The 72,089-nt window shown below is 32.3% G+C and overlaps 3 protein-coding genes and 1 long non-coding RNA gene across 5 annotated transcripts; 1 reads left to right on the top strand and 3 right to left on the bottom strand.

The window, feature by feature from the left end:
* Window positions 1-22,813: 22,813 nt before the first annotated feature.
* LOC143067510 (N-alpha-acetyltransferase 30-like) lies at window positions 22,814-39,979 on the bottom strand. Its single transcript, XM_076240830.1, has 4 exons — window positions 39,312-39,979; window positions 32,636-32,759; window positions 26,836-26,891; window positions 22,814-25,900 (listed from the first exon to the last, which is right to left on the bottom strand). The coding sequence occupies exons 1-4, from the start codon at window positions 39,822-39,824 to the stop codon at window positions 25,763-25,765; spliced, it is 831 nt and encodes a 276-aa protein (XP_076096945.1). The 5' UTR covers window positions 39,825-39,979; the 3' UTR covers window positions 22,814-25,762.
* Window positions 32,918-39,302, bottom strand: LOC143067512 (uncharacterized). The gene is made up of 3 exons (XR_012975959.1): window positions 37,425-39,302; window positions 36,712-36,946; window positions 32,918-34,920 (listed from the first exon to the last, which is right to left on the bottom strand). It is a non-coding gene; the product is annotated as an uncharacterized LOC143067512 (long non-coding RNA).
* A 120-nt stretch (window positions 39,980-40,099) lies between the features above and the next one.
* Window positions 40,100-47,325, top strand: LOC143067511 (cytochrome c oxidase assembly factor 6 homolog). Of its 2 annotated transcripts, none has more exons than XM_076240831.1 (3): window positions 40,100-40,233; window positions 43,906-44,098; window positions 47,112-47,325. In XM_076240831.1, exons 2-3 carry the CDS (start codon window positions 43,922-43,924, stop codon window positions 47,232-47,234), a joined length of 300 nt encoding a protein of 99 aa, XP_076096946.1. In that variant the 5' UTR covers window positions 40,100-40,233; window positions 43,906-43,921; the 3' UTR covers window positions 47,235-47,325. The 2 variants fall into 2 exon arrangements, with proteins under 2 accessions (XP_076096946.1, XP_076096947.1); XM_076240832.1 differs by lacking the exon at window positions 40,100-40,233 and adding an exon at window positions 40,746-40,843.
* A 7,484-nt stretch (window positions 47,326-54,809) lies between these two features.
* Window positions 54,810-71,456, bottom strand: LOC143067509 (breast cancer metastasis-suppressor 1-like protein-A). The gene is made up of 8 exons (XM_076240828.1): window positions 71,237-71,456; window positions 69,479-69,569; window positions 67,870-67,997; window positions 64,597-64,676; window positions 64,132-64,228; window positions 60,958-61,050; window positions 60,328-60,392; window positions 54,810-54,861 (listed from the first exon to the last, which is right to left on the bottom strand). The coding sequence occupies exons 1-8, from the start codon at window positions 71,361-71,363 to the stop codon at window positions 54,817-54,819; spliced, it is 726 nt and encodes a 241-aa protein (XP_076096943.1). The 5' UTR covers window positions 71,364-71,456; the 3' UTR covers window positions 54,810-54,816.
* Between the last annotated feature and the right edge of the window lie 633 nt (window positions 71,457-72,089).

Here is a 72,089-nt window from a genome sequence, read left to right as displayed (position 1 = left end):
AAAATTTACAAAACATAATCATAATATATCAATGATTCACAGGGCACATAATTACAATTCAATATACATATCCTAAATCAGGAAATGGCAGACAATTCAGTTCACAGCAAAATATCATCCTCTAGTAGGAAAAAACAAATATAACTACTTGTGAACAATACTGAATTTATCAGAACCTTTTATATTTAAAATGTAAAACACATTTTTCTGATAAATATTTCTCAACAATGCATATCAATTAGTTCAATAAAACTATAGATCAAAATCTATTAATTATACAAAATTTCGAAATTATATTTGCATTTGCAAAACTTCAGATAAAAGTATAGAATGCTATTTATTCAAAGATTCTTTTTTTTTTAACCAAGAGTTCATACGCTGAAATGTCTCGTGTTTTACTGATCATTGATTGTATGAATTGAAAGTCTTAAAGATAGTAGAGTTTACAAAAGTATCACATAAACAAACCAAAGCACAAAAACTTTTAAAACATGACCAAGGAACTGTGGAAATGAGACCAAGGTCAGATGAAACCTGCCAAACTGACATGTACCCAACACAATAATTCTATACTCCCACGAATAGTTGACCCACTGCTTATAGTATTTGAGAAACTGTCCTGATTCCATAGGACAAGGCAATTACTCTGAAATGGTAACTCAAGGTTCCAAGAATTTTAAATCGCCGACCTGCAGGGCCGTAACTACATTGAGGCAAATGAGGCAGATGCCTCATGTTAGAAATTTCCCCAAAAAAAAAACGGAACAAAAGATTGTCTTAATATCAAATTGTTTTCACAGAAAGTGTCTAGCAAGAAGCAAGTTCTCTTCACTCTCTGGTGTCGCCCCTGCATGTTTTTCGTGATCATGTTTCTATTTTTATGCCCCACCTACGATAGTAGAGGGGCATTATGTTTTCTGGTCTGTGCGTCCGTTCGTTCGTTCGTCCGTCCGTCTGTTCGTTCGTTCGTTCGTTCGTTCGTTCGTCTGTTCGTTCGTCCGTCTGTCCCGCTTCAGGTTAAAGTTTTTGGTCAAGGTAGTTTTTGATGAAGTTGAAGTCCAATCAACTTGAAACTTAGTATACATGTGCCCTATGATATGATCTTTCTAATTTAAATGCCAAATTAGAGTTTTGACCCCAATTTTACGGTTCACTGAACATAGAAAATGATAGTGCAAATTTCAGGTTAAAGTTTTTGGCTTCAGGTTAAAGTTTTTGGTCAAGGTAGTTTTTGATGAAGTTGAAGTCCAATCAACTTGAAACTTAGTATACATGTGCCCTATGATATGATCTTTATAATTTAAATGCCAAATTAGAGTTTTGACCCCAATTTTACGGTTCACTGAACATAGAAAATGATAGTGCAAATTTCAGGTTAAAGTTTTTGGCTTCAGGTTAAAGTTTTTGGTCAAGGTAGTTTTTGATGAAGTTGAAGTCCAATCAACTTGAAACTTAGTATACATGTGCCCTATGATATGATCTTTCTAATTTTAATGCCAAATTAGATTTTTACCCTATTTCACGGTCCATGGAACATGGAAAATGATTGAGTGGGGCATCCGTGTACTTTGGACACATTCTTGTTCTTTTAGTTTTCAGAGTTGATGGTCTATTGTTTGTACTTCTGTGTCCCGGGTTTTGTCTTTTGTTCAGTTATTGTCCTACTTTGTGACTAAAGTCTGAGTGTTGATTTCCATTTGTAAACGTGTGGTTTTGCAATGTTGCATGCCCACCGATGCCCAGATATTGTGCGAGAAAATATTTTAAGAACATACGATGCTACAAGACACAGCAAAAAATGGTCGTTTCTGCAAAAAATACAAAACTGTCTTTTTTTGGTAGATAAAACTAGATAGCTGACATGGTTTAAATTAAAGTAAGGTCACCAATTTCCCGGTATCAAATAATTTGAAAAAAAACCAATAAAGTATTGCCATATGACCTTTTACATTGAAGGGTTAAACTTGCATAAATCATGTTCAGACCCTTTAACAGAAAATAAAGGAATATGGAGTAAATGTGCACGAAACCTAATCGCACACAAAGTCTGCAATGCATAGAAAAAATACTAATGATCAATGGTTGCTGGAGGGTCTTCAACAATAAAAGAATCATTAATACCGTAAAACAGGGTCAAGATGATCCCTAGGGTCGACTTAAGCAGTACTAGTACTTAAAGTATAATTTGTACTGCACTGTCACTAAATTTAAATCTAGTCATTAAAAAATCACCAAAGTCTAAGCACAATACAAGACAAGAACCGACAGACAAATAGACAGACAGATCCGGTATTAATAAACTTTAACTTTATTGAAAAGCACTTTACGCCCATATGGGCCAATGGCTTAAAACATGATACATAATATACAGTTTACATATATAAAGCAATGAAAATTAACAATGCAGACACTTTGAACCATAATCCTTGTCTTTCTTTAAATCAATATATATATATATATAATAAGTTAAAGTTTATTAATACCGGATCTGTCTGTATATATATATATATATATATATATATATATATATATATATATATATATATATATATACGAGTCTAAATTGAAAACTACGTTCAAACTTATGATTGCGTCGGATAAAAAACGCAATTTTTATTCGTGTGCATGTAAAACAAATTTCGTTGTAGAAGGGCCTATAAATACAGCACAAACAACATTTTCCAAAAGACCACAAAAGTGAAAAAGTATATTTAAACAAAACGCATTTGACTAACAGGTCGAACAACTGATGTTCTTTAACCCTGCTGACTGCCATTGGCGATTGCCAAATAAAATTGATCACAAGATGTAACAAAATGGATCTTAATATAAATTTAATACTAAACAGAAAACAATTAACGTGTGGCCACGATGTTATGCCACAAACATAAGGTGTCAATATTTTTTTTTGTACACCAGATCCGGATTTCGACAATAAATGTCTCTTCAGTGATGTTAGGGATCGAAACGGTATTTGTAAGGCCATATAAAAAGTACCCTGATTTTAAGATAGACTCTTGAATTTTAAGAGTCAATATAGGATGAACGGATCATATAAACCGGAGAGAAAATATGATACAAGCCCAAACAAAAAAGTATAAACGAGTCTAAATTGAAAACTACGTTCAAACCTATGATTGCGTTGGATAAAAACTGCAATTTAAATATATATATATATATGTATATATACAAGAGATTTAAATCATGTTAAGGACTCCCCGCCCTCAGTCTGAGTGACTTTTTTTTTTAAAAAGGAGCCTAATTTGCACGTGTCCTGTTTTGTTTCAGGATTGAGGATATGTTTTATTATGACAATTACAATTTTTGCTTTATCCTACATATCGGTCTTTTAATGTTGTCCATAAAACCTAAAAGTCTTGAATTACAATGAATCTACGTTTTTGCTTTGACAAAATGTTTGAGACCAGAATATTGTCGAAAAAATAGCTAAAAATTAATTGCGTTTCTATGTCAGAAAGAGTCCGGGAAACGCTCAGAATGCACGATTTTGCGTTATTTTTCTCAGAGCTTCTGGGGGCCTTGAGCGGCCCCCAGACCCCTCGCCAAAACTTTTCGCCTCGTTCCGCTCAGCGAATGTACTCTGCCTCACCATTAGAAGTGGCTAGTTACGTCCCTGACCTGGATTAATGTCTCGTGTTTTACTGATCATTGATTGTATGAATTGAAAGTCTTAAAGATAGTAGATTTTACAAAAGTATCACATAAACAAACCAAAGCACAAACACTTTTAAAACATGACCAAGGAACTGTGGAAATGAGATCAAGGTCAGATGAAACCTGCCAAACTGACATGTACCCAACACAATAATTCTATACTCCCACGAATAGTTGACCCACTGCTTATAGAATTTGAGAAACTGTCCTGATTCCATATCGCGTATGGCAATTACTCTGAAATGGTAACTCAAGGTTCCAAGGATTTTAAATCGCCGACCTGGATTAATTTTATTCAATAGAAATATAACGTCTATAATAAATAAATAACGTACCAAATAACCACCTTAGTATCTTTGATGTGTTATAACAACAGTAATAAGCGACATATTTTGTAAATGGAAATTAAAATTAGAGATTTTGGAACATTATATGAAACTTGTCACGTTATACCTAAATATTTATAAGCACCTTCTACATTGTAATTATCAATCATGTCGTTAAAACAATTTTGACTTAACCTTCAGTCCAAGGATGCCATTTTTCGACTCATCTGAACCACAGACAGCCCTTTTGCCGGCAACCTTTGAAACATCAATACAGCAAAGTCGTTGCAGAAGATCCGGATTTCGACAATAAATGTCTCTTCAGTGATGTTAGAGATCGAAACGGTATTTGGAAGGCCATATAAAGTGTACCCTCATTTTTAGAGACTCTTGAATTTTAAGAGTCAATATAGGATGAACAGATCATATAAACCGGAGGGAAAATATGATACAAGCCCAAACGAAAAAATATAAACGAGTCTAAATTGAAAACTACGTTCAAACCTATGATTGCGTTGGATAAAAACCGCAATTTTTATACGTGTGCATGTAAAACAAATTTCGTTGTAGAAGGGTCTAAAAACAGCACAAACAACATTTTTCAAAAGACCAAAAAAGTTAAAAAGTATATTTAAACAAAACGCATTTGACTAACAGGTCGAACAACTGATGTTCTTTAACCCTGCTGACTGCCATTGGCGATTGCCAAATAAAATTGATCACAAGATGTAATAAAATAGATCTTAATTTAAATTTAATACTAAACAGAAAAAAAATTTAACTTGTGGCCACGATGTTATGCCACAAACATACAGTGTCAATATTTTTTTAGTACACCGGATCCGGATTTCGACAATAAATGTCTCTTCAGTGATGTTAGAGATCGAAACGGTATTTGGAAGGCCATATAAAAAGTACCCTCATTTTTAGAAAAAGTACCCTCTTATTTAGAGACTCTTGAATTTTAAGAGTCAATATAGGATGAACGGATCATATAAACCGGAGGGAAAATATGATACAAGCCCAAACGAAAAAATATAAACGAGTCTAAATTGAAATTACGTTCAAACCTATGATTGCGTTGGATAAAAACCGCAATTTTTATACGTGTACATGTAAAACAAATTTCGTTGTAGAAGGGTCTAAAAACAGCACAAACAACATTTTCCAAAAGACCAAAAAAGTGAAAAAGTATATTTAAACAAAACGCATTTGACTAACAGGTCGAACAACTGATGTTCTTTAACCCTGCTGACTGCCATTGGCGATTGCCAAATAAAATTGATCACAAGATGTAATAAAATGGATCTTAATTTAAATTTAATAATAAACAGAAATTTTTTTAACTTGTGGCCACGATGTTATGCCACAAACATACAGTGACAATATTTTTTTAGTACACCAGATCCGGATTTCGACAATAAATGTCTCTTCAGTGATGTTAGAGATCGAAACGGTATTTGGAAGGCCATATAAAAAGTACCCTCATTTTCAGAAAAAGTACCCTCTTATTTAGAGACTCTTGAATTTTAAGAGTCAATATAGGAGGAACGGATCATATAAACCGGAGGAAAAATATGATACAAGCCCAAACGAAAAAATATAAACGAGTCTAAATTGAAAACTACGTTCAAACCTATGATTGCGTTGGATAAAAACCGCAATTTTTATACGTGTGCATGTAAAACAAATTTCGTTGTAGAAGGGTCTAAAAACAGCACAAACAACATTTTTCAAAAGACCAAAAAAGTGAAAAAGTATATTTAAACAAAACGCATTTGACTAACAGGTCGAACAACTGATGTTCTTTAAACCTGCTGACTGCCATTGGCGATTGCCAAATAAAATAGAATACAAGATGTAATAAAATGGATCTTAATTTAAATTTAATAATAAAAAGAAATTTTTTTAACTTGTGGCCACGATGTTATGCCACAAACATACAGTGTCAATATTTTTTTAGTACACCAGATCCGAATTTCGACAATAAATGTCTCTTCAGTGATGTTAGAGATCGAAACGGTATTTGGAAGGCCATATAAAAAGTGCCCTCATTTTTAGAAAAAGTACCCTCTTATTTAGAGACTCTTGAATTTTAAGAGTCAATATAGGAGGAACGGATCATATAAACCGGAGGGAAAATATGATACAAGCCCAAACGAAAAAATATAAACGAGTCTAAATTGAAAACTACGTTCAAACCTATGATTGCGTTGGATAAAAAACGCAATTTTTATACGTGTGCATGTAAAACAAATTTCGTTGTAGAAGGGTCTAAAAACAGCACAAACAACATTTTTCAACAGACCAAAAAAGTGAAAAAGTATATTTAAACAAAACGCATTTGACTAACAGGTCGAACAACTGATGTTCTTTAAACCTGCTGACTGCCATTGGCGATTGCCAAATAAAATTGATCACAAGATGTAATAAAATGGATCTTAATTTAAATTTAATAATATAACAGAAATTTTTTTAACTTGTGGCCACGATGTTATGCCACAAACATACAGTGTCAGTATTAAATTGCCAAATAAAATTGATCACAAGATGTAATAAAATGGATCTTAATTTAAATTTAATTCTAAACAGAAAAAAATTTAACTTGTGGCCACGATGCCCAACTTTCAGCTTGCATTAATAGACGCAAGTGAATACTTGGGATTGGCTTTAATCATACTGTAAGGCGACCTGATTTTTTTTTTAAATTCTGCGGAATCAAGTGCCCATGTATTTCTCAGCCTTCGTTAACTTTCGTTGCTGTCTGTCCTGTGTAGACATGGTTTATACGATTACAAAGTTAGCACTTTTACTTTGACAGATCTAATTTTATCCGTATTCTCATCCAGATAAATTTTGCCCGAGTGGTGTTTTTGACGACTATTTAATAACGAATTAATTGTTGTACCATTCTCCGTTTTTTGCACACATTATTCTAAGTCTCTTTAAATTTGATTTCTACTTTTAAAACAAAATTTTATTGGAAAACAGCGTGCATCATGAATAAGTATTTATTGCAAAAATAAACCAAGAATAAAAAGAGTGATAAGTCTGTTATGCATAAGAACATATAAAGATAAATCGTGTCGATGCTTAATATCAAAGAAACAGAATATTTAAGTATAGTAATACATTTTTAAAAGTTAATATTGAGAAGAAGAATGGCCGTAAAACGAAAATGCAATCTATGTCAAATAACCATTATGTATTGCATAAAAACGCTCGGCACTCGGCATCTAGGGAGAGTTACCGTAAAAAATGTCACATAGTTACCAAAAATAAAAGGATTGTTATTATTTAATCACTTTGTGATTGCAAAACCTGCTGAATTGGCTTGTATGTGTGAACGTTACTCGATAACGTCAGGAACGATAACTCGGGGCGTAACGTCATTCGGTATCGTGTTATCTTATGCCCGTGTCACACTGTCCCGATTTTTACGCCGATGGCAACACGATTATGGACATTTTCAAAATCGGGACTGATCGTATGCAGATCGGGCTATTCGTAGTGCCATCTCTAACCATCGAAGAACCATCGGCCACTTTTTCTAGCCTTCGGGGACAACTTCGGGAAGGGTTCTAAATTTTTTAACATGTTAAAAAATTCCCGAAGGTGCGTCCGATGTTGAGGGTTCGTATTGAGTTCGTATCACCATCCTCACCATCGTAATGTCACCGGGAATGCATCTTTGAACATCGTATTGCATTCGTGTTTCCATCGTTTCCATCGGGCAGTTTTGACATTACGATGACTACACGAATGAATCACGAAGCTACCCGAAGGTCTTACGATAGCAACACGACTTCGTGAAGACCTCGTAATTCCGTCGTGTTGCCATCGAATAAAAGTACGAAGGCGACAAGATGGAACTACGACGGCAATAAATCAAGCTAAATGTAAGTAAATTTTCGCGCTAAAATACATTTAAAGTGCCATGCGCGATATGCACTGGTCAGTCTAATACGACAGTTAAGAAAGACGTTCACAAAACATGGAGCTCATATCATATGATTCTATGAGAACAAGAAAGGCGACAGCGTTGTTTCTATTAATTCAAATGGAACAAGAAGAGCAGATATTACAGGCTCAGGATTTACTTTTACAAGTAAAATATTATTTTTTGTCAATTTTTCATATCAAGTAACATAATGAAAATCATAAACGCGCCTTGTACACCAACACTGCAAAGTAATAGTACCTGACTATAGGGCCCCTCCGGAAGTAAATTTTTTTGCGCATGCGCGGCAAAAAAATTTCTTCCTAAAGGGGCCCTATAGCTCAGGTACTATTACTTGAGGATTTTTTGGGGTAAAAAACCTCAAAATAGATTATAGGCGTGGCTAAATCTATATTAAAATAATATTTAAAGTAATTAATGTTTAAAGTAAATAATATTTAAAATAAATAAATATTTAGAACTATGCAAGAAATAGAGTTAATAATAATTGTTTATTAATAGCAATTAATAAATCTTCTAAAAATAGAATATTTTAAGAACTATTAGAATTAAATATATGAATAAATGTTTATTAAGAGCACTTAATAAATCTTCTATAATATATATAAAAATATTAAAAGAAACACAATATATTATAAAAATATAAATTTTTAGAAATAAAATTATTGCGGACCTGATAGAAAACACCTTATATTGACCAATCAAAATAAAGTATTATTTTAACCAATCAAAATAAAGTATTATAAAAAATACTCTATAATAATATATATATAGAATAGGTTTACCACCAAAATAAGTATTATATTTAAAAAAATATTCAAGATTAAAGATGGCTTATGAACAAGCAATGAATGCTTACATAAAGAATGAGGTAGAAGATTATTTTACACTAGATGATTTTTATAAAATTATGTGTAAAAGAAAATATGTTCCAGATGATAAAGTTGAAGAATTCTATACTAATGTATGTAAAGGATTAAAAAATCCTACATCTGAAGATACAGATAGTGTTAAAAATACAGATGATGCTGATTTGAAACAAGTTATTGCAGATATTGATTATCTGAATGAAGGATCAAAAAGAAGTGCTGATAATATTAAAGATACAGATGAAATTCAAGCTATAAAGAAGCTTAAAATAGATAATAATCAATTATCATTAGATAATTATATTTTACCAAAGGAAAATAAAGATAATAGTGTATCAACTAAAGTTAATAACAATTATTTGTGTAAATATAAGATAAAAAGACAATATATGTCAGAATATGATAGAGCATTATTAAGACTTAAAAAGAATTATATTAATATTAAAGATAATTTAATGACACCATATAAATGTATATGTTTAGGTTATGCTAGTCTTGTTAAAGTACCTACAGATGAATATAAGAAAATAGAAGATGATAAAGTGTCAAGACATGTTAATTTATTTGATAATAAAATATGCACCTTGGCATATCATGATAAAATGAAATTTCAAGATAAAAGAAATTGTTTAATGAAATGTGTAAGATATTTTTGTGATAAAATGGAGTTAGATCCATTAAAAGAATTCAGTTGGACTGATATTCCTAAAATAGAGAAATATTTAAATGTTGGAATCAACATCTATTCAACAGATAATGGTGGAGGAATTGTATATAAAAGTACTAAATATAAATACAGTATATTTTTAAGATATAATATTGATAAAACTTATAGTTTATATTATAGTATGTATCATACTAATAAATTACCTATTGATTATATAAAAGTTATAAGATCATAAATTATGTGTATTATTATTATTATTATTATTATTATTATTATTATTATTATTGTATGTATAATATATATTATAAATGTAATTCTTATTATTAAAAACAATAAAATTTATCATGCCAGTTGGCACAATTTAAAACGTGTTATGTTATTATTTAAGAAATAAAAACCATCTACATAAAATGTAGAATATAAATAAATTATATATTCTTCCATTTTTATTATTTGAGGCTTTTTTACCCCAAAAAATCCTCAAGTAATAGTACCTGAGCTATAGGGCCCCTTTAGGAAGAAATTTTTTTGCCGCGCATGCGCAAAAAATTTACTTCCGGAGGGGCCCTATAGTCAGGTACTATTACTTACTGCAGGTACATATGGCAAGCCAAAGTGGACAAAAAGAGCTATTTTCTAATATTAAAAAATCATTTTCTAATATTAAAAAATCATTTTCTAATATTAGAAAATCATTTTCTAATATTAGAAAATCATTTTCTAATATTAGAAAATCATTTTCTAATATTAGAAAATCATTTTTTAATATTAAAAAATCATTTCCTATTATTAAAAAATAAGGTACTTTTTAATATTAGAAAATGCTTTTTTAATATTAAAAAATCATTTCTTAATATTAGAAAATGCTTTTTTAATATTAGAAAATCCTTTTTTAATATTAGAAAATCCTTTTTTAATATTAGAAAATGATTTTTTAATATTAGAAAACCATTTTTTAATATTAGAAAATCATTTTCTAATATTAGAAAATCATTTTTTAATATTAGAAAATCATTTTCTAATATTAAAAAATCATTTTTCAAAGCGTCTGAATGAAAAGTAACAGCGTTTTATGACGTCATTGAATATACATGTAGTACGCCAAGTGACGCCACTGTACTAAAGACGGTTTATACAATATAGTATTTTGATTTGTCAACATGCGGCTAAAACTTGCATTTCCAAAGTTTAATTCTTTGATGTTGTCTCCACGGGCATTGAAACAATGCACACGATATTGGTGGATATTTCATTATTTGATACAACCTTGTGTTCATTTTTATTGGAATGCGAAACTATAAACAGAATGAAAGTAGAATGGAGTATCCAAGGATCAGTCCTAGGACCCTGGTTTCTTTGTTTATGTAACGATATCGCCTCGTCTTAATAATATTAGTGTTGGGGTTGCAACTAGCACATTGACATATATACAATCTATATGCTGAAGGTCCACACTAAACAGCGAGACTGTATGCGGATGATGCTGTTGTCTGCTTGACCACTTCCTCGGACAATCTCAGACAACGACTGCTATGCACGAACTACAAGAAGTCCTAGATAAACTGCCGAAATGGGAAAATGCCTGAGATATAATTTTAACGGTTCCAGCCAAATAAAAAAGAAGAGGTCATCATTTACAAGAGATTGTAAAGATGGCCTTTAATGTCTTTCTTTGTACATTTACATACTCAGCTACATGTATTTGTTTTATAGTTGCTTTATAAGTATTGATCTCATTATAGACACTTGTTAATAATTTTTTTCTTTGTATTTCACAATTTGTGTCAATATTTTCAGGCCAATGATGCGCAAATAATTCATTTTGCGAGCTTAATATATATTGCACGAAAAGAGTTTTAAAAAACAAATTACTTTCTTGTCGCTAAAATTATTTTCTTTTGCATATTCTTTTAATATTTATTGCAATAATTAATTTTAATTAAAAAAAATATGTTTTCTTGTCGCTAAATAGTTTCTTGTCGCTTAAATAATTCTTGTTGTCGCTAAAATTCTTGTTGTCGCTAATTAGTGAGACCGTAATTTTTCCAGACATAGTAAATTGAATTTGAATTGAAATAACAATTTTCTTCTCAATTTGTATTTCTTTTCAGATGTACAGGTAGTAAAACTCATTAATTTATTTCAACTCGCTCACTCCGACTCGCTGCGTAGCTTGCATATATGCTCAGATGCTCAAGCATCCACATCATTTTAACAATATACATTTTGTGTAATTGCATGTGTTCGCAGCAGAAACACAAGGTGTTATCTGAATATAACAAGGGCGATGATACGAAAATAGCGTCCATATAAGGTAGTGGTCCCGACCTGTTAAAGAGAAACACAAATGAAAATACTTTAATACAGAAACAAATATTATTGTATCATGAATGTGAAATTACAAATATAATCGCTTATTTAAGTAGAACATATGTATACATGGCTATTTTTAAATGATTGGTAGTTATTTGTTTGTATTATGTCCAGTGGCAAATGTTTCATGACTTTATTAAGGCGGCAACTTCGATGAAAATGGATGTACCACCAGAATGATATCGAACTTAGAATTTTCGAATTATTCTTAAATCACATTTTGTCCATTTTTATCGAAGTTTTAAACTTACAAAAGTCCTTTTTACATAAAAAAAAATTATCACTGATTGAACAATTTTACTTTATATATCAATAATATAAACTTAAACTCGTCAATTTTCGAGTTTCATTTAAGAATTTAATGCTTCTTTTTGTAACTTCATATTGGGGTGTACCCGAAACCCCAATACGTGAACATTATTCTTTATGATGAGAGACTGCCCTGCTGTTGACATTTCCTCTTTAGTATTATCTGTTTCTGTAATAAACTCAACAGAAAGAGTTACTGTAGTTCAAATAACTCGTCAACGATACTACAAATGAGTGTCAAATGAGTGTCGGAATTAGGGCAGGAGGGAAGGAGGTATCTTTGCATCCATTTTCCCTATGCTTGTACTTTTTGTCCATTACTCCCTCCATAATATTACTATTTTAGCACCTCATTTTTGGCCCATTTCCCTATTCTTTATACTTTGGCCATTAGAATGAAATTCATAACAGTGTAGCTATGGCCATTCATTGACTGGGGAAAATTAGGTGAACGTTCGTCTGTAATGCCAACTGCTCACGACGTACTTATCATAGAAATTTAAACTGTGAGGTCACCAAAGGTTCTAAACGCCTAAATAAAATAATTAAAAATACTAATCAGGAATAACTTTTGTAATTTGAAAATAAATAAAAATGGCCTTCAACACTGAGTCTTGGCTCACACCGAACAGCAAGCTATAAAGGTTGAATACTTAAAATTCTTTACTTGATTTTTTGTTATGGTTTGACCATCAATTTTCCTAATATGATATCGCACGTTCTTTCAGATTATTTTTTTTTACTTAATTGGCTTTGAAAGTTACAATGCATGATGTCGTCTGTTTATGTAGTTCATATGTGTTTTTCGTTTCTCGTTGGTTTTCCTGTTTGAATGGTTTTACACTAGTAGTTTTGGGGCCCTCTATAACTTGCTGTTCGGCGTGAGCCAAGGCTCCGTGTTGCAGGTCGTACCTTGACCTATAATGGTTTACTTTTATGAATTATTACTTGGGAGGAGAGTTGTCTCATTGGCACTCATACCACATCTTCCTATATCTATCTATATCAATAAATTTTTTTCCAACAAAAGAATACATCACAAGAATATAAGTTTTGTAAGAAACGTGAAAAATTGTGTTGGACGTGAAGATAATGCAAAGTGACAAATATCTGAAAGAATGAATCGTTTTATGGTATTAAACAAAGAAATCAAATGATTTTTTAATTATCCAGAACTCTTCACAAACAAAACCCACATGTATACGCATTGAATAAATAGTAGGCCATTCTTAAATGATCACACCGTAGAAGTAGTTGTGCTCTTAATCAATGAGATATTTTGTGAATTAACCCCATCAACTTAATAGTTTTTTTTTTACAATGGATAAACCTATTTTTTTATTATTATTAAATAATATCATCTCTGAACATTATTATTCTTATAAATGACACGGTTGTATGTGATGATTATAATAAATATTTAAAACAAATTCCTTTCAAGCTTTGTAAAAAGAAAGTTTCATTTTATGTATCGGAATGTGTAACAAGTGAATATTTCAATCCCCACTGGAAGGCCTCTGACAGACTGGGTGAGCATAAAATTATAGCCGTTGACAAACAAGTTACAACCTACAAACGTTTTACTGTCGACCACACTGTTATGCAATTAATTCTATTCTCTTGTTCTGTAAACCTCAATTCACACAGACCAATGGGTAATGGGTTGTCGGACCAATGGGTAATGGGGTGTCGGACCAATGGGTAATGGGGTGTCGGACCAATGGGTAATGGGGTGTCGGACCAATGGGTAATGGGGTGTCGGACCAATGGATAACAACTGGATAAACAAGAATGTGTCCACAGTACACGGATGCCCCACTCACACTATCATTTTCTATGTTTAAAGGACTGTGAAATTGGAATAAATTCTCTAATTTGGCATTAAAATTAGAATGATCTTATCAAAGGGAACATGTATACTAAGTTTCAAGTTGATTGGACTTCTACTTTATCAAAAACTACCTTGACCAAAAACTTTAACCTGAAATTTGCACTATCATTTTCTATGTTCAGTGAACCGTAAAATTGGGGTCAAAACTCTAATTTGGCATTTAAATTAGAAAGATCATATCATAGGGCACATGTATACTAAGTTTCAAGTTGATTGGACTTCAACTTCATCAAAAACTACCTTGACCAAAAACTTTACCCTGAAGCCAAAAACTTTAACCTGAAATTTGCACTATCATTTTCTATGTTCAGTGAACCGTAAAATTGGGGTCAAAACTCTAATTTGGCATTTAAATTAGAAAGATCATATCATAGGGCACATGTATACTAAGTTTCAAGTTGATTGGACTTCAACTTCATCAAAAACTACCTTGACCAAAAACTTTAACCTGAAGCCAAAAACTTTAACCTGAAATTTGCACTATCATTTTCTATGTTCAGTGAACCGTAAAATTGGGGTCAAAACTCTAATTTGGCATTTAAATTAGAAAGATCATATCATAGGGCACATGTATACTAAGTTTCAAGTTGATTGGACTTCAACTTCATCAAAAACTACCTTGACCAAAAACTTTAACCTGAAGCCAAAAACTTTAACCTGAAATTTGCACTATCATTTTCTATCAGTGAACCGTAAAATTGGGGTAAAATCTCTAATTTGGCATTAAAATTAGAAAGATCATATCATAGGGAACATGTGTACCAAGTTTGAAGTCGATTGGACTTCAACTTCATCAAAAACTACCTCGACCAAAAACTTTAACCTGAAGCGGGACAGACGGACGAACGAACGGACGAACGAACGGACGAACGAACGGACGAACGGACGCACAGACCAGAAAACATAATGCCCCTCTACTATCGTAGGTGGGGCATAAAAAGTTGCTCTCTGTCCTCTCAAAGCCCTGTCACTTAAGGTCATCTACGGTAAACTGAATCTGCCTACAATACTAGTTAGGTCATATTTCTACTAGCGTAACTGTATAATTTTCCACTAAAATGAATTTGTTGCTTCCTTTCCTTTCAGCCAATAGTTCGAAGACTTAAAATACATCAATTGCATACATTTTTTTGGTTTAAAATGTCCTTCAAAAAATGGAGATTATTTGGCCCTATCCCCTCAGTCATGTCTACTGACTTCGAAACTTTTGCTTTTTTTACATGTATAAGCTTGTGATTAGTTCAGACTAGGGGGAACCATTCGGCAGAGGACATTTTAGCGTGAGAAAAAATTGACATTTTAGCGCCAAAATAAAGCACAATTTAGGGCCAGATTTTTAACCCATTCAAGAGAAAATTAAATTTGTCAATGCCCATTTTAGAGAAACATTTTTAACCCATTCTAACAAATAATATTTAAACAAGAATGTGTCCCCAGTACACGGATGCCACATCTGCACTGTCATTTTCTTTGTTCAGTGGACCGTGAAAATGGGATAAAATTTCAAATTTGGCATTAAAAGTAGAAAGATCATATCATAGGGAACATGTTTCCTAAGTTTCAAGTGGATTGGACTTCAACTTCATCAAGAACTACCTCGACCAAAAACTTTAACCTGAAGCGGGACTAACGGACGCACATACCTGAAAACATACTGTTCTTAAATGGGGCATAAAAATTAAAAAAAAGGTTTAATAAACTCAAGACAGCACAATATAAAACATACCATATTCATTAAAAAATACAGCACTGATTATTTCAAATGTTAAAAGTGCGTTCTAGTCGAATATATATCCCAGATAAAATACAGCACAAAAAGTCTAAAAGGTTGAATTAATTGTTAAAAGTACGTTCTAGTCTAGAATTTATGTCTTAGAGAACGTAATTTTAAAGGGCTCTGGATATACCTCCTGTACAGTACTGTACATAGAATTGCATTAGGAACGGTTCTTTCTCTTTACTAGATTGTGGTGCAAATTCGTCTTTTATCATTTGTACCTTTATATATTTTGTTGTTTGCAATTTGATAATTATCAAGAAAGCGCGAACAGCTGGGTGACAACTATAAAATTGCTTATTATACATGGCATGGAACGACTCTGTTCCTTTAATTGTTTGCTAAGAATTACAAGAAATTTCTACCCAAAGCTTCAGTGGGAACATAGGATCTTCAGCTACATAGTATCCGGTCAGATAATCAGCGAATTTGACACATCTCTTATGTGTTTCCATGATGAACATATAAACAGCTTTAACATTAAAGGTCATTAAACCAGTATAAACTACTGTTTATGGTTATATTGAGGGGAGTATTATTCAACCAGGTCAGTTTTCACTAAAATGGGCTAATGAAACATGTGAACGAATTAATTCTGCTCTAAAATCGGCTCTAATGTCGACACTAAAATGTCCTGTAGTTTAAAAAATTTCGCTTAAATGTCACGCCTGCGCCCAACACCATTTGTGGTACATTTGTAGTTCAATGGTATTTGTTATGCTATTGTATAAGTTAACATATTTATATAAGTTTGTGATTAGATCAGTTTAAGATCATAGGCAGATCCAGGGGGCCTTTGGGGGCCCGAGCCCCCCTTTTTTGTGGAAAAATTTGGTTGCATGACTGGCGTGGGTCCCCCTTAGGTCAGTAAGCGCCCCTCTTTTATGAAAAGTTCTGTATCCGCCATTATAGATTTACAGCTAATGATCAATGATATTTGGTTTTTAAATTTATTGTCATTTGTATCATTTAGCAAAATCTGTTTCAGTTCATTCGGACAATATTTTCTTAATTCCTTTTGTAAACAGTGTGGGGTTATTGAATATAAAACAAACAAGTCAAAACGTTTTGATGATGAAGATTTTAATTTTTAATATTAAAAAATGATTTTCTAATATTAGAAAATGATTTTCTAATATTAGAAAATGATTTTCTATTTCTTAATATTAAAAAATGATTTTCTAATATTAAAAAATGATTTTTTAATATTAAAAAATGAATTTCTAATATTAAAAAATCATTTATTAATATTAGAAAATGAATTTCTAATATAAGAAATTACTTTTGATTTTCTAATATTAAAAAATGATTTTCTAATATTAATAAATGATTTTTTAATATTAGAAATTTATTTTTTAATATTAAGAAATCATTTTTTAATATTAGAAAATCATTTTTTAATATTAGAAAATCATTTTTTAATATTAATAAATAGACTTTTTCTTTTTTAATATTAGAAAATGATTTTTTAATATTAGAAAATCATTTTTTAATATTAGAAAATGATTTTTTAATATTAGAAAATGATTTTTTAATATTAGAAAATGATTTTTTAATATTAGAAAATAGCTCTTTTTGTCCACTTTGGCTTGCCATAGGTACACGTATATAGGGAAACCAACTTTTTCTTCATTATTCTGATTTTTTATGTATCGTCTGAGTTGTTGTCACACGAATGTTTACTCCATAACCGTTTTGTTTTCTATATGTCATATTTTGCGGCATTTGTTGCTTTCCCCACATCCTTCCTTTTGTCTATATTATTATGATATTCTCCTGGAAAGAGCTCTTTTTGAATAAAAGGGATCAACGAACCCATTACCTTACCTTTAAGATATATCAGTAAACATGGGTATAATTATGGGTAATTATTCAGACTAGTGCACACATTTTACAGTTCAAACAAGCTGTACACGACGTCTTTTAGACATCGTATGGCCATCGCGCAATCATCGTAATCCATCGTGTAGCCTTCGTAATCCATCGTGTAGCCTTCGTGATCCATCGTGTAGGCTTCGGCTGAGATATGAAGCTTAAATACCCGTCTTCGGTTAACCTAAGACTATGCGAGGGTGCCGAAAGTATATACGATAGCAAAAGATGGACATACGAAGATTAACCGAAGACGGTATTTAAGCTTCATATCTCAGCCGAAGCCTACAAGATGGATCACGAAGGCTACACGATGGATTACGATGATGGCGCGATGGCCATACGATGTCTGTACAGCTTACGATGCATTTAAATTATATGCCGAAGGCATCATGCGTTTTAAATTGTTTGATCAATATTGAATATATATTATATTGTACATTCAAATTTTGGTTTAATCACAAGACGGAAGACCGTGGGTATTTCCAGTTACTGAATAATTTGGTTGATTTCTAAAAAAATAGTTTATGTATATCAACTATGCGTATTCAATTTACCATTTTCTGCATGTGTCATATACAAATATAGTGTCCATATTTGTCCCCAATATGTTACATACGAGGGGATGCCACCCTCGGCATTGCCTTGTTTGAACTGTAAAATGTGTGCACTAGTCTGAATAATCACCCATAATTATGCCCATGTTTACTGATCTATCTTAAAGGTAAGGTAATGGGTTCGTTGATCCCTTTTATTCAAAAAGAGCTCTTTCTAGGAGAATATCATAATAATATAGACTAAAGGAAGGATGTGGGGAAAGCAACAAATGCGGCAAAATATGATATATAAAAAACAAAATGTTTATCTCAGACGATACATAAAAAATCAGAATAATGAAGAAAAAGTTGGTTTCCCTATATACGTGTACCTGCAGTGTTGGTATACGAGGCGCGTTTATGATTTTCATTATGTTATTTGATATGAAAAATTGACAAAAAATAATATTTTATTTGTAAAAGTAAATCCTGAGCCTGTAATACCTGCTCTTCTTGTTCCATTTGAATTAATAGAAACAACGCTGTCGCCTTTCTTGTTCTCATAGAATCATATGATATGAGCTCCATGTTTTGTGAACGTCTTTTTCAACTGTCGTATTAGACTGACCAGTGCATATCGCGCATGGCACTTTAAATGTATTTAAGCGCGAAAATTAACTTACATTTAGCTGGATTTATTGCCGTCGTAGTTCCATCTTGTCACCTTCGTACTGTTATTCGATGGCATCATGACGGGATTACGAGGTCTTCACGAAGTCGTGTTGGCATCGTAAGACCTTCGGGTAGCTTCGTGATTCATTCGTGTAGACATCGTAATGTCAAAACTGCCCGATGGAAACGATGGAAACACGAATGCAATACGATGTTCAAAGATGCATTCCCGGTGACATTACGATGGTGAGGATGGTGATACGAACTCAATACGAACCCTCAATATCGGACGCACCTTCGGGGATTTTTTAACATGTTAAAAAATTTAGAACCCTTCCCGAAGTTGTCCCCGAAGGCTAGAAAAAGTGGCCGATGGTTCTACGATGGTTAAAGATGGCACTACGAATAGCCCGATCTGGATACGATCAGTCCCGATTTTGAAAATTTCCATAATCGTGTTGCCATCGGCGTAAAAATCGGGACAGTGTGACGCGGGCATAACGATAATCGTTTGTAGAGGGTCACCCGATTAGCTACTACCGATTAGCAAAATTTCCTTCTTTATATATATATATATATATATATATATATATATATATTGTTGAGTTTCAGAGAAGATTTTGTGAATTTAACCAATCAAAATCAATTCAACGGTATCCCTCTGGCGAATTTTTTTTCGTTCAATCGCACTGTAATGAGGATAGTTCTTAAGGGGCCTGCCGAACAAGTTATATTACTACCAAATTTAAACAAATGATTGTATATTTCAATATACAATTCTTTTGCTTTAATGAGACATTGGTTTAATGGTAAAAGATGAATCAGTGAACTCTAGAGTTTAACTTGGAATTATGAGCCACATATTAAACCATGTTTGCCACCGAATTAACGTTTGATAGAAGGTATCCCATTCACTAGTCATGTACAGTTCCATGACATTTTCCCATGTACTTTCAGAGATTTGTAAAAAATGGTCATTCAGAACCAAAGATTGCCAGGTAGTAATGTTATTCGTTCTTATCGAAACAAAATGAGAACGTTGAACGGGCACCTTCCACATCATCAATGTCAATATTGATCTTGAATTGAGTTGCTTACATTTACATAGATATATACAAATGACGAAAATAGCAAAAACTAGATATCGTGAAATTACATTTTAATTAATTTGATATCAATAGAAGAAGAATTGTCACATGTAATTGTTTTAAATTTGTTTCATTTGTTTATAATTTTGTTGTGAGGTGTTTTTACTTTCTGTTGATATAGACACGAAATACCTTCTCCTACGCGTCTAAAACAACAAGAGTGCACACGCTGAAATGTCTCGCCTTCTTTGCTAATCATTGATATTATGTTGTGATAATCCTAAATATAAAGCTTTATTTCAACTGTCACATAAACTTAAAATTAACCAAGAAAATTAAACGTTGACCAATGAACGATGAAAATGAGGTCAAGGTTAGATGAACCATGCCAGGCAGACATGTACAGTTAACAATTATTTCATACAACAAATATAGTTGACCTACTGGTTAAGAAAAACAGACCAAAACACAAAAACTTAACACTTAATGAACCGGATAAATGAGGTCAAGGTAAAATAAAACCTGTGCGACTGACAACATCATAAAATATTTCCGTACAACAAATATAGTTGACCTATTGCATATAGCAGAGACATATATATGTCTCTGCATATAGTATTAGAAAAAAAGACCAAAACTCAAAAACTTAACTTTGACCACTGAACCATGATCATGAGGTCAAGGTCAGATGACATGTACACCTTACAAGCATTCCATACACTAAATATAGTAGACCTATTTCATACAGTATAAGAAAAACAGACAAAACACAACAAGAGGCTGTCAGAGCGACAGCAAACCGGATTTATTAACATTTATTTGTGTCCTGGCATTTATCAATATCACAGGAACCATAACTCCTGAACAGAAAAAGTGAAAATCGCCATTATTGAACTGGACCTCAATTTTGTCATCAAAAACAACATTTTTAAATTTGAAAAAAATTGGTTGAACGGTTTATGAGTAAATACATGGACACGACTGGAAACACCATTTTTCAATCTTTCAAGAACCCCTGAACGGTAAAAATCAAAATCGTCATTATTGAACTTGACCTCAATTTTGTCATCAGTAACAACATATTATAATTTTAAAAGCTTTGGTTGAACAGTTCATGAGTAAATGCACGATATGACTGGAAACGCCATTTTTCAATCTTTCAAGAACCATAACTCCTGAACGGTAAAAGTCAAAATCGTCATTATTGAACTTGACCTTAATTTTGTTGTCAGTAACAACATATTAAAATTTTAAAAGCTTTGTTTGAACGGTTCATGAGTTAATGCACGGACAACATTTGGCTGCCGCCCAACCGCCGTACATCCCCAAATCAATAACTGACATTTTTGTCACAAAAATCCGGTTAAAAACTTAACTATAACCACTGAACCATGAAAAAGAGGTCGTCAGATGACAACTGCCAGTTGGACATGTACACTTTACAGTCCTTCCATACACTGAATATACTAGACCTATTTCCTTAAAGTATCCGAGATATGGACTTGACCACCAAAACTTAACCTTGTTCACTGATCCATGAAATGAGGTTGAGGTCAAGTGAAAACTGTCTGACAGACACCAAGGACCTTGCATGTACGCACATACCAAATATAGTTATCCTATAACTTATAATAAGAGAGAATTCAACATTACGAAAAATTAAGTAGTTACTGAACCATGAAAATGAGGTCAAGGACATTGGACATGTGACTGACGGAAACTTCGTAACATGAGGCATCTATATACAAAGTATGAAGCATCCTGGTCTTCTACCCTCTAAAATATAAAGCTTTTAAGAAGTACGGTAAGCTAACACCGCCATATCACTATCCATATGTCGAGCTTTCTGCGACGCAGGCTCAACAAAAACAGTGTATTAACTGGAGTAATTCAGATAATTTTAAGACAGCACAGGCACAGGCGTGCTTATTGGATTTATGAAAGACCGCACAAAGTAGTTTCTCTTTCATGTGTTCCTTTTCCTTTCTTGGAGTAACTAAAGACTAACGTATTTAATCCAGTAGTCTGCTTAAGACGTGCAATTGAAGTCTTGTGTCATTAGCTGAACCTACATTGTTTCTGCATTTTCAACAATAGCTATTCTCCAGACCACTACTTATGACTATAACTCACGAGGCTGATATCTTTTTTTGTTGATCTTGTATTGCTGATCACTATAATATTGTTTTCAGTTTCTAGGCTACTCGATGTTTTGCCTCCAAAAAACAAACATTGCTAAAACTGTAACTCAGGGTAAATAACTTTTACATGAAGTAGAGTTTCAATTTTGTCTTTGCTGACATATATTTCAGAATTTTGTTGTTTTTCTCTTTATCTATATTTTATGCCTATCCCATAGAAAATGTAACACACTGTTGACACAGATAACATAAAATTCAGATAAAAAGACAAACTGTTACTGATGCACAGCAACATGGCAAATTCATTCAAATTTGCTGGACCATGAACTTGTTGGCAGGGCATTGAAATGGTCGACAAAATGAGATGTACAGACAGTAATGTAACTTTAAAGAAAATAGAGTTGTCTATTGTAAGAAGTTCCCTATCAAACTAACTTAAGCAGAAAACTAAACATTGAAAATTGGTAATTAATTTAAAGTCAATAGACCATGAATTAAGGGACAGGGCCTCAAAATACTCGTCAAACATATATGATAGTGATAGTAATGCAAGTTTTTATGTTGGCCCAGTAGGTTCAAAGGAGATTTTGCAAAAAGGTATGCCCATAGCTCACTTGACCTGTTGTGTCAGTTGAACTAAAAAGTAAGAAACTTCATATATCATATCTCTCTTTATTTACAATTTTAATAACAGGGATTTCATCACAATGGTTATTACCTTAGAATTTTTATTGGAACCTAAATTAAACACTACCACTGTATGATCAGTATCCTGAGAAATTGCAATTAAACTTTAATTATTGAATTTCTAGTGTGTACCATTATATCACTGTATATCATATAATTTCAAAATGAGACATTTCCCAACAAAATCATAGCAGTTGTTCAATACCAAGTGTATTTCTAAATATGTTTTTATCAGGCTTCTAGTTTGTATGTATATTGTACATGGAGGGGATAGACCGAATTACATTCATTTATAATATGCAGGTTTTTTTGCCTAGATTAAACTTTCCAAGAAATATATACAAAACATGAATTCATAACAAAATACTGTAAAAGGAAAAGTTGCACTTTTATAAAGTCATTTTCACAAAATGCCTGAATGATGTAACAAAGATATGCGAGATGCATTATTCAACTCTATAACATTATATAGGGTGTTTCAAATGTAAACAGCAGGTAACAAATTTAGTGTAGAATTATACAAATTGTCTTTTTTATCTCTTAAAACCAGGTCATAATTATTTTATACAATGTTAATCTCACTGGATTTCATTACACATTTTATTTCTACCTGACATCTTGCACACTCAACTTAGAGTCAAGTTACGCATACATTATCCTTCTCATTTCTGCAAAGAACGAGAAGATAGAAAATTAAATTATAAAACAGGTCCTCTAAAAACTTACAAATAACATGACCACTCAATATACAAAAAGTATTTTCAATAATTCTAATTAAACAATTTAACATGACAGATCTTCTTCAATCATCATTCCTCATTTATTTCATCAGCGCGTCATTGATATTTTTATTTCATTTGTAAATCAGACTAAGACAATTTTCACCTTTTGATCTATGAGGAGGTTTGTCTGGTGTCAATAGAGTTAAATCCTGAACTGTAATGCTATCAACATATTTGCAACGGGGAAAAAATGCACTATCCCAGATATTGAAATGTTATACTCTCAATCAATCTCTTTGGGCATAAAGCTACTTTATAGAATATCTACCTTTACTTCATAAAAATAGCAAAAAATAAATCTATATCAGTATTCTAGACAATGTTAGAATGCATATACTTTTACCCTGAAAATATACAAAATTTCAATATCTTAAATGTCTGAAAATACACAAGCCAAATGTAGGATCCTTACCAGAGTTTAGAAAAAGCTAGAACTTGTATTAAACGATTTAAAGCATACAAAGCTGCATTTATACAACAAGGGAGAACAGTGACCTAAGCTTATTAGGTAGCTTTAAATTGTTTAACTTTACAACAGAATTCTATTGTATGACTATCTGCTGATATCAATATTAATGTCCAAATTCAGATAAAAAATCTACACGACCTAGTTCGATTGAAATTCGTTAAATGGGATGAAAAGCAGATTCAGGCTCTCCAATTGTGTTCCAACTTATTTTCATCACCACTTGACTGTTTAGTGAAGGGCACCATATTGAGCCTGAATAAATATTACTAAATGGACCTTTAAAGCAAAATCCAAGTACAGAGTTCACCGCTAAATATATCATCAGCAAGCAGTTGGTTTTGCTGAGTACACCATGGTGCTCAAACTCTAAGTGTTGACACAGAAATTTTAAACAAGTTGAAGGTACCATAAAATGATTATGTACAATTGTCTTAAAAGAACCTGAAATAACTGTTCAAGAAGCCATTCTCAATGTATAATAAAGACTCCTTATGGAAATATCTTGATTGTCAAATGGGGAATCATCTCTAAAGAATTGTGTGACAAAGTACTTTAAATTCTTTGTACCATTCAAAATCACATTTGGCTTATCATTGTTAGACTTCAGAGCAATGTAAAGACAAACTTGATGGTTATCATGAATAAGGTTCTATTAAAGCTCTTAACTACTGAAGTGCATGCTCTCTTTCAGAGGGTTTCATATTATAATTGTTGTCACTGCAAACATGTACATTTTTTTGTGATTCAGAAGTTAATAATATAGTTTACCTTGGTATAAAGTTGATATGATTGGGATTTTGTGTTCCCTTGTTTATTATATATCATGATATTTTTAGCAGTATTGAGAAATAGCTAGCAGTTTTTGTATTTTATTAAAGCTTGAAACAGGTTTTAATGTAAACTGTTATGACTGTATATAAGAATATTATCAAATTGAGTATATGGTTTCGACATTGATGGGTACCCTTTATTTCATATAAGGATCATCATCAGACCTGTTTGTTCACATTACTTTCAATTTACTGTTTATACATAGATAAATAGTTAAAAAGGATAAAAATTAATACACAAAATATCAAGAACTTAAATACTGGAAGGATGTTTGTTTTAAGAACACATTATATGACACTTTAAAAATATGAATGCATGCTTACTAATACAGTATGATTTCTTTAAAGCAAACCCAAGGATTACATCCTTTCTTAAGTATTACATATTATGTGAGTTGTTGAGAGCAGTTTTCTTAAGTTGAAAATTGATGTCTGATTATCTTCTTTAAAAGTTCAAATGATGTGACTCTGTTTCTGAGAGATCAAATTTTATTGCCTACATTTCAGCTTAAATTCCCCAAATATATATTATTATCTTGTGTAGAAAAGTGTTGTTCTTTCTAATTCCTCATGCATTTAAATACATGAAGGCATTTTTATTCCATTCAAAATACACAGTATTTTCTGCTTATTAATTACCACCTTCGATGTTTAAAACTCCTTTCTTATCTTATCAGAACAAAGTTACATTCTCAAACCAATATTCATATTTTTTCATCATCTGCAGATGACAACACTTTGTCCTTATCACATCTTAAAAATTATCTATATGTACAAACAAAAATAATTTAATTCTTCATATACTCAACAACAACACTCTAAAAAGGATAGTAAAATTCACCGTAACCATAACTTCAAACGTAATGCGTCAACACCATTCAAATAATAACGGAATAGACGTTTGTCTCGTACAAAACCTAAATTTTCATATAAATTCAGGGCAGCTTTATTAGTAATCTCGGTCTCCAAAACAACCTGAAAATATAAAATATCAAACATTAAAAAAATATTCATAATTTTTTTCATATGAACAATATGGTGATTATTGCTGGCTATGCATGGTTCATTTGAGAGATATTTAGGAATCATTTTAAGATGAATTAAAGGAGAACAGATTGCAAACTTGATCTGCAGTTTGTCACAGCTAAACAACATTGAACATATAAAATGTAGGTATAACTTAAGGCAGAAATGCTTTCAGGTACAGTGTTTTCTCTAAAATAAGGAGTAAGCTTAAATATAAATTTCATAAAAATTTAACAAGAAATCCATGTGAGACTTTGCAAAGCAATTTTCCATAAATCTAAGTTTCAAAGGGACATAGTTCCTGTACAAATAAGTTTTGAAATAACTGATAGTCACCGTTTTTTGTACTCGCCCAAGACATTACTGATATAAACCTTAGATTTAAATTTCATAAAATCATACAAGAAATGTATGTAGATTAGCTAGAGAGTGCTTCACAATGCAATTGTCCATGAATGTTTTATTTTGAAAAAGAAACAACTATTAAAGTAGATATGTACTGATTTTTAACTTCTTGGAGACATAACTGATACAAATATCATAAAATTCACATTAGTAATGTAGGCTTGAGAGCACTTACAATGCAATTTTCTATTTACATTTATTTCCAATGGTCATAACTCCTTTAAAATTAGTTGATTGTCTCTGATTTTAGAACTTTCAGAAACATTGATAATATAAACCTTTAATTTAAATTTCAGAAGCTGAAATACATGTGGAAGTGATTTTTACATACAGACTGACCCACAGAAGCATGCCTGGTATTTCTATGTCCCCTGAAGGGCATAACATACATTATGTAACAAAGTAAGCATACACACGTCGAAGATGATGATAAAATAGATTTGAGGTAAACATTAGCATGCAGTAGTCCACATACTTACTTCATCACAGTCATCAGCTATCATGGCTTTGATTGCTTTACGAACTAAATGAGAACCTACAAATATTAAATTAAATAAACAATTATATACTTTGTAATACAATACTTAACTTGATTCATGATTTAAGATAAATGGTACATTTGTATTTTGATTTAAAAATAAGTAATTTGAAAAGTTTTGTTCTTAAATTCTAAACTATACTATAATTGTCACAATCACGACAATACAAGCTTCTAAGACTAACACATTTTCTGTTAGAATAAAATCATGTATGAGTATCAAGTTTCATGAACATAACAAAGATTGCTGTCAGATCATCTGGTACCAACTATAAATATATCAGTATTGACAGTAAATTTATGAATAATGAGGTACCACTGCTTTTATCATAGTGAAAGCAATGTTATTTCGTTGAAAATCCAGATATTAAAAACTAGAGGCTCTCAAGAGCCTGTGTCGCTCACCTTGGTGCATATTAAACAATGAACACAGATAAATTCATGACAAAATTGTGTTTTGGTGATTGTGATGTGTTTGTAGATCTTACTTTACTGAACATTCTTGTTGCTACAATTATCTCTATCTATAATGAACTTGGCCCAGTAATTACAGTAGAAAATATTTTCTAAAAATTTACAAAAATTTATGAAAATTGTTAAAAAATTACTATAAAGGGCAAAAACTCCTTAAGGGGTCAACTGATAATTTTGGTCATGAAAATTGTTGACTTATTTGTAGATCTTACTTTGCTGAACATTATTGCTGTTTATTTCTATCTATAATAATATTCAAGATAATAACCAACCAGATGCTCCGCAGAGAGCAGCTTTATACGACCGCAGAGGTTGAACCCTGAACGGTTGGGGCAAGTATGGACACAACATTCAAGCTGGATTCAGCTCTAAATTTGGATTGTGATTAAATAGTTGACACAGCCTAGGTTTCTGACACCAAATGAACGTGGTCTAATGAACTTAAAATTTTTGTTTTGCCTTTGAGCAATTCACTATGCTGTTGAATATTAATCCTCTCAAAAACATGTTTGAAGAAGTTTTCTTTTTATTTATGAAATCTGAAATGAGAAAAATTGAACCCCCCCCCCAATTTTTTTTCACATCCCCTTTCCCTTCTTCCAAAACTGATCTCAATTCAAATTTCTAATGGAGTTTGCAACAATAACTTCTCATTTAAATATATCATAAAATATTAAAATGTAAAATAAAGTGCTTGTTATCACTGAATGGTAAAGATTGTTTTAATTTATCAGTTGGTAGTAAAAGTGAATATACATTGTATATTGTATAAAACAATGATTTAAGTTGATTCAACTACTATTCTGGACAAAGAAAGATAACTCCAATTGAAAATTTCTTGCTATTGCACAATATTGTGCAATTAGATATTTCATGCTATTGCGCAATACTGTGCAATTCAAAATATTTGCTATTGCACAATACTGTGCAATTGAAGATTTCTTGCTATTGCGCAATAGTGGCAATTGAAAATTTCTTGCTATTGCACAATACTGTGCAATTGAAGATTTCTTGCTATTGCTGAATACTGTGCAATTGAAAATTTCTTTCTTGCTATTGCACAATACTTTATATAATAATTTCGGATCCTGATTTGAACCAACTTGAAAACTGGGCCATAATAAAAAATCTTAAGTACATGTTTAGATTCAGCATATCAAAAAAGCCCAAGAATTCAATTTTTGTTAAAATCAAACTTAGTTTAATATTGGACCCTTTGGACTTTAATGTAGACCAATTTGAAAACGGGACCAAAAATTAAGAATCTACATACACAGTTAGATTTGGCATATCAAAGAACCCCAATTATTCAATTTTTGATGATATCAAACAAAGTTTAATTTTGGACCCCGATTTATACCAACCTGAAAACTGGGCCAATAATAAAAAATCTAAGTACATTTTTAGATTCAGCATATCAAAGAACCCCAAGGATTCAATTTTTGTTAAAATCAAACTAAGTTTAATTTTGGACAATTTGGACCTTAATGTAGACCAATTTGAAAACGGGACCAAAAATTAAGAATCTACATACACAGTTAGATTTGGCATATCAAAGAACCCAAATTATTCAATTTTTGATGAAATCAAACAAAGTTCAATTTTTGATGAAATCAAACAAAGTTCAATTTTGGACCCTTTGAACCCCTGATTCCTAAACTGTTGGGACCAAAACTCCCAATATCAAAGCCAACCTTCTTTTTATGGTTATAAACCTTGCGTTTAAATTTCATAGATTTCTATTTACTTGTACTAAAGTAATGATGCGAAAACCAAGAATAATGCTTATTTGGCCCCTTTTTGGCCCCTGATTCCTAAACTGTTGGGACCTCAACTCCCAAAATCAATCTCAACCTTCCTTTTGTGGTCATAAACCTTGTGTTTAAATTTCATTGATTTCTATTTACTTATACAAAAGTAATTGTGCGAAAACCAAGAATAATGCTTAATTGGGCCCTTTTTTGGCCCCTAATTCCTAAACTGTTGGAACTAAAACTCCCAAAATCAATCCCAACCTTCCTTTTGTGGTCATAAACCTTGTGTCAAAATTTCATAGATTTCTATTTACTTAAACTAAAGTTATAGTGCGAAAACCAAGAAAATGCTTATTTGGGCCCTTTTTGGCCCCTAATTCCTAAAATGTTGGGACCAAAACTCCCAAAATCAATCCCAACCTTCCTTTTGTGGTCTTAAACCTTGTGTTAAAATTTCATAGATTTCTTACTAAAGTTAGAGTGCGAAAACTAAAAGTAAATGGACGACGACGCCAACATCATACAATATACGACCAAAAAATTTTCAATTTTTGCGGTCGTATAAAAACCAAGAAAAATGCTTATTTGGGCCCCTTTTTGGCCCTTAATTCCTAAACTGTTGGGACCTCAACTCCCAAAATCAATCCCAACCTTCCTTTTGTGGTCATAAACCTTGTGTTTAAATTTCATTGATTTCTATTTACTTATACTAAAGTTATTGTGCGAAAACCAAGAATAATGCTTATTTGGGCCCTTTTTGGCCCCTAATTCCTAAATTGTTGGGACCAAAACTCCCAAAATCATTCCAACCTTCCTTTTGTGGTCATAAACCTGGTGTCAAAATTTCATAGATTTCTATTTACTTAAACTAAAGTTATAGTGCGAAAACCAAGAAAATGCTTATTTGGGCCCTTTTTTGGCCCCTAATTCATAAACTGTTGGGACCAAACTCCCAAAATCAAATTGACAATCCCAACCTTCCTTATATGGTCATAAACCTTAAAATTTCATAGATTTCTATTTACTTATACTAAAGTTATAGTGTGAAAACCAAATGTCTTTGGACGACGACGCAGCCAACGTGATACCAATATACGACCAAAAATTTTCAATTTTTGCGGTCGTATAAAAACTGCAAAATTTCCTTAAAATTACTAATTCAGGGGCAGCAACCCAACAACGGTTTGTCTGTTTTGTCTGAAAATTTCAGGGCAGATAGATCTTGACCTGTTATACAATTTAACCTCCAGTCAGATTTGCTCTAAATGCTTTGGTTTCAGAGTTATAAGCCAAAATCTACATTTTATCCCTATGTTCTATAATTAGCCATGGGGGCCATCTTGGTTGGTTGGCAGGGTCACGCCACAATTTTTTTAAACTAGATACCCCAATGATGATTGTGGCCAAGTTTGGTAAAATTTGGCCCGGTAGTTTCAAGGAAGAAGATTTTTTAAAAGAATACTAAAATTTTAGAAAAATGGTTAACAAGAGGCTGTCACAACGACAGCAAACCGGATTTATTAACATTTATTTGTGTACTGGCAATATCACAAGAACCATTACTGATGAATGGTGAAAGTGAAAATCGTCAATATCAAATTTGACCTCTATTTTGTCATCAGTATCAACATATTAAAATTTGAAAAGCTTAGACTGAATGGTTCATGAGTAAATGCAACAACGTGAATGGAAACGCCATTTTACGATCTTTCAAGAACCATAACTCCTGAACGGTAAAAGTCAAAATCGTCATTATTAAACTTGACCTCTATTTTGTCATCAGTAACAACATATTAAAATTTCAAAAGCTTTGGTTGAATGGTTCATGAGAAAATGCACGGACACGACGGGAAACACCATTTTTCAATCTTTCAAGAACCATAACTCCTGAACGGTAAAAGTCAAAATCGTCATTATTGAACGTGACCTCCATTTTGTCATCAGTAACAGCATATTAAAATTTCGGAAGCTTTGATAGAACAGTTCATGCATAAATGCACGGACACGACTGGAAACTCCATTTTTCAATCTTTCAAGAACAATAACTCCTGAACGGTAAAAGTCAAAATCGTCATTATTAAACTTGACCTCCATTCTGTCATCAGTAACAACATATTAAAATTTGGGAAGCTTTGGTAGAACAGTTCATGCGTAAATGCACGAACAAGACTGGAAACTCCATTTTTCAATCTTTCAAGAACCATAACTCCTGAACGGTAAAAGTCAAAATTGCCATTATTGAACTTGACCTTCGTATAGTTGTCAGTAATAACATATTAAAATTTAAAAAGCTTTGGTTGAACGGTTCATGAGTTAATGCACGGACAACATTTGATTGCCGCCCGCCCGGCCGCCCGCCATCCCCAAATCAATAACCGACATTTCTGTCACAAAAATCCGGTTAAAAATTGACTATAAAGAACAATAACTCCTTAAGGGGTAAACTGATAATTTTGGTCATGTTGACTTATTTGTAGATCTTACTTTGCTGAACATTATTGCTGTGTACAGTTTATCTCTATCTATAATAATATTCAAGATAATAACCCATAACTGCAAAATTTCCTTAAAATTACTAATTTGGGGGCAGCAACCCAACAAGGGGTTGTCCTATTTGTCTGAAAATTTCAGGTCAGATAGAAATTGACCTAATAGACAATTTTACCACATGTGAGATTTGCTCTAAATGCTTTGGTTTCAGAGTTGAAAGCCAAAATCTACATTTTACCCCTATGTTCTATTTATAGCCATGGCGGCCATCTTGGTTGGTTGGCAGGGTCAAGCCACACATTTTTTAAACTAGATACCCCAATGATGATTATGGCCAAGTTTGGTTAAATTTGGCCCTGTAGTTTCAGGAGAAGATTTTTGTAAAAGTTTACAGACGACGGACGAGGGACGACGGACGACAAGTGATGCGAAAAGCTCACTTGACCTTTCAGGTCAGGTAAGCTACAAAACACTGATTTAAATTATTAAATCTTTACAAGTTTTTTAACAAAAATATCCTAATACATGTATGAAAAGTCTTTTATACTAGTTTACTTCTCTAACCAAACTGATTATGACATCTAAATTTAAGACAAGAATTTTTAGGATGACTTTACCCTTTTTATATGCAGTGACAGTATAAAGCTTTGCTACATTTGTACTTATGCATACATGTTCATTTTTTATATAAATAAGGCCCTTACTTTTCTCGTTTGAATTGTTTTACATTGTCTTATCGGGGCCTTTTATAGCCGACTATGCGGTATGGGCTTTGCTCATTGTTGAAGGCCGTACGGTGACCTATAGTTGTTAATGTCTGTGGCATTTTGGTCTCTTGTGGACAGTTGTCTCATTGGCAATCATACCACATCTTCTTTTTTATATGTACATGTAAATGCATTTTCCATAAATGTCACTATATTTCTATAGAAATATAATATGAATATAACAGACATTTTTGTAGATTCTTGAGACTACCTTTATACTAATGGCTTTATCTTTTTGTTTATACTACAGAATTACCTATTTTTCTTCTCCTATAGTCTGAATCTACAGCTAACATGGCAATATATCCTCTTCGTACCATCTTTTTATGCATATCTAATTTACAAACTATAGCACCTACACATTTCCCTTCATCCACTGCCTGAAAAATTATAACAAAATTATAATAAAGATAGAAACAAAAATTCAAACATATTTGTTTCATTTTGTATTGAACTTTAATAACAATATTAATCTACATACATGTACATGTATTAACATGTTTAACCCCCCCCCCCCCCTCACACATTTTTGCACCTGTCCCAAGACAGTTTCTTGTGTATAATTTGAAGTTAAGTATGACGTCCATTATCATTGAACTAGTATAGATATTTGCTTGGGGGCCAGCTGAAGGACACCTCCGGGTGCAGGAGTTTCTCGCTGTATTGAAGACCTCTTGCTGTTTTGTGAACGCTATGAACAATTACGAAACAACATTATTTAATGATATCCGAGATAAGTATAACATAGACTTAACTACGCTACCAGTGAACATCAAATTAAAACATTTATTTTGTAATTACAGCAAGCTTGTTTCTAACTTTATTTTGAACTGTTTTACCATCAGACAATCTGTGATCAACTGATAACGTGCCTTGTTATAATTTGCGTGTAAATTTGAACTATATTTATTTATTTATCTTATTTTCAATAATGATACACAATGTACAGTGCATCATAAAGCCTATTTGGCTGGCTGAAAATTACTTGTATATATGATGAAGACTCAGGTAAATGTCAATTTCAACTCTTTGGTATCCAAATTTTTATCCTCCAACGTTGTAAAAAATTTAATGTGCAATTTATTTATACCCGTCAGATAATACAAAATATGTTGGATTGCAAATTCTCAAAACTCAGATTTATCTTTTTTGACGACCATGACAAGAACCCATTAGAAGCAATACAATAATGGAGCTCTTGCATATTTTTTCTCTAACTAAATTAGAATGCATTACTAACAACTTGGTTGCTGATGAAATTTAAATCTGATTAAAAGAAAAAAAAAATCTGTGACAAGATACCAAAAGATACCAAATTGGGTCAACTTCAGAAATTTAACCGATTCAAAAACTCTACAATTAAAAACAAATCCAACAATTCAACAACACTTCTCTTCTTCATTATTTTAAGACCTGTTTTGTTAAAAACATTTGTAGTAAAATTCAGTAAGATACACAAACCATGAACAAATTTCCAGAACATCATCAATTTTTCATCAATTTTTTTTAAATAGTAGAGGAGGTAATCTTATTATGAATGTGTCTTTTTCTTCATAAGCTACAATATAATGTGTTATTGTGTATATTATCCAATTAATGGCAAGGTAGACAGTACATGATAGTTACATGAGCTTCACCACAGCTTTTATGTATGGTGCAACATTGTTATTGACGATTTACAAAACGGTTCTTTTATGCATTTATATCTATACATATGGGCAGGAATTGGTGTCAAAACCTGAATTTGGAAGGCAATTAGATAAACCACTAAGACAGGAACATGTGTTCTAAGTGTCAAGTTATATATGACAATAAACTCACCCGAAACTAAAACCACCAAAAACTATATCCTGATTTGTGAAAGATGGAAAAACGACCCAACATACAAAAAAAAGGGCAACATGATATATTTCCACATGGAGCATATGATGATAAAACAAATATTTGCATTGTTGAATCCACGTTATTAGTTTGGTTGTTCTTAAACATGTGAAAAACTTAGTTGGATGCCAAATTTGAAGTATACCCGACTTCGAGTGAGTACAATACTTGGAGCCTCAATCGGTGACTAGTGGTGCCAAAAAAAACCCAACTTAATTCTTCCCATCATCTTCTTCATAAACTACCTTGACCTAACACATTAACCTGATCTTTGGTGAACTGACGGACAGATGCATAGATTCGAAAACATTATGCCATCTACTAAGGTAGTTGGCACCATAATAAGTTCTAAAACTTCCACATAATGTTTTTTTCTCTTTGGGTTAAGCCCAAAAACTAATTTTATAATCTAACAAATTTTCTACCAAATAAAGTTGCCGCATTTCAAAATCTGAAATCAATGAAAAATGAATAATGTGATAAAACTTTATTAAGTTTATAAAAAAAAACGGGATTTCAATCCCCTGGAATAAACCAAAACAGGGTGTCCAAAACAGTAATGTCAACAGTGGACACAGTATATTCTTCCAGTGACCATACATCTTTCCACCTCTTGAATTACTGGACCGACACAAAGCCTGCATTTTCTTAATCAATGATCTGAAAATATAAAAGTAATCAAAATTTAAGTGCAAATTTTTTCAGTTACTTTCTGAGCTAAACAGTACACTAGCAACTTCAGCATGTGGAAAATATCTGCATTAAAAATGGAACAATGAATGTTATGTTTCCAGTAAGGTTTTTAAACCTGTTTGGACAATATTGATGTAGACTTATTAATTTCAAGAACTGTAAATCAACTTAACCCACATTTGAATAGTTATTTTGATGTTTACAGGAAAATATCATTCATGTAAGACTTTCACCGAAAACATAATGCCCTTCTACTAACAAAGGCAGCAATACATTTTTTTGGTTTAGCTTATCCCTTCCAAAATCTTGTCTTTTTGACTCTTTGTTTGCCATTATCAACTTATATATTATAGCATTTGTACACTTTTGAACAAGAATAGTAAAACCTTCCTACCTGTCTGTCTGAGTAAGGTGAGGGTAAAATATGTGGCAGTGTTTGTAATTGAACAAATTAAGATGAACTGGAAAACTTAAAGAATTTCATCTGGATTCCAGAGATGCAAACAGTTTTTTTTTCCTGTCAGACAATGGGGCCTACAGGGTACCAAGTTTTGCCAGACCCATCAAATTTCTGCCAGACCCATATTTTCACTCAAAAATCAAATGAAATTATGCTATTGAACAAACGTTAATTTTGATTTTGTTGATATTATTATTTTAAAATAACCTGTGATTCATAACAATTGTAGTTTATTGAATAATACATTACATAATATTGATCTGATTAAAAGTTATTCTTCACAAGAGTACTTGGAAACAAGATAGTCATTGGTAGTTTCATTCTGTTCAAATTCAAAATCTGACTCATAGTCGTACAAAGACCGCTTTACAGCTTTATCAACTTGAATAGGTGACAGGTTTGGTCTTTTACCGGGTTTCGACCCACTTACAAATTTTATCGGCCATGACATATTTCCTGAACTTATCAACTATGCTTATAGACCTCCTTCCTAGAGAGCGAATTTCTAAAACAAAAAACATGACGGAAATACGGAGAATTGTTCGGGGCGAGATGGACAAGGTACGAAAGACTATTACTGGGGGGAAATACTGGTTCCCGGAGTTAGAAAATGCGGGGGAACAGGACATTTACTTTTATTAAAGATGATCGCAATTTTATAAACAAAATACTCTGCCGGGGCCGACGGGGATTTCAGTTTTGGCGGACCCAAGCGGACTTAAACTCGCTACATTGAAGACCCATTGGTTGCCTTCGGCTGTTGTTTGCTCTGTGGTCGGGTGGTTGTCGCTTTGACATATTCACCATTTCCTTTCTCAATTTTATTAAATATTGCCGGCCATCAGGTCCTGCACAGCTACGAGTTTTGCCGGACCTGCATAAATTCTGCCCCTTAGGTCCGACGGGTCCGACGATTAGTTGCATCTCTGGGATTCTATAATATTATCACCAAAGGAGAAAAACAACACAAAACATACTGACAGTGATTCCATTTGAACAAGTTGCCCAATGTTGTGGAAAGCATACATACATGTACCGCCATGCACAATGAAAACTTTTCAAAGAATCGGCAAACAGGAAGTTGGTATCTGAAAAGTGCTCACACATTACAATTTATTACTGTTAAGCTGGTGGCCAAGTATGAAGAAATTCATGCCATTTTGCAAATTCATATTGAAGTGTGTGACACCAATATTTGACCCACGTTGACAAACAGACAGACAAGGTGATTGCAATTTAGTCCCTTACTCTATCGAGCGGGAGTATAAAAATAATATTCAGGCTATATATATACATACAACTCTGACTTGTGAATCCCTTCTTTGTTACATGTAGGTGTTATTTTTATTTCTTTTCCTCTTGAGTGACTTGCTCTGATCTCTTGACACACTATCTTATTTTCTTATCGAAGATCACATGATTTTCTGTCATCTGTAAAGACTCTTCATCCATCTCTGTCTTGTCTTCTGTGTCTAATGCCCATCTGTTGTCATGGTTGTACATTCATCATCTCTTAAAGGTATCTTTTGGTGGCTGAAATTGAGTGTAAAACATGAATAAAAATCTGACGTGACATGATACGATTAATGGCAACTCCCAAGACTTATGTTATGTTGTTTATGTTGTTTACACTAAAAACTTCATGATTCTTAATAATAATAATAAAAAAACAATTGTGAAAGACAATTTGGACATAAAATTTCATGGAAATTAATTATTCCGCTTGATTTATAGAAACTTCACAGTATTTTAGACAAAAGACTTGACGTATGTGAACTCTTGTCATGTTGTTCCTGTTTTCATGAAATACAGTAACATCTTTGAATTTTAAAACTTTTTGTACTAAATAAATAGATAAAATAAATAACATCTTTGTTTTGTATATGTTTGTATGTAGGTCAACATGTCAATTCAAATATTTACCGACTGCGTTACAGGATGCAATTAAAAAAGAACTCCTATGACATAATTTTTAACATGTAGTTCACACTATTGAAAATACAAAAAATACTTGAATTCTGTTGATACACATTTGTATTTATTACAATACTACAAGAGCCAGGTGAAATGGAATGCAAGTGTTCAGTCTGTTAACATTTCTCATGCAAACATGTAATGGAAGCGATGTAAATGGTTTCTTTAAAAATGCCTGAATATCAATGAAAAAAAGAAACCACCTATAGTTGCTTCAAGTAACGCCATAAAATTAAATATAATATCACTATTTACGGATGCATTTTTAATGGGTCACAATTTTATATCTACAATTTAATAAATGAGAAACAAACATTGATGTATAGACTAAGCCCACTAATTTATAGCAGAACTATGTAGAACTGTTATGCGGATGCGACGGATCCAATGTACGATCACATTTTAAAATGACGAATATCATTTTTGCAAGATTTCATTTTGATCCGGAATTTGTAAAGATGTAATCTATTATAATTAACCCTGCTCGTAATCTATCTCAGGATTTGATTTGTTTTGTATTTCCACCATTTTATTGGGTAAGACTATATAATAAATATAAATATTCATCAATACTAGGAAACGAAATGCTAATATACTTACTGTGTTTATATTTATCCTAAATCTGCTTCCATTTAAATTCTGAATCACCTGTGCGATTTCTACCGGAAGTCCGATAAAGTAGTTTAAAAATTGAAAAAGATGTTAAAAATTACAATTTTGTATCGTTACTTTGTAACGCCCGTTATCGACTCCTAAAATGACGATCTTAATTTCAATAAAATTAGAGAAATTTAAAAAATGGAACTTAACATGAAATTGTAGATCTCACGAGAATGTGATGTATTGAGGTTCCCAATCGGATTCATCAACGCAACACGAACAATTTGGCATTCAAAATACTGTTACGTTTTCGGAGTCGAAAGTAACGCGAACAAAAACTTCTTTTGAAGTAAATCGGTAAAAAATGTAAGTGAGCACTTATTTCTATTATAATAAGTCACAAATTACACAAATCATACGACCTTCATACAAGTTCTCTTATTTGCGTGTGTATGTAAACCTTTAGCGTTACGGCCCTTCGGATACGAAAAAAATGCGAAGAGTCGACTAACAAAATCGGCAATTTAATATAAAAAATGAAAACAATATTTTATTTAGTCATAAGCAAATTAATTTTAGACAAAAAACACTTTCTGTAAAATAATAATCTTACACAAATGTAATGTAAATTTCACATATCTTTTCAAATCTACATAGTTTAGGTGTGACTAGGAACCGATGACATTTACCTGAGTCTTCATCATATATGAATGCAATTTTTGTTATAATTCAGGTTGCACTTTAATATTAAAATATTTTATTCTATTCTATTGGTGACCTTCTGCTGTTGTCTGTTCTATGGCCAGGTTGTTGTCTCTTAAACAAATTCCCCATTTCCATTTTCAATTTTCAAGTTAAAATTGAGAAAGGAAATGGGGAATGTGTCAAAGCGACAACAACCTGACCATAGAGCAAGCCACCAATGGGTCTTCAATGTATGTATGTTTAAGATGCTGATCAGTGATGCACATGTTGTATGACAATGTACAAGATGGTGCATGTTTCTTAATCTCCTTATTCAAGAGTTGTTCAATTTAAAAAATGTAGTGTTAGCAGCATTTCTGTGACTGAATTAGTGTTGTGGTACAATGTATCTACAGTATTGCATGTGTACCAAGTTTATTTGTTTGTGATTCAGGTCATTTATCAGAACTATCACACTATTATCGGTCAACATTTACTGGATGTTAAGCATCCAACAATCAATCAATCAATATATTAATAGTTTTCTAGCAATTGATTTCAAACTGTAGTGTTGTAGGTTCCTCTATTTTGGGTTATTTAGCATACTGGCTATATTTGGCGTCTATTTTCATCAACTCACCAGAAAACAAAGCTTTGGCCAGTTATGTATAAAATATCTATAGGTATAAATAGAATATGGTTCAGACAAGTCTTTAGTTATGAGTCTCATTATATCTGGCATCTGAAGTTCTGATTCATAAACAATATAATGTATTCCATCTATCATGTCATTCTCTGGTTCCTCCTGTTCACTTTTTTTAAGTTCCAACTGATTGAATGATTTGCACATGGAAGACTCATTGTCCTGAAAAGTATGGCTACTGACATCTACCTCATCGACATCATGAATTCCAGAACATGGACAGTGGTGAGGTGAATCTGCAACGGATTTTGCATGTCTTACAAGCCCATTTTCATGTTTATGTCTTATTTTACCATTGGGTACCTTTGAATCATGATTAACGCAGTAAGAATCGTTTAATGGGTCACTTTCAACAGAAATGTTATCATGTTTCAGTAAATTATCTATCTGAGGTTTGATTGGAAAGCTGCTTCCTGAATCAGTTATCACTGAGCATATTTCTTCAGACATTTTACAGAGATAGTTTGAACCAATGCATTTTGAAAAGTGTCTAAATCAGGGTAATTTCGTCTTGCTACATCTCAGTTTTCAGCTAAGAAGACACCTGTTTGCTATTTTGTCAGAACAGGTGCTTCCATGTTGCTGTGGACTATATACTTCCGGTGAAGTTGTTACGCCAACTTTTCCCAAAACATTTCTTTTAGTTTTGCTCAATATCTAAAATTATTTCTCACAAAACTCTATCAATATAACAAATTTCAATAAATCAATAAACAATCAGCAAAAAAGTATTAATTTACATCAAAGATTTAAACCAGGAAAAAGCACTATTTCTACGCGTTATTAGTTCATGTGGGATGTTGTTGGTCATTTCCGTTTGTTTCATAAAACGAGTAATTTGTGTTGACATTGAGTAAAGGTATCTTGTTTTTGGAAGTTTTATATTTTAATACAACCAAACGGACAATTTCATATTAAAGCAGAAGTCTATTTGAAGTTCAAATCACAATGCTTATGAAACAAAATCAAAAATTACTTATTAAATTATTAAAAAAATATATATGATGCAATTTAATTGTATTTTTAAAAAAGAAGATTTTTTTTACAATTTCAATCTGGATAACTTTGTACCATGTCTGTTAGGTTTGAATCATTGTCAAGGACCTTTTGTGGGAAGTCAGGATTAGGTGTTTTTAAGCTCGGGATTCAAATGGGTTAATTCATTAAAATATTTTGATTTTCAACATGTTCAAGGTTGAATCCGGGTCCGTCCACCCTGATTTCGGGGTTACTGTTCGCCCTAGTTCCGTTTCGCCCTGAGACCGTTCGCCCTGATACCTGTTCGTCCCGGGTATGTTTGCCCTGATTTTAATTTTTTATTACAGTGTTGTGTTGTGTGTATTTAATTGAATATGTTGAAGTCTACAATTTCGCTGAATATTTACGATGTATTATGTTGTCTACAGCTAGCTGCTACTAGGTTATAAGTTCCTGTAAATTTCAGGACTACAAGATATTGTGACTTCAAGGTATTGAGAACTAAGTTAGTATCTGTATGTAATTACGTTACTAGGAAATTAGTTTTTGGGAATTTCGATCAGCACTACATTGTATTTTTAAATGTAAAACAACTGAAGACTAAATTATTTGTATGTAATGGCATATGTTGAAGTCTGTTGACATTCACAGAATATTTATTTATGATGTATTACGTGTTGCTGCTTTTGGGAAATAAGTGTCTCGGAATCTCACATACGTCACATGATACTGCATGTTAACGAGATCAGACCTCTCTGTCACAAGAAATAAACATGTACACTTCCATAGTTCCTGGAATAATGTTCCATAATCCACTTCCATATATATATAATAATGTCAAATTTGTCAAAACACACTTGAGATCAAAGAAGCCAGAGACATATATATGTCTCTGAAGAAGCCAAGCTGCGAAAAATAATTTCCCTTTCATGCCTAACAATTTGTACATCAGTGTTTTTACCCATCCAAGCTGACTATTTATTTGAGAAAAATGTTATTTTCATTATTAATCCATCAAAGACAATTCATATACCATGTATACCAATCAGTGATATCAAAGATTTCAAATTATACCTAATCAGCAATCAAAATTCAATCAACAGTACTTAAAAGTAATTATAAAATAAAGTGGAACAATGCAGCCAAGAATTTTATCTAATTAATATTCTGTATTTAACTTTTAATAGATATACATAAATTTTAATATATATAAATATATATTTCTTTCATTAATGTACTAACATTTATCACAAATGAAAATAGGGCAAACGAACCCAGGGCGAACGGATTACCAAGGCGAACAAACTCAGTGCGAACGAACCTAGGGCGAACATGTAATCAGGGCGAACGATCCCGATACCTTCAAGGTTGATAATTATATAAACAGTAATCATTCCAACAATTTTTTACATAAATTAAATATGCTTATCAATCTCGTATCAAAGTTTGCAAAAATAAGTATTTGTAATCTGAACTTGCCAGAACTTTTAACTACTTTGGATTCCTTGGAACCATTTATTTGCTTGCTATGACATTTTAGATTTACTTTAAAAGTTTATTCTACTACACATCAGAGATGGGTCCGATTACTTTCGATGTAATTGATTAAATTACAATTACTTTGTCATTTGTACGATTAAATTAAATTAATGATTACATCATTTCTGAAAGTATCTGATTAAATTAATGATTACATTGGCAAAGTAATCATGATTACATCTGATTACAATGAATTTAAAAACAAAACATTTTGAATGATGTGAATGAATAAACGTTCAATATAACTATAGCATTTTTGAGGAAGTATTTTATTTGGTTCAATTATAAAATGATAACTTCAAATTAAAGTTCATTTATTTAAATAAACACCAAATTTCACTACATATATATACATTACACTTTATCACCAATGATCTCTGAATTATTTTGAATTGAATTTAATAACGATATTTCATAATCAAGAGTTTTTTTGTTTGTCTTCTGACCTCTTTCATAATTTATATGTATTCCAAGTTGCAGTTTATGGAAGTTTAAATGTGGATGAAATAAAGTTACCAGTTAAAACTATGTTAAATTGTAATAGAAATGCTTAATCAAATTGTAAACAATATGTAAGTACTAAAAATCATTGCATTTTACATGTCCAGTCTAAACATGCTAAATACAAAAAAAAATTAAACAACATATTTGTCCAACTTTTAATTTAGTTTGTGCTAATTAGATAAATTTTCATGTCTGGTTTATCTTTTATCATATATATTTCCCTACAGCTATACTCAATTGGTAATTGCAATAAAAACAAACATTAATTATAGTCTCCTACCTGTCAATTCAAAGTTGACAAAAATCACAAAAATTAACAAAAGAATTATAATTCAGGGTTAAAAAAAAGTATTACTTGAATATATAACAGTTATTATCAAATATTAATATGAAGATCATTATAAAACGATGAATATACATGTATGTACAATATCTTTTACCAAAAAGGTATATAATTGTATTATATGTCTCTGCTTAGGCTTATGATGACTTTTCAATACTGTTACTTTATTTTTTACTGAAGTAGACATGCTTGAAGTAACCAAATCATTTTAGTTTGTTTAAAATTTATCATATATGAATAACAAAGAGGTTCATTTAATGACCAAAAACACTATTTTAGATTTTTTCCATTGTAATCAGAATGTAATCAAAAAGTAATCATGATTACAGGGTATTTTGAAAAGTAATTGATTAAATTAAATTACATGTAATCAGATTTTTGGCTGATTAATGATTACACTGATTACTTGAAAAATAGTAATTAATTACAGCTGATTAACGATTACAATTACAATTACCCCAAGTCTGCTACACATTTGAATAGTCCTGTGTGTCCCTAATGAGAAGCGTTACATGAACAAAAACATGCAATATGACATGTATATAGATATAAGAAGATGTGTTATGAGTGCCATTGAGACAATTCTCCAATCCAAATGATTCAAGTCTCAATTTGTAAAAGTAAACCATTAACGGTCAAAGTATATGCCTGTTTTTAACATTTTTGTTTAATATCCCAAAATTAATCTTATTCAGCATGTTTAGTGTACCAAAATAATGCCATGGTTAATTTTAACAAAACCTTTTGCAGTTGATGCATATACCACTATCCTTTCAATGGTGTAAATATATGAACAATGAAACCAGAGAAAAAATTGAGGTTTAATACCAAGGCCTGGTCCTTAAAATTTCAAAAACTAATTAAAATTGGTTAAAATTATTTGAAGGAAAATGATCAGCAATTTAAAATCTACTAAAATACCAAATGACCATAATTGGATGACAGGAATTATTTGCTTTCAATTATTAACAAAAATGTTGACTTTTCTTAAGTGTCTGTCTGTACTAGTACTTTTCAAAGACCTTTGCCATTTGATTGCTGTCTCTTTGGTGTATATTTCACATCTATTCTTACCGATCAGACGATGAAGTTTCTTCAATATTTATTTTGCCTAGATATTATATATATTATATAAATTAATATAAATAAGTTTTTTTTTCTTTTAAGTAGCTAAATGTGAAGAATGTCAGAATCTGTAGGTCCTATTTCTGGAAAAGCAGACAGAGAAAAATGTTGGGGAGCAAGAGATAACTATTGGAACTGTTTATCTAGACATGAAGAGAAACTAGGAAAAGAAAAAGCATCAGAAAAGTGTGCAGAACTTAGAAAGCCATATGAATCATTTTGTTCGAGAACATGGGTAAACTATTATTATTACATTGTATTTACCGGTAATTCATTTTTAGCTCACCTGACCTGAAAGGTCAAGTGAGCTTTTCTCATCACTTGGCGTCCGTCGTCCGTCGTCCTGCGTCCGTCGTCCGTAAACTTTTACAAAAATCTTCTCCTCTGAAACTACTGGGCCAAATTCTACCAAACTTGGCCACAATCATCCTTGGGATATCTAGTTTAAAAAATGTGTGGCGTGACCCGTCAAACCAACCAAGATGGCCGCCATGGCTAAAAATAGAACATAGGGGTAAAATGCAGTTTTTGGCTTATAACTCAAAAACTAAAGCATTTAGAGCAAATCTGACATGGGGTAAAATTGTTAATCAGGTGAAGATCTATCTGCCCTGAAATTTTTAGACGAATCGGATAACCTGTTGTTGGGTTGCTGCCCCTGAAATGGTTATTTTAAGGAAATTTTGCAGTTTTTGGTTATTATCTTGAATACTATTATAGATAGAGATAAACTGTAAACAGCAATAATGTTCAGCAGAGTAAGACCTACAAATAAGTCAACATGACCAAAATTGCCAGTCGACCCCTTAAGGAGTTATTGCCCTTTATAGTCAATTTTTAACAACTTTTCATCATTTTTTGTAACTTTTCTAAAAATCTTCTTCTCTAAAACTACTTTGCCAAATTTAATCAAACTTGGCGACAATTATCATTGTGGTTTATAGTTTAAAAAATGTGTCCGATGACCCAGCCTACCAAACAAAATGGCCGACATGGCTAAAATTAGAACATAGTGGTAAAATGCAGTTTTTGCTTTATATCTTTGAAACCAAGACATTTAGGGCAAATCTTTCAAGATTTTAATGTCCATCAGAATAAGATATATTCCCTCACAAATTTTCAGTTGAATCGGACAACCTGTTGTTGGGTTGCTGCCCTTAAATTGGTTATTTTAAGAAAATTTTGCAGTTTTTGGTTATTATCTTGAATACTATTATAGATAGAGATAAACTGTAAACAGCAATAATGTTCAGCAAAGTAAGATCTACAAATAAGTCAGCATGATCAAAATTGTTAGAGGACCCCTAAGGAGTTATTGCCCTTTAGAGTCAATATTAAACAACTTTTCCTCATTTTTGTAACTTGTATAAAAATCTTTTCTAAAACTACTTGGCCAAATTTAACCAAACTTGGCCACAATCATAATACTAGGGTATCTTTTTTTTAAAAGAGTGTCTAATGACCCCGCCTACCAACAAAGATGGCCGACATCAGTAAACACATTAACAGGTGAGCGACACAGGCTCTTGAGAGCCTCTAGTTTTAAATAGATAGTTAAACTAGATGTGTGGAAACGACACGATTGACCCCGTCTCGAAAGTTGAAAAACTGCAATTTCAACAACTCACGTATGATGGTAGTCTCACATATTAAAAATCAACTCAAAATTTAAAGGCATATAGAAAAAAAGGTCAACAATTTTTAAAGTCGTAAACCCTTAATTTTGACAAAAATCTGCGGAACTGAACTTAACTTAAACTTGATCTATAAATCTTCATGGTTAACTCACATACCAAAAATTAGCCCAATATCTGAAAATTTATCGAAGTCCAAATCCCATAATTTTGGCAAAAATTAGCAGAGCAGAACCTAACTTTAAATTGATCTATAACTCATCATGGTTAGCTCACATACCAAAAATCAGCCCAATATCTGAAGGTGTTAAGAAAAAGTCCAAAGCCTGTAATTTCGGCAAAAATGAGCGGAGTGGAACAAACCTTAAACTTGATCTGTAACTCATCATGGTTAACTCACATACCAAATATCAGCCCAATATCTGAAGGCATTGAGAAAAAAGTCTGTATAATGGTTTGTTGTGGAATGACAGAATGACGGAATAACGGACAAGGGTAAAACTATATGGCAACCACAACCTTGTTGTGGGGCCATAAAAATAGATTGCCTTTTTTTCTTTGAATGCTGTGAAACCTTTTATGCATATAATTATGATTTAATTATACTTGCTGGTCTGAGGAAATACTGTAAACCAACTTATTTTTGGTGGATACTTTATTTTGCGTAACTCAAGATTTTCAAATTTTCATGACTTATTCATAAAGGAGAGATCAAAGTTTTAAGTTTTAGTGACAATTAATTTCACATTATTCTTCTACTTGCAAAAGTTGCAAAAATAAATTACTTTTGAAAATAAAGTTGTATGAGGTCAAGAGATATTCTACTTTCAGGTCTAAGGATATCTCTGTGTTGACCTCATACACACATACAAGTTGTTCAGTCATATATATTTTCTTTTTAAAATAAATTTAAGGGTCCCATTGATTTTAAATTTATAAATGCATGGACTTTTTCAGTGGCAGATCCAGAACTTTTCCTAAGGGGGGGGGGGGGGGGGGGGGGGCGCTCCAGTCATGCTTCAATGATTCCCTATATAATCAACCAAATTTTTACGGCCCCCTGGATCCACCTATGTTTTTTTCTCTTTGGTCATATTGTTGTCTCTTTGACACATTTCCCATTTCCATTCTTATTTTACCATTATAATCATTCTCTGTTATCATTGTTTAAATTCAATATAAGGAAGTAGGTCTAACACAGGGCTCTAAATCATGTTCAACAAAACATTGTAAATATAATACTCTGACCAAATTAGTTTTTAAAATATACTTGTTCAACAACCTCTCAACAGTCTATTGTCAAATCCTATTTTACCCATGAGAGACTTTTAAATCCTATTTTACCCATGAGAGACTTTTAAATCCTATTTTACCCATGAGAGACTTTTAAATCAAATCAAACAAATCAAATAATTTTATTGGTGTAAATTCCTATACAGAAATGATACCAGCTGACATTTACAAAATACAAATACAAAAATATACCAAAAAACCCCCAAAAAACAAACATATTTTCTCAATGATAAGAGATACATATTTTATGTCTACATTGTGTGGAGGTTTTTAAAATATGCTTCTACATCAGTGATTTGAAATATTTTGTTATATTTTCAGGTAAAACATTTTGATAGACGGAGAGAATATTTAAAATTTAGAGCAAAAGTTGAATCTGGAGAAAACCCTTTACCAGAAGAAAAAGAGTTCAAAATTTCAGGATATAAACCAGAATCATCATGATGTTGTTGACAGATGTAATTTTATGTGATATTGTAAATATTTCATGTATTATACAGATAGCTAAAATATCAAATAAATCTTTCATATACTGGCATATGTTATTTCTGAAAGGAGTTGACCAAGAGGATCTAAACAAGGGACTTTCACTCCAAGCAAACCCATGATAGGACCCTGGTATGAAGTCTGGAGGGAAACAGAGCTTAATATTCATCTATGAATACATCTGACTTTGGACTTCACAATAGATTTGAGCCTCTTGCAATAGGTTAGATATCTTCTTTATGTTTTAGTCCAATCAGCAGAGAATGAAGGTTAATTTTCTCTGATATACTATTCTGTAATGTATACACTTTGTAAACTGTAAAGTCAGAAATTAATGGGAACATATAATATTACAAATTACTGATTACTTGTAAAAATGTAAGGGATCAAATTATTGTGATTGCAAAAAAAATCTGAACATTCCCCAAATTATGAATGAGTTTTTTAAATTGTGATTCTTATGCCGCCGCTGAATTTACAACATTTAATTATCGCAATGATTTCTGATTGATAGTAGTAGCAGATGACATTACATGATAAAAGAACAGCAGAGTCGTTTGAACATCTACTTTTGACTAAGATTTGAATCAAGATGAATGAACCAAAACAGAATATAAATACTATTCCCTGATTTTGCAGGTATGCCATGGTTTTCTATAGGATGGTATTTTTTCTGTATTTTACAATGATTTTCAGCCAAAGTAAATTAAAAAATTAAAGATATGGTATGATTGCCAATGAGAAGACTATTCACCCGAGACCAAAGGATGAGAACTTTAGCTACTATAGGACACTGTATGGCCCTCAATAATGAGTGAAACCCTTTTAATAACTCTTGCAGTCACCTACCTGTTGATATCACCATGCACAGTTTTTCTCCAATACAAAGATGATATTGATCCACATCTAGCAAAGATTGATGATAAGCATTGGTTGAACATCTCATGTTATTAAACAACATAAAAGTGTCATTTCCTTATCTATCAAGAACCATCATTTCTGAATGTTGAAGTGCAATTTGTCAATATGGAACTTGACCTTCACTTTGTTATTAAATTAGGAGCAACAAATTAAAATTTAAGTATTGGTTGGAACAGCTCATAAGTTATTGCACAATCAATTGGCAGCCCCCCAACTTCCCCTTTTTAATAATCTTTCTGAATGAACATCTATAAAAATGAAGGTCTTCCTACAAGCATCACATATTAAACATCTTCATCCAAGAAAATGAGATCAAAGTCAGATAAATCTTGCCAGACAGACATGTACACCTTACAATGATTCAATTACAATTTATGACAAAAATAAGCAAAGACCCATCGAAACAACATCTGATAAACAAATTTAATAATACTTTTAGATATTTGGATGATATTTTGGCTCTCAATAATGATGACTTCAGTATGTATATTAAAGAAATTTATCCTGCTGAACTTACTTTAAATAAAGCTAATACTAACAATGACCACTGTCCTTTCCTCGATCTTGATATCTATATCACTAACAGAAAGCTGAATACTAAAATTTATGATAAAAGAGATGATTTTTCATTTCCTATCGTTAATTATCCATTTTTAGATGGTGACGTTCCCTTGTCACCATCTTACGGTGTTTATATATCTCAACTTGTACGATTCGCTCGTGTATGTAACAATGTTTTAGATTTTAACGAGAGAAATTTATGTATTACTGAAAAATTATTACACCAGGGTTTTCGATATCACAAACTAGTCAAAACATTTACTAAATTTTATCATCGGTATAAGGACATCATTCGTAAATATAGCTCAACATGCAGACTTCTTATACGTTCAGGTATTTCACATCCAATTTTTTATGGAAATATTCTTTATAAAGCACAAAGGTGTCAGTATTCACCTCAAAAACTAACAAAACCTTAAAATAGACTTATTAAGAAGGGATATAGTTACGATACTGTTGTCAGGTCATTAAAGATTGCATATTTTGGCGTTAATATTGATTCACTTATAGGGTCTTTGCATCGGAACTAAACACACTTATTCAAAAACCAGTTGTTGGCATGACACGGGTTATGTTCTTCTCATATATGTTATGATGGTATGATACTAAACCCCTAACGGGAAGGATTGTGCCTGATGTTCATATGATGAAATCATAATCTTTCAGTCAGTTTAATTGAAGTCTGGAGCTGGCATGTCAGATACCTGCTAGTAGTCTGTTGTTATTTATGTATTATTGTCATTTTGTTTATTTTCTTTGGTTACATCTTCTGACATCAGACTCGGACTTCTCTTGGACTGAATTTTAATGTGCGTATTGTTATGCGTTTACTTTTCTACATTGGCTAGAGGTATAGGGGGAGGGTTGAGATCTCACAAACATGTTTAACCCCGCCGCATTTTTGCGCCTGTCCCAAGTCAGGAGCCTCTGGCCTTTGTTAGTCTTGTATTATTTTAATTTTAGTTTCTTGTGTACAATTTGGACATTAGTATGGCGTTCATTATCACTGAACTAGTATATATTTGTTTAGGGGCCAGCTCAAGGACGCCTCCGGGTGCGGGAATTTCTCGCTACATTGAAGACCTGTTGGTGACCTTCTGCTGTTTTTTTTTGTTTTTTTGTTTTTGTTTTTTTTCTATGGTCAGGTTGTTGTATCTTTGGCACATTCCCCATTTCCATTCTCAATTTTATTTAACAAATACAGAAGTCCTGCTACTTATGGTTCATGGAAAACAGACCAAAATACAAAAACTCAGCATTGACCAACGAAAATGAGGATAAATTCATGAATCTTGCCAAACAGATGTTCAGACGGACAAGGGTAAAACTTTATGCCCCCCTCCTCTACAGCCAGGGCAATTAAAAAGGTATTATTGCTATAACAAGAGGCTCTATAAAGTGCCCATACCACTCAGAGATCTATGTGAATCTTCGACAATGGCCACTCTCCAACATTGTAAACTAGAACATAATTGATGACTTAAATATTTTTTGTTGATTTTTATTTTCTGTTAAGAATAGAGAATGGAAACTGGGAGTGGGTCAAAAAGACAACCCATCAAAAGGGGCTTCAGCAAGCACATAAACAATAATGTTTACTAGTTCAGCGAAATGAATGCTTCAATAAACACCAATACATACAAATGTTTAGTGTCTATCTTCTATGGTTTTTGCCTGAAATGCAGCATGTAAAAAAAATAAATAAAAAGAATTTCCTAAGTACGCGGATGCCCCATCCGCAATATCATGAGGAACATTTGTACTAAGTTTCAAGTTGATTGGACTTCAACTTCAACAATAACTACCTCAACCAATTTGTTTAACCTGAAGTGGGACAGACGAACGGACAGATGAACAAATGACTGGACAGACGCACAGACCAGAAAACATAATGCCCATAAATGGGGCTTAAAAAGGGACCATAAAAATCATCATTGGAGGACAATAACTCACTGAAGTAGTCAACTACAAAAATCTGCCAAGTAGATATATTAGCAGATATTGACTTGCTGATAATTTTGCTTTCTTAAGTTTCTGTCTATCATAGTTTTCAAGATAATATGCACAAATAAATTAATGGGAAAAATCTTTCCATATGTGCAATTATCTCTATGAGGAGAATTCTGTTGTTTTTGGCCATGTTTGAATTATTCCATTCAAAATATCTTTTCGATTACTGTTTTCAAGTTGAAAGGGAAAACTGAGAAAAAAATTATTAAAATACTTATTTATGGGAATTTTCTCGTACCAGAAGTTGTTTGACAGGTTTGATGTAAAAATGAACAAATCAAAATGATGTAAAATGGTCAACTCCATATGATGGCACACAGTCATCCCAACTGGTCTCTGCATTCAGAAGGTTATTTATCTCATACAGTACTCAAATATGCTCTATGATATGGTCTGACAGCTTCACATGAAGGAAAACAATAATGTTATGTATGCTGGCTTTCTGTCTCTCTGGTCTAAGGAGTTGTGGTTATAAGCCTAAGGTGTTATTAACAACATACTCCAAAAAAACGGTAAAAGCCCTATAACTGCAATAACAAGAATGTGTCTATAGTACACGGATGCCTCATCCGCACTATCATTTCCTATGTTCAGTGGATCTTAAAAATGGGGTAAAATCTCTCATTTGGCATTAAAATTCGAAAGATCATGGCATAGGGAACATGTGTACTAAGTTTCAAGTTGATTTGACTTCAACTTCATCAAAAACTGCCTCAACCAAAAACTTGAACATGAAGCGGGATGGACAATGAACAAACAAACGCACAGACCAGAAAACATAATGCCCATAAATGGGGCATAAAAAGGATCGACTAATTTGCTGGAATAATATGGTTATCTTCAAATGATCCTTTTAAGTATGAGAGTTTTCTGTGAAATCACCTCAGCAGAGTTGCATTCACAAGGTGTTATTGTTAAACTTCTAGAGAAAAGTCCGACGAGTCCTATAAAGTTATCAAGCGTACTTTACTTTTCTTCATTGGCTAGAGGTATAGGGGGAGGGTTGAGATCTCATAAACATGTTTAACCCCGCCGCAATTTTGCGCCTGTCCCAAGTCAGGAGCCTCTGGCCTTTGTTTGTCTAGTATGATTTTTAATTTTAGTTTCTTGTGTATAATTTGGAGTTTAGTATGACGTCCATTATCACTGTACTAGTATACATATTTTTAGGGGCCAGCTGCAGGACACCTACGGGTGCGGGAATTCTAGCTACATTGAAGACCCATTGGTGGCCTTCGACTGTTGTCTGCTCAATGGTCGGGTTGTTGTCGCTTTGACACATTCCCCATTTCCTTTCTCAATTTTATATTTATAAATATTTTGAATATGAAAACAAATATGGGTAATTATACCATGTATAAACAAAAATGATATGTTTCGTACGTATAGGGACCACTAACATATCCCTAGTAGTGAGGTGCACAGGAGACAATAACTGACCATTTCACACATTGAATTATTTGGGGAGTCTCTTCTTGCTGTAGACAAAAATATTGTTTAATCCTTGATAAAATAATTATCTTCGCTGAGCGCAGCCTGATGCGACCGCAAATGTTAAACCCTGAACAGTTAGGGCATATTTGGACACAATATTCAAGCTTGATACTGTCTGAATTTGGATTGTGATCAAGTTTTTGACATGGTATAGGTTTCTGACACAAAATAAATATCAAGATCTTACAAATCTATTGCGCAATACTGTGCAATTAAAGATTCTTCTTGAAAATTTTGAAAAATTAGTTTGAACCCCTTAAAGAAAATAGAATTTGGCCCCTAATTCCTAAATGGTTGGGATGATCATCCCCAAAATCTATCCCAACCTTCCTTTTGTGGTATTGAATCTTCTTCTTAAACTTCATAGAGATCCATTGACTTAAACTAAAGTCTTTGTCCGGAAACCAAACGTGTCTTCGGACGACGACAACATCATAACATTATACCATCCCCAAAATTTTTTTTGCGGTCGTATAAAAACATTAGGTTACATTTTCTTTATATAATTTTGATGATAATTGACAATACTTGAATTGACCCTTATGTTCTAATTCAGCCATCGCAACTATGTTGGTTGGAAGGCTAGGCTCATCCGACATTATTTTAAAATAAGATACCCAGTAATCTAGTATAAGAATGATTATAGAAAAGTTTGGTTGCAATAAGCCTAGCTGGTTCAAAGAAGAAGATTTTATGTAAAGGTTAACAGGTGACATACGATAAGTGATGTCAATAATTAATAAAAGGCTTATTGGTAGTTCAGACAGAAAGTCTTCAACTGAAAAGAGACACAGTTTTGTAAAGTTTACTAAGTAAATGCTAATAATTGTAAGATTTTTCAATATTTTATTTGACAATGATCACAATATCATTCTTTGATATACACTAAAACTTAACAGCATGGACCACACATAAAATAAGTGAGACATAGAAACAAAATACAACTTAGACATGATTTCAGATTGTTTTTTTTTCAAAAATCTATGTTGACATGTTCAACCAAAAATGGTTATTCACCATAAAATAGGCCCAAATCTTACTCTGCTGCTCACTAAGAGGGAAATTAATTGATGTAATGATTAATAATAAGCATGTTTATTTTAAAAGTTTTTAAACATTCACAATATATTACAAAATTCTTTTAAAAAGTTATAAAATTTTTTAAAATTTCATTACCAATCAAAATTAAACTTGAAGATACAAAAATATGCATCCATAAGATAAGTAGCTCTCACAATTTCCATTTCCATTATTGAAACCATAAAATCTGTGTCAAAATCTTAATTTGAAATATATTCTACCACAATATGTGTCTTGTAAAACACTTTACCTCACAGATCAAAGATATTTATTTCTACTACAACCAACTTAAAATGTAATAACAGACATCATAGAAGTTAACATATGAAAATGTCCTTTGTAATATAATTTGGGGTGTTCCTCCAATGATTCAATTGTATAAATTGTACTGTAATGATATAAGGCTAGAAAACTACATGATTAACTCTCCTTTGTATTCTTTTATCTCCCACAACTATTCAATTGAATCTTCTATTCCTTAATCCTAGAGGAAATGTCTTTCTCTCAAACATTATTTATATCCTCATAAATTCACAATCTACTGGAGTTTTGTATCACATACACAATATGTAGTTTGAATAAAGCTTGGTAACATAAACTCTTTCATAATAATTGATAAAAACAATAATTTGGCACAGTTCATAAAAACCAATCCTTTTAAGTTCAGATAACCAGTTACAATTACATATAGTCCTTTTCCTAATGAAAAAAATCCTCTTTTCTTTGCTTTTCTCAGGGTTTCTGATGTTACTTTTTCAAACAAAATGAATACCTAAATTGAACAAAATAATGAAATGGAATGTAAGACACTCTTTCATACTTTGGTACACCATCTATCATTCAAACATAAAATAAAAGCCATTTTGTTGGTCAAAGAATTACAATGTAATATCATATCATTTAACATTTCAGTACAACTCTGATATGCAACTTTCTGTCTGTTAAATGTTGTACATCACAGCACTGGTGCCCAACAGATTCACCAATAAACCAGGTATCAGATAAATGCCTCTGCATTGTCACTACTGGTTCCATAAGTTCTGGGGTGAACTATCACAGACTGCTTGGAATTTCTTTTTTATCTCTGCAATATTCAAATTTTATATTTTAATGGGCATTAAAAAAAATAAAATTAGATGTGCAGGATATTGAAATAATATTTCACTATTAGCATTCAGTTAAATTTGGTTAAATTTTGTTTAATATTAAAGCTCAAATACATAGCTGATATTGGCTTGCAAGTCAATAATTCAACCTCATTTAATCTGTATTCATGCAACCTTTACACTTAGCAAGAGATGGAATGCACATGGCTAAATTTGTTCAGTTCCTAAATAGAGAGAATATCATCATTGAAAAGTGAAACAAGAGGGCCATCAGTTAAATTTCTAAATTTATCTTCTCAATATTATATGTATACCATACACACTTTACCATTTATGTATTCAATTTGTTAAACATACTTACAATGAATTCAGAATTCACACTCTAATTTCCTCTTCTGACTATGTTTTAATGCCTGAAATGTGACAATGATTGTAAAATGGATTAATCTTAAACAGGAATATTGTAAAACAAAACTGTGTGTGTATAGGTAACAAAAAGTTAAACACATTAAACTTAAATAACTTTTAAATCCACTTGTATTTGTGTCCATCTGATGAGTTAAACCTTTATTAACTGATTTTATAGTGCATTCTTATGTTGTACTGTTATACCACTGTCCCAGGTTAGGGGGAGTGTTTGGATCCCACTAACATGTTTAACCCCGCCACATTATGTAAGTATGTGCCTGTCCCAAGTCAGGAGCCTGTAATTCAGTGGTTTTTGTTTGCTTATGTGTTACATATTTGTTTTTCATTCATTTTTGTACATAAATAAGGCAGTTAGTTTTCTCATTTGAATTGTTTTACATTGTCATTTTAGGGCCTTTTAAAGCTGACTATGCGATATGGGCTTTGCTCATTGCTGAAAGCCGTACAGTGACCTACAGTTGTTAATTTCTGTGTCATTTTGGTCTATTGTGGAGAGTTGTCTCATTGGCAATCATACCACATCTTCTTTTTTTAATATTATATATCTATCTAATGAGAACATTAAATAATTTATTGTTACTTATTTAATTTTTAAAAGCCTTCAAAGATTACCATAACAGCTATACTGTTGAATAAGAAGACACATATTGTTGGACTATGCCTACCCCACTTAAATTTAAAATATCAGAAAACAGGAAGACAGTGTTTGACAGATCACATAACAACTCCCCACTGCCAAGCTGCTGACAAAATAATTTCTGTTCATCAGTACTGTTGAAATGTATGAGAACATTTTTTTAAATAAAAAAAATATTCTATCAACATACTGAATATTTCATAAACAAGAATGTGTCCAAAGTACACGGATGCCCCACTCACACTATCATTTTCCATGTTCAATATAAAAATATAATTAGGCATTAAAATTAGAAAGATAATATCATAGGGAACATGTGTACTAAGTTTCAAGTTGATTGGACTTCAACTTCATCAAAAACTACCTTGACCAAAAACTTTAACCTGAAACATGCACTTTCATTTTCTATGTTCAGTGGACCGTGAAATTGGGGTCAAAAGTTTAATTTGGCTTTAAAATTAGAAAGATCATATCATAAGGAACATGTGTACTAAGTTTCAAGTTGATTGGACTTCAACTTCATCAAAAACTACCTTGACCAAAAACTTTAACCTGAAAAACTTTAACCTGAAACATGCACTTTCATTTTCTATGTTCAGTGGACCGTGAAATTGGGGTCAAAAGTTTAATTTGGCTTTAAAATTAGAAAGATCATATCATAAGGAACATGTGTACTAAGTTTCAAGTTGATTGGACTTCAACTTCATCAAAAACTACCTTGACCAAAAACTTTAACCTGAAAAACTTTAACCTGAAACATGCACTTTCATTTTCTATGTTCAGTGGACCGTGAAATTGGGGTCAAAAGTTTAATTTGGCTTTAAAATTAGAAAGATCATATCATAGGGAACATGTGTACCAAGTTTGAAGTCGATTGGACTTCAACTTCATCAAAAACTACCTCGACCAAAAACTTTAACCTGAAGCGGGACAGACGGACGAACGAACGGACGAACGAACGGACGAACGAACGGACGAACGGACGCACAGACCAGAAAACATAATGCCCCTATGTGGGGCATAAAAATATGTTTAACAAAATGAAAAATTTAAAGAATCAGCAAACAGGAAGAAGTTGTTCACACTTTATAACTCATCACTGTCAAACTGCTGAATAAATAAGATGTTCTGATCAGCTGTTCTTGGAAATTGTAACAGAGAAATGTTTTTGACAAACCAATGGATGGATTGACTTTAATGAATGTATTATAGCAACAACCACTCTGGGAGTTGTAGAATGTATATATAGAGCATTACTTTTCGCAAAGACCTAAAGCTAGTTCAAATTATTTGTGGACTTTAATGCAAAACATGCTACATTAGGAATTTTCTGATTTATTGTAGAATCAAATATACACAAGTAAGGGAGAAAAAAAATAAAATTAATAAAATAAAACCTACATGTAATGAAACTTGAATGCAGGAATTTTAACTAGATAGGAAATAGGGATGTTTATATGCACAATAACTAATACTGTGGATTCATTTATTTTCGTGGGTATCAATTTTCGTGGATAGAGAAAAAAAGACGTTTCGTGGTATACGTAAATTCGTGGATCGCTGATTACAACAACAAAAAAATAGATACGTAATTCGTGGATTTCTTTTTGATTTAGGAGATCATATAACATCCTTGGTTCGATCAATAATAAAACAAAACAAAAAAGAAGGAATTCATTGAAAAAGTTTTGAATTGTCAAAATCCTCGCTTAATTGGTCATTCTAGGTTAAAGTGTTCATTGATAACTTCGATTACAATAATGGGCAGAGACAACTAATTATTTGTTTGTTTTACAATTTATCAATTCTTGTCTGAATTCTATAAGGCCTTCAAAACTTTATGATTGAAAGCTAATTTCCCTAATCACGATATAATAAACAGTGATATAAGGTGTGAAAATAAATGTTCCTGTCATAAACAATATTAACTACGGGCAATATCCCCGTCCTTAATCCTATTGATTTTTAATCACTGGTAAACCAAACTATGACACGGTAATTAACAACTTGCAGTTATTTTCCATGAACAGTTTTAATCAATTTTAAAAAGTAAATTATCACTGATATTCGATATATTTATTATAGATTTAATCAAAATACTTGTATCTTCTTTCAATCAAAGAGCTGATAGCTCTGAAGTAGAAGAAGGTGAATAAAAGGTAACTTGAATTACCATAAAAGCAGCCCCACTTACCCAGGCTGCTTTGTTCCATTATCGTTAAAATGTATTTTTTTTCTTCAAACAAGAAAAGGTCATAAGTACATGGATTTCCCATCCGTACAATCATTTTCTATGTTCAGTTGACTATGAAAATTAGGTAAAATCTTTAATTTGGCAGTAATTAAGAAGATCATATCAAGAGGAACACATGTGTACTAAGTTTCAAGTTGATTGGATTTCAACTTCATCAAAAACTACCTCGACCATAAACTTTATAACCAGAAGCAGGACGGACGGACAGACTAGAAAACATATTGCCCATAAATGGAGCATAAAAATAGTAAGACTTGTTACATACCTGCCAACTTTTGAAAGTTCCCATATGGGTTTTTACTGCACAACAATTTTAAAGGTTACAATTTTTAGCGACGTATTTTGCAAGATCTGGATTGTCTAGAAAAAGTGTCATATTTGTATGATGAACTTACATGCCTTTTCCTTAAGTCTGTTTGCATGATTCTAGTTATATATTAAATCGGTAGAAAAAATATACATGAAGCTAGCAGACCAGGGTTTATTTTCCAGATTAAGAATATTAGATGCTTGTTGAAATTTCCTATTTTGAATTATGCACTTTAAGATGGACCTTTAACAGGTTGGGAACAACACTCTAAATGAGGGTAACCTAACTGGAAGATCATCACAACCCACTGTAAAAAATGAACACAAAATAGAATTTTTCAATAAAATGCTGAAAATAGGCTTTAAAGTATTAAAATGCATTGCAAAAAACATATATTTCATTAAATAAATTTAAGTAGAATATTTCTATGATATTCCTTTTCATATTGGATACAAATTTTATTGAGTCTACTGCAGACACTTTGTAGTCATAGTGTTTCAACTGAGGTACTACACAGGCGTCATTATGGAGTAAAGGTGGTGGCGTCAAAAAGCGTCATTATGGAGGAAAGGGTTAAGTACTGAATGGTCAAAACATCATGTTTTTTTATCGACATAAATTTTGTCATAAATGTAACCAAATGATGTAGAAATTGTGTTTTTTCTTCAAATTTCCATCAAATTGTAATGTTTATAGTTCCATTATTGCCTCTCTATTTGAATAAAATAAAATAATAAGAAGAATCTGTTTCTTGTTTTGTTTTGTTTTTGACAAATGATTGTTCACTGCTAGCAAATGAATCATTATATTTATATATCTTATCTGTATATATTTTTGTTCATGTCTTCATCTCCTTATCATTTGTAAATGTATAGACAAATAAGAAAGAAATAAGCTCCACATGTATATTTGCAACATCGTAAATTAATTAAAAAGAACATTCTGTGGTAAACAAAATTATGATATAAACTTCAATTTAATCCTTGAAAGGAGGTCTAGATTGCTAAAATAATTTATAAATTTTAATTTTTTTATTTGTCCAAAATCATTTAAATTCATTTAATCAACATCCTTTTATGATTATTTGATTAAAATATTAATCATTTATAGTCTTTTTACAATTTACATTTTTAAAAGCAAAATAACTGAAAACAGGATAAAACAAAGGGAAGTAACAAAAAAGTATTTCAATATTCCCAATACACATCGTTTTGATAACACAACGGCAGTTAGCCGGAGGTAAACATCGTTGATTACCAGTATGTTTGACACCCAAGCTGTCAAGTGAAGCCATATAATTATACATCTTCTTTGATGTTCAGGTAAAATTTAACACAGGTGTCAATTACACCCGTACAGTAGTAAGAAATGATCAAATATGGCGTCTGAAAAATTTCATACACGGGAGTTTTTTCTCCTAAACGGGAGGTTCACATGTATGTTACGAAGGGCATCTAATTCACATGACAAAGGAAAACCATGAATAAAGACAACACTTTATATATCCTTTTTATTTATATAAAAACAAAATCTTCTTGTCTGCAGGATTGCAAATTCGTAACTTCAAGGGCGAACTTGTAAACAGGGCGAGTTGTCCCGATACCAAATTCACGCATGCGTAATACAAATATCTACAGTTAAAACATCCTGTTACAAGTAAACAAATAACGTTCATGTGGATGAGATGAAATCTAATAATTTACATAAATAAAAGGGTCATATTTACGATAGTGATTGTTTTACAATCATAATTTACAAATTAAATGATTCAGATGCCTAATCATGTGTAAAAATCGGTGTCAGAAATCTAAGTTGTTTTGAAATTGTAATACACGAAATGAATGCGGCATACGGAGACTCAATGCCAATGGTCAGCCCCTTAAGTCTTCAGAAGACTTGACGTCTTCTTCCACTAATAAAAATCACGTGTTATACTAGAACTGCATAACATAATTGGAAATAAACATCCAACTCCATACACATTTCTCGGGATTATTCTTCGTTGAATTTTTAAATTCGTGGTTCGCTGTGACCCACGAAACCCACGAAAATTGGTATACCACGAATAAAAATGAATCCACAGTATACCTTTTTTCCTATGGTAAGACCATCTTATCTGCAAACTATCTGATTGGTAACATGTATACCCAATACCTTACCTTCTGATACTTATTCCTTAGTGTACACACAAGGTAAATGACAAAACAAATTAGTTGAAGATCAAATTCAATAAATTTTAAAATGCTTACCTTTTTAATTTCTGTCCAGTCTTCAATAATATCGACATCTCTCAAAAGATATACAATATATGGTCCTAAAAAATAAAAATAAAAATCAGTAAAATTCTTTAAAATCGACAGGCAAATTTAAATATGTATTGCACAACTGCTTAAATGTATGAAAAAAAGAGTGACATTAACTTCCTTTTTCAAGTTTCTTTGAAATATGTGAATATTGAGTTTTAATAGACTTGCTAAATGTTAGTTCCAGGTTTTGCATTATACTGTAAATTTAGTGAGATAGAATAATCATAGGCTACCAGTCTTTGTAAATATAAAGCCAAATCTTTGGATACTATCATACAATTTACAAACTGTATTCCCTACATTCATTCCTAAAAGTTTGACAATATTTGGCCCAATAATTTCAAAAGAGAACATTTTATTTAAAAGTTTACAATGAAAATAGACAACAACAGACACCAAGTGTGACTAAAAAAGAATGCATAAAATTCATACATAAATTCTGGAAACATAAGACCAAAATATCCAACAGATTAATCACTTGGTATATGCACATTGAATCAAAGGATTGTATTCACAATTAAATTGAAATTTTGACACTAGAATACAGAATGTTTGAATGGAAAAGTTGCAAACCTGTAATTGTAACTGGCTTTTTCCTTCGATCTGTAGAAAAAGAATCATTTTTCTTTTTGTTTTTCTTTGAAATATGAGATTCATGCCATAAATCTGTAAAAATAATAAAAAGTGACTATTCAAACATAATCAAAGTAGCATAAGTAATCTTTCATTAGTGTATCAATATCAAAACTGACACAAGATAATCTGTATTTGTAATACTAAATTACAATAATATTGTAATAATAATTAACATTAATATATATCAATTTTTATTTTATATGCATCTAGTATTAAAAAATATCTATAAAATCTGCAAGGAATTACTAGTGTTACCATGTAGTTCTCGTTTTTCTCATTAAAGCATAAACATCAGATATTACAAGAAGTAATTGTAACAGGATGCTGTTACGAAGTCTCCCAAACAAAGCTCCGATAACTCCCCATTCATATGGTCCCATGTTCATTTGATTTGATTTTTTGTCCCATACAAGAATATATATGGCTTACGAGTAGGGATCTCCACCATTTACAAGTTTTCAAACAGGAGGGGGTGGTGGTGACCCCAAGGGACTTTACCTACATTTCATTTGATTTGTTTTATTGTCTCCTACAAGAAAATATATGGTTTAGGGGTGGGGATCTGGACCGTTTACAAGATAATAGTACATACTCAAATTGAACGGGGTGGGGGTGACCCCCAGGAACTTCCATCTAATTTGATGTGATTCGTTTTATTGTCCCATACAAGAATATATATGGTTTAGGGGTGGGGATCTGGACCGTTTTCAAACAAGAGGGGTTGGGGTGACCCCCTAGGGACTTCCCTTTTATTTCATTTGATTTGTTTTATTGTCCCCTACAAGAATATATATGGTTTAGGGGTGGGGATCTGGACCGTTTACAAGTTTTCAAACAAGAGGGGGTGGGGTGACCCCCTAGGGACTTCCCATTTATTTCATTTGATTTGTTTTATTGTCCCCTACAAGAATATATATGGTTTAGGGGTGGGGATCTGGACTGTTTACAGGATAATAGGACATTCTCAAATTGAACTGGGTGGGGTGACCCCCAGGAACTTCCATCTAATTACATGTGATTTGTTTCATTGTCCCATACAAGAATATATATGGTTTAGGGGTGGGGATCTGGACCGTTTACAAGTTTTCAAACAAGAGGGGGTGGGGTGACCCCCTAGGGACTTCTCTTTTATTTCATTTGATTTGTTTTATTGTCCCCTACAAGAATATATATGGTTTAGGGGTGGGGATCTGGACCGTTTACAAGTTTTCCAACAAGAGGGGGTGGGGTGACCCCCTAGGGACTTCCCTTTTATTTCATTTGATTTGTTTTATTGTCCCCTACAAGAATATATATGGTTTAGGGGTGGGGATCTGGACCGTTTACAAGATAATAGCACATTCTCAAATTGAAGGGGGTGGGGATGACCCCCCAGGGCATCCCCCTATATTTCATGTGATTTATTTTATTGTCCTATAATCATTTCTGAAGACTGCATGTATCTATCACTTATAGTTTTCAAGTTATATTCATTTAAAAAATTTTGAAAATAAAATCCCATAGGGTTCTATAGTAAAACCCTCCCTGCTTTCTACCCCCCAAAACACCCCTTAATAGACCCCAATACACAAACGAAAGATTGATGGCTCACCTAGACATATTAGTCTACCATTTTATGAAATCCTAAGTCAATCTGACAAGCGGTTTTGGAGAAACGCTGCGGACAAGTTCATTTTTTAAAGCGGCGGAAGAAGAAGAGGAAGAGGAAGAATAACTAGAATTGCCATTGCAAGCAATAGCGGATGTCACCCTTCCCCCTATTGCCACTAAGCGGCAGCCATTTCAAACTTGTTTAACAGTAAATGCACAAATATGCATGGCTATTCATCTTTTTGTAAATGTTCAGTATATTCAGAGCATTTTAAAGTATTTCACATTTATACCGTTTCCATGGCAACGGCAGCCATTTTGAAAATTTCAAAGTCAAAAGTCTCATCTTAACTTGTCAGTTACCAATAATATCAAATTTCATTAAGTTAAAACCATTTTGAGAATTTTTGACATTTTTGCAGTTTCCATGGCAACCGTGGCCATTTTGGAAATTCCAACTTCAAAAGTCATATCTAGACTTGACAGTTAACAATCATATCAAGTTTCATCAATTTTGAAGCATTTTGAAATTTTTGCTCCTGTATCCATGGTAACATAGTAGTTCCAATGATTATCAAAATCATTCAAAACCTGTATATAGTGGACAACTATAATACATAAAAATTTGATGATTTTAAGTTCAAGCATACCAAAGTTATTCACCAAACCCGGAAGTTTTTGGAGCATTTTGACCTTTTTGCATTGTTTCCATGGAAACGGCAGACATTTTGGAAATTCCAACGCCAAATTCCACATCTACCAAAGTTGCTCATCGTTATGCTAAAGTTTCAAAAAAATTGGAGCATTTCCATATTTTTGAAATTTTTGGTGTAGTTTCCATGGCAACATAGCAGTTCCAAAATGTGCCAAAATCATCCAAAACCAGTATATAGTGGGCACCTACATTGTATTAAAATCTAAAGATTTTAAGCTTAAGCATTCTCAAATAATTCAAGGAACTCCAAAATTATATTTTTTCACCATTTTTCCGTTTCCATGGTGATGGCAGCCATTTTTTTAGTTCCAAAGTTGCACAGACTCTGGGGAGTCAGGGTTCCTTGTTATAGTGCACCATCATTCGGATTGGTACTTTTGGCTCTGAGAAAGCAGGCGGACAAAATTAGGTGGAAGTATAATAATAATAATAATACAGAAAAAGAAACAGAGGAAAAGCAATATGTCACCCGACATTGTCGATCGGGTGACATAATAAAAATAATAAGAACTGACCAAAAACAATAAGTCTCCAAACTTTGTTTGGGAGACTTAATTAAGATCTATTGTTTCTATATAAAATTCCGTTGATAATACAAGTGATATCTATTTGTGTATACAACACAACACTTTTTTCACACTTTTGTGTACATTTTTACCATAAAACAGTTTAACACATGACTGATGATGAGGGTATTTTTTTTAAAATAAGTTCTAATATATTTATTTTTTTACAATGATTGTACTTTTCTACCATCCTGACTTTATTTCTCAAACAATTGTGCATGCTTTTCCATGAGAGATTACCTGAAGATATGTCTATATTGTGTCTATCTTCCTCCAGTCGTCTGATCTTATCCTCTAAATCAGCTTTAATTGAGTCATACAACAGGGCTTTTTCACTCTAAAAATATAAGAAATCCTGATCATCCTGATTATTAGTTTTGGTATATACAAATATGAACATTATGTAACAAGAGAAATTCTGTAATTTCTCTTGTTACATAATGCTGACATTTACAGCATGTTAGCATGTTTAGAAGTATTTCTAAGTGTCAAGTTTACTTCATGAAACTGTTTATAATTTATTTATGAATGAACGAATATTGTATTTGCGAAAGCATAACTAACATGCAATGGCAATACATAAACAAGTGTATACAATGTGACGAAACAACAGATAGCAGAGAACAATACATAATATAGTATATATACACATTAAAAATATTTGTTTTAAATGATATTAAAAATATATACATAAATAAAATATACCTCCATATTTTGTTTTGCACCAATTTCTTCACTTTCAACTTTTCTTTGAATATTTTGTTTCATGTACTCTCTCAAAATGCCTGAAATAAATCAATACATCACATTGTTGATGAGGTTTATAAGTGCTTCTCATTTCTCACAGTTTACCTAGATAAGACCTTTGGTTTTCCTATATGAATGGTTTTACACTAGTCATTTTTAGTGGTTTACTTCTACAAATAGTGACTTGGACGGATGGTTGTCTAATTGGCACTCATACCACATCTTTTTATATTTATCAGCACTATAACAGATTCACGGTTCTAACTTCATAAACCAAAACCTTTGAGATCTTTTTATATCTAGAGAGAAATTAATGGTATAATCATTTAATATCATTTTCATCCTGTATTGGACTGAAAATAATATTGAGTTTACAGTACCACAAAAGTTTGGAAACATCAAAAACTTGTTTTGGTAAATTTTACATTGAACAACCATCATATGATCATTAAAAGATTCTATTCAATTTTGATAAAGTTCTATTTGATTAATATAGTTCAATGTTTTAATATTTGAAGTGAGTGATGGCTGAATAAATGTGTTTGCTTGCATGTACAGTATTGTTATTACATGTACATAGTCAATAAAATTTCCTTATAAGTGAAAAAACATATCACTGAATTCAGGTCGTCAACAACTTTATCATCAGAGTATTATCAATATACACATAGAAAAGAAAAGGGAGGACAGATTTGGTGGTTTCTATTTTCGCAATAGGGACCATCTGCACCAAATGGAATACAAAACCTACAACAGAACTCAAACTCAGAAGTTGTGTATCGAGTCAGTAATATACCTGCAAATATTGTGGCTGATTATTCAAATTCCACACGCAATATATTAATTAATTCATTTCAATTAATGATCTATTCCATTGATAGTTTTTACACTTAAAACAGCAAGCTTCATGTAAGTTTAGACATTTTCTTATTGTACTACAATAGATACATACATGTAGTTACAATAAAATCCAATCCTTTTCAGTAAGAACTGTCGATTTTTTTAAAGTTATTTCTTTGTACTGCATATGTATAATTTGTAACATCATAAACAAGGGGAGACAACTAACAAGACTAATCTGCTACTTCTATGTTTATCCTCATGTTTACCATAAACAAAGCGAGATAACTGACAAGACTAACCTACTACTTCTATGTTTATCCTCATCTTTACCATAAACAAAGGGAGACAACTGACAAGACTAACCTACTACTTCTATGTTTATCCTCATGTTTACCATCAACAAAGGGAGACAACTGACAACACTAACCTACTACTTCTAGGTTACAAGAGCGCAATTATTCGTAATGCATTTTCCATAGGGTACCACTAGTGTTCCGTATTTTTTTTCTCAAAGACTACACAAACTAGCGAAAAACGGGTGACAGTTCCTGTTACTAGAAATGCCAGTGTTGCATTACAACAAAAAAAAAATATAGGGTCATGCGGCTCAAATTGACTTAAAATGCAGTTGAAAAAGATCGTCTACTTTTTTCGCTTAATGAAAAAGGCATATTTTTAATGGCTCCGACGTGCAGAAATTAAAGATATTTTCTATACTTTGTAAAATATGAATATGATTTTCGGCAATTTTTAAACCTAATTGGATAAGCTTTCGATTAAATGTAATTCCAATCCTGTATCAACCAATCAGAAGCCGTATAGGATTCTATTCTGAGTACCATCTTCGGGTAAAAAACTTGCCGGTTAAATGTAAACAAATAATTGCGCTCTTGTAACCTATACGGTAGTGAAAAAAATTTCCGAAAATTAAGCGCCCGCGCCAAAAGTCGCGCTGGCGTCTATCTAGATGATATCACATCTTCAAAACATTATCTGGTCACTCTCCGAATTTGGAGAATCACTTTTTGCCGGCCGATCAGGCCAAAAATTGGAACTGATTTTTTCGCCAAATACGGTACTGGTCAAAGACACATGAAGATAATGTTAATTTATTGGCCTAATTTTTCGAAGGTCATCCAGCACTGATCATATTGTCGACAAAACCGTTCTGATATGGAAAAGCTACATCGAATTTTGAAGAATGGCTATTTATGAAACCATTTCTTGAAAAAACACATTTTTGAAACAGACTATAGTATTTCTAAATGTTGAAAATATGATAATATTACTACTTTGGCAAGAGAAACTATTCTTGTACTACGATATTCAATGCCAAGATTAATTTTTCTACTTCGCAATTTAACTAAATCGTTGGTATTTGCTTAGGAACCCTTTTGGCCAATTTTCACGAAATTAGCTTTTTGCTAGAACAGCCACTGAGACACCGTCGTTATGGTTAAAAACCAAAATTTACCTTCAAATTCGAGCTAAATACATGCTTTCCCCGATAAAATCAGTAGATATCACAAAAACGTTGTTTTCTCTTCATACTTTGTCGACATTCAAGCCCACCCTAGATTTAGATATAGAAATAAATAAAAATAGGAAACAGACTATAGCATGAATTCACAACGATGAAAAGTCCATTTGACCCCGTTTCTCGCTGTTTCACATTTTTTCCGAGCAAAATGACTATTTTTGATATTTTTCAAAGCCTAATTAAAAAAAAATGTCATTTCTCTATAGGTTACAAGAGCGCAATTATTCGTAATGCATTTTCCATAGGGTACCACTAGTGTTCCGTATTTTTTTTCTCAAAGACTACACAAACTAGCGAAAAACGGGTGACAGTTCCTGTTACTAGAAATGCCAGTGTTGCATTACAACAAAAAAAAAATATAGGGTCATGCGGCTCAAATTGACTTAAAATGCAGTTGAAAAAGATCGTCTACTTTTTTCGCTTAATGAAAAAGGCATATTTTTAATGGCTCCGACGTGCAGAAATTAAAGATATTTTCTATACTTTGTAAAATATGAATATGATTTTCGGCAATTTTTAAACCTAATTGGATAAGCTTTCGATTAAATGTAATTCCAATCCTGTATCAACCAATCAGAAGCCGTATAGGATTCTATTCTGAGTACCATCTTGGGGTAAAAAACTTGCCGGTTAAATGTAAACAAATAATTGCGCTCTTGTAACCTCTAGGTTTATCCTCATGTTTACCATAAACAAAGGGAGACAACTGACAAGACTAATCTGCTTCTTCTATTTTTATCCTCATGTTTACCATAAACAAAGGGAGACAACTGACAAGACTAACCTGCTACTTCTATGTTTATCCTCAAGTTAACCATAAACAAAGGGAGACAACTGACAACACTAACCTGCTACTTCTATGTTTATCCTCATGTTTTCTTGTAATTCTGCCAAAGGATTTAAATACTCTATTGCTTTTCCTGCTTTCATCTCAATCAGTTTCTGTTCTATCTGACTCATTCTTTCCTTGTATAGTCTAATGGTACAAAAATGTATTTGTTTATTATTTTAATGTTATATTTCTAATTGGCAGTGGACTTATATTATAAAACTTAAATTTGTCCAAAAAATAATGTTTAGCTACTAAAACTTCTATTGTTTAATACTACATTCAATCAGAATTTGATTTCCATGATGTAAAAACAAATCTGATGGAACTCACTTTACTGTTATGTAGGAATCAGTTGTATATTAAACACCTCTGACTGTATGCAAAAATTTGTACATTAGGATCAAAGATAATTTAATAGTAAATATACAATAAATTGCTTCACTGGATAAGACTGCAGAGGTCCAACAGTTATTGATAACAGGATTAAAATTTACTAGAACACACCCGCGAAAACGCAGGCATATACAGCTTGTGCACTGTTGTATGATGATTTTTTGTAAAAGATATTATGGATGGAGAATTTCATAAAAGGTATCAAAACCCCTCTCCCTTTTTCCAAAGTCTCATATTTGTTTCCTTTCTGTTAAATTCACTTATTTTCGTGTTTCTGGCCTCAGACCTCAATTATTCTTCTCCTTTGTCAGATACAATGCATCTTTTGGTAAAACTCAAATTAAATTAAATATTTGCACCGCTTCAAACATGGAATAAATGTAACTGTTAATATATAGAACATTATTAGTCTAATAAAATATGCTTAGACTAGGACAATCTATCAGTGATTTTTCTTTTGAGAGCCTTATTAACGTTTAATAGTATAGATATTAAATTTTTCATTGCTTTTGATTCCCCCCCCCCCCTATTTTTTTTACCTTCCCCCTCCTTTTTCCAATAAAAATGTTCTACGTCTTATTTTGTACTTCAGTTCTTAAAAAGGGGGATGCTGATTGCGTAGGTCAAAATAAAAGCATGTGGTCTACTTGTTAAACTTTGTAACTGGATTATTAATTTATTTATTTAATCTGAATTATCAGAAGCATTTGCGGAAACTTAGTTAAATAATTCGACAAATGAATCGTCTATCTTCAGATAATATTCTCCTGTCTGGTTTGTTGATCTACCTGAACAACCTCAGGTACAAGTGATTAGCAATCTTAATCCGGATATCCCTCAGGCATTTGAACTGTATTGGATTATACTATAAAAAAAAGCCTGAGGGTTATGCAATTACATGCATTTAATTATAATTGCTAAAAAAAAATGGCGTCAGGCAATAAAAACGATCACAGTTTTGAACGATGGCGGAAGACAATTGAACAATGGCGCGAGTCATTTGACGATGACGCAAGACATTTAAACGATGGCGGGGCGCCATCGTTAAACAGGCCATGGAGATCCCTGCTTACCCTCAAGATATGGTCATAATATCAATTCAAATAGAGTTTGCAACCATAATTACCCATTCAAATACATCATTAAAGTATTAAAATAGAAAATGACTTAAACATGGCTTAAAAGTGTTGTCCCCCATCAATTTACTTTTATAGTAACAAGTTCTAACATACTGCTCTTTTATATCAGAAAACTGTCTTTCCAGATCTGCCATTTCATCTAAACAATGAGTTCTTCTGTGGTCATATTCTTCTTCATCTAGGTCTGCAAAACAAATGAAAGAAAATGTAGGAAAAAAATTAAACAGATATTCCTTTTAGAAGTTCACATGGGTAAGCTCCTTGGTCTATTATCTATAAATTTCTCTTAAGTCATTTAGAAAGAAAAAAAAATCACATTTAACATGTTTAAGTCATATGAAAATTCAAATTCAAAATATAATACAGAACCTGTTTATGTCACATGTGGATGGCTATTAAAGTTTTACTCTTTTTTAAATAAAAGTAGTGAAAGTGACCATTTTCAAAGAAACATTTTTATATTATCAAAATGTTCATAAATATTCTAATCAATATTGAATTATTGACTACCCTGACACTAATTTGCTGCCATTTTTTCTGTATGTAGTGACCTTAACCTGAGACCTCTCTCAATAACTTCGATAACAAGTTTTATCAGGTCCGTTCGCGCCCAATATACTTTCGCACCCTACACGTTCGCACCTCGCACGTTCGCACCCAAGGTCCGTTCGCACTCTACACGTTCGTGCCCAATTTTAATTCAAATTCCAGTTGAATAATTGGAAATCATCATTGTTGTTTTTAATTGCTTTCGTGTAAATACTGGATGTATTTATAGCTTGGTATGAGTAAAAGATTGAAGATTATAAATGAAAAACACAAAAGATAATTGTTTTTAACAGCTTGGTCCCTTTGATCTGAACCAATGAAACAATAATATATAGCAATACACTATTATAACCAAAACATGATAAAATTTATTCAAGACTCAAAAAAAAAAACGTAGTCAGAATCTCACTTCATTTTGAAACAAGTCAATGAAACAAAGTTATACATGTTATAGTAATACACTAACCAAAACATGATAAAGAGTTATTCAACACAAAATAAAACGTTGACAGAATCCCACTTTATTTAGAAAGGAATATTTTTTTTTTTTAACAATACACTATCCAAAACACGATTAAGATTTATTCAACACAAAGAATGCTGTATCACTTTATTTTGAGACAATGAAAACAATAATTCTTATAATAATACTACTTGATTACAAAGTTGAAATAGGGCGCGAACATGTAGGGTGCGAACGGACTTTGGGTGCGAACATGTAGGGTGCGAAAGTGAAAGGGGGCGAACATGAGTGGGTGCGAACGTGAATGGGCGCGAACGGACCCGGATTCACTGGTACATGTATATGTGACACCGTGTATGATGTATTAATCAGTACTTGCGTGATGGGTCCTAAACCCTTTGCATTTCAAAGATTTAGATATATTGACTGAGTGGTGTGTCATGCCTACAAGTGTTCTTACATGATCCACATGAGCACGTGGCATGAATATTATGATAATAACCACAACCTTGAATGTGGTGCATATAAAAGTGTTGGCATACATATTCAGTCTTCCATATGGTCAAAGACTTAGGTACGAAATGTGTGTGATAAGACATGACTATAATTCTACATAACTTCAGTGACAATATGGCATACAAGCCCTTCTAATATAAGCCCTTTAAACAAATGTCAAATGAAAGAAAATAGTCGATTTCTAGACACTTTTTTATGGAAGAAAAGGGACGTGACAATGCTTCAAATGATAATATTCTAATAAAAAAGCAATGTTTTTGATAAGTAGCATTCAAAATTTAAGAAAGACTAACACTTTTCTCTCGGAATTTGAAATTATTTACCAGATATTTCGTCGTCGTCAACAGAGCCAGATTCTGAGTCTTCGTCTGAGCTTTTATCGCTTTCAGCTGGTTCGTGATCCATCTCCTCTTCTTCTGTTTCATTCTTCTCACTTTCAATTGTCGGCATTCTGTTAAATATTAGATATAACAGAATAAGAGATACTTTACTTTAAAATAATGTAAAATGCGGTAAACGGAAGTTGTATTTTCAAGAGAAAACATTTCAATTACGCATGCGTTTTGGAATATCCCTATTTTCGGATGTTCTTTTGTTTTAACCATACAAGTTTATTACGCGCCAAAATTGAAAAATAAAAGCAGTGACATACCCAACAACCCTGATCTTGTTAACTTAAGCATCCAGTCTTCTTCTTTTTTTTTACTTACGACAGTGTTTAAGCGATGCAAAAAAGAGACAGGCGTTTTTGTAGCTGCTTTAGGAGATGCGGGACAACTTGGACCGTCAATTTTACTTTACTAGTTGAGATCCAATAAAAAAACTCTATAATGAGGGGGACAGGACCTTCACGGGGGGGGGGGGGGGGGGGGGTGTTAACCTTTTATTGGGTATGCGGGGATGTTCCAAAAATATGAGTCATAATTTTGCCAGATTTTATATAACAATTACTAGTAGTGCTGAGACATTTAAATGCATTAAAAATAGACAAATCTCCAGGGATGGATAAACTACACCCCAGACTGTTAAAAGAGATCGCTGAATCATTGGCAAAACCTTTATGTATCATTTATAATCAATCACTTGAAAGTAAGACTGTACCTAACGATTGGAAGAATGCTATGATAAGTGCAATATTTAAAAAGGGTAATAAGTCACTAGCCAAAAACTATAGAC

This window comes from Mytilus galloprovincialis, chromosome 3 (assembly GCF_965363235.1).
Source record: "Mytilus galloprovincialis chromosome 3, xbMytGall1.hap1.1, whole genome shotgun sequence".
In the NCBI taxonomy this organism is placed as follows: Eukaryota; Metazoa; Mollusca; class Bivalvia; order Mytilida; family Mytilidae; genus Mytilus; species Mytilus galloprovincialis.
Note: the sequence above shows the minus strand (reverse complement) of the source record. Positions and strands in the feature narration are given on the sequence as shown.

Coding starts and splice junctions, on each gene's coding strand:
- LOC143067511 (XM_076240831.1), top strand. CDS start 43,922: ATGTCAGAATCTGTAGGTCCTATTTCTGGAAAAGCAGACAGAGAAAAA. Junction 44,099..47,111: donor CATTTTGTTCGAGAACATGG/GTAAACTATTAT, acceptor TTATATTTTCAG/GTAAAACATTTTGATAGACG.
- LOC143067510 (XM_076240830.1), bottom strand. CDS start 39,824: ATGTCTGAAGAAATATGCTCAGTGATAACTGATTCAGGAAGCAGCTTT. Junction 32,760..39,311: donor GGCCAAAGCTTTGTTTTCTG/GTGAGTTGATGA, acceptor ATAATTTTTCAG/GCAGTGGATGAAGGGAAATG. Junction 25,901..26,835: donor TAGCTGATGACTGTGATGAA/GTAAGTATGTGG, acceptor TTATATTTTCAG/GTTGTTTTGGAGACCGAGAT.
- LOC143067509 (XM_076240828.1), bottom strand. CDS start 71,363: ATGCCGACAATTGAAAGTGAGAAGAATGAAACAGAAGAAGAGGAGATG. Junction 67,998..69,478: donor TTTTCTGATATAAAAGAGCA/GTATGTTAGAAC, acceptor TTGTACCATTAG/ACTATACAAGGAAAGAATGA. Junction 61,051..64,131: donor CAATATAGACATATCTTCAG/GTAATCTCTCAT, acceptor TTATTTTTACAG/ATTTATGGCATGAATCTCAT.